This window comes from Elgaria multicarinata, chromosome 3 (genome assembly GCF_023053635.1).
Source record: "Elgaria multicarinata webbii isolate HBS135686 ecotype San Diego chromosome 3, rElgMul1.1.pri, whole genome shotgun sequence".
Taxonomy (NCBI): Eukaryota; Metazoa; Chordata; class Lepidosauria; order Squamata; family Anguidae; genus Elgaria; species Elgaria multicarinata.
The window spans coordinates 12,599,061-12,671,149 of record NC_086173.1 but is presented as its reverse complement, the minus strand read 5'-3'; the positions used below and the strand labels follow the sequence as shown (position 1 = coordinate 12,671,149).

General features: G+C 42.6%; 3 protein-coding genes across 3 annotated transcripts; all 3 read right to left on the bottom strand.

The window, feature by feature from the left end:
• Nucleotides 1-14,238: 14,238 nt before the first annotated feature.
• On the bottom strand, nt 14,239-38,425 carry LOC134393920 (olfactory receptor 13H1-like). Its single transcript, XM_063118948.1, has 3 exons — nt 37,541-38,425; nt 15,761-15,877; nt 14,239-14,247 (listed from the first exon to the last, which is right to left on the bottom strand). The coding sequence occupies exons 1-3, from the start codon at nt 38,423-38,425 to the stop codon at nt 14,239-14,241; spliced, it is 1,011 nt and encodes a 336-aa protein (XP_062975018.1).
• Nucleotides 38,426-52,529: 14,104 nt separating this feature from the next.
• On the bottom strand, nt 52,530-55,481 carry LOC134393919 (olfactory receptor 13H1-like). Its single transcript, XM_063118947.1, has 2 exons — nt 54,751-55,481; nt 52,530-52,569 (listed from the first exon to the last, which is right to left on the bottom strand). The coding sequence occupies exons 1-2, from the start codon at nt 55,479-55,481 to the stop codon at nt 52,530-52,532; spliced, it is 771 nt and encodes a 256-aa protein (XP_062975017.1).
• Nucleotides 55,482-65,741: 10,260 nt separating this feature from the next.
• On the bottom strand, nt 65,742-70,203 carry LOC134393918 (olfactory receptor 13H1-like). Its single transcript, XM_063118946.1, has 2 exons — nt 69,450-70,203; nt 65,742-65,896 (listed from the first exon to the last, which is right to left on the bottom strand). The coding sequence occupies exons 1-2, from the start codon at nt 70,201-70,203 to the stop codon at nt 65,742-65,744; spliced, it is 909 nt and encodes a 302-aa protein (XP_062975016.1).
• Between the last annotated feature and the right edge of the window lie 1,886 nt (nt 70,204-72,089).

The window sequence follows — 72,089 nt, the reverse complement described above, 5'->3', positions numbered from 1 at the left end:
TAACATTTAAAGCCCTAAACGGCTTGGGGCCAGGCTATCTGAAGGAACGCCTCCTCCCATATGTACCTGCCCAGACCCTAAGGTCATCCTCAGGGGTCCTTCTCCACAAGCCCCTGTCAAAGGAAGTGAGGCAGGTGGCTACCAGGAGGAGGGCCTTCTCTGCTGTGGCACCCGAGCTGTGGAATGAGCTCTCTAAGGAGGTTCGCTTGGCACCTACATTATATTTTTTTAGGCGCCAGGTGAAGACCTTTTTATTCTCCCAGTATTTTAACAGTCTATAAATAAATTTTTAACTTGGTGTTTTAAATCTGTATTTTAAATTTGTATTTTTGCATTGCTGCTGTTTTTATCTTGGTTGTGCTTTTATATTGTATTTTATATTATGGTTTTATACTGTTGTTTTGTTTTGAATTGTCTTAATTTTGTAAACCACCCAGAGAGCTTCGGCAATTGGGCAGTATAGAAATGCAATAAATAAATAAATATATTATAAAACACATAAAACGGATTAAAACATATAAAACTAATACATTATTAAAATAACAGCCAGACATCTTAAAATTCGACTGGGTAGGCCTGCTGGAAGAGATTGCGTTATTGCTTTTGTGTGTTTTTCCCTGACAAACAGCTGGAACAATCCAACATGCTACAAAACCAATACCATAAGATTGGAGATAAGCAATCATTTGAAAAGAGATCTGAAGAATACATTATTGAATGGCTATTACCTATGGTGTTCACGCATGTTTTCCATTGTCATCTCTGGTCAAGAAGATTTAGCAGGATTTTGACGTCTTTTACAAAAAAGAAGAAGAAAGTCAAAAGTACACACTGAGCAGATGGATAGCAAAGAAATCCAAATTCAAAGCTGGGGCAAATCCACACACAGTCTTCGGGGTGCCTGGAGTGCGGCTGCTGTGCGCCCCGAAATCGATGCTGTAGACAGTACCTTAACCGTTCCAAGAAGAGGCGGAGGAGGCCCTGCATTGCCCCTCGCGGGGACGGGGTGAAGAGTTGCTGGGCCCGGCGGTTTTGCCGGGGAATCGGCTGCATCATTGGCGCCACCCACTTGCACGCCGGCCTCCTGTTGCCGCCGCCGGCTTCTTCCGCCGAGCTCTATGACCCGGGTGGCTCTTTCCCTGGCAACAGGAGGCTGGCGGGCAGGTGGGCGGCGCCAAGGACGCAGCCGATTCCCCGGTGAAACCGCCGGGCCCGGCAACTCTTCACCCCATCCCCGCGAGGGGCGATGCGGGGCCTCCTCCTCCTCCTCCTCCTCCGCCTCTTCTTGGAACGGTTAAGGTACTGTCTACAGCATCAATTTCAGGGCACACTGCAGCCGCACTCCAGGCTCCCCGAAGACTGTGTGTGGATTCCCCCCTGGTTTTCTTTTTCTCTGTCTTGCAAGATGGCCAAAACTGTTCCTTTCAGCCTTCAGACAGGCAAGTGAGGTGTAGCACAAGATCTAACAGCTTGGAGTAGGCACCATCCATAGAATGCAATTATTCAAACTCAAGCGTCCCCCTTTGGGGCAGGCCCATGGCTCAGTGGCAAAGCACCTGCTCTGTATGCAGAAGGTCCCAGGTTCGACCCCCGGCATCTCCAGGGTTGGGAAAAAATCCTGCGTGAAACCCTGGAGAGCTCCTGCCAATCAAAGTCTATTGACAATACTGGGCTGAATGGACCAGTGGACTGACTCAGTATAAGGCAGCTTCCTAGGTCCACACCAAGTGCCAGGCTGTATACAATCCAAGCAAAAGGGGTCCATTTTACAACACAGCCAGAAGCTTCCATATACCTTTATGCCCCACATTTTCGCAGAGAAAGGTTGCCCTGTGCCAAGTCGACATGTTAACAAGTCATGTTCACCAGAACGGTGAAGGGAAACTGACTTCAGTATCCAGCAGCTCAGTGTGCTTGAGATAAGGACACAGATGCATTGCTCTTGGCTCCCTTGCTGTGAGCAAGTCCCTTGGCAACCTCCACAGAGCACTTCCCATTTACTTTTAATCCATGATAAGATCTTATGTTTCCTCTCCATAAAACATCTTCCCAGGCAGGACATAGAGTGACGGATGGCCCCTCCCTGGTGCCAGAGCAACAGACACAGGCGTATTTATGTAAGGCTTAAATGAATAGGCAGATAGCTGGTGATAAGGCAAGGGGGCAAGGAAGGCTCTGATTCTTACCTTCCATTCAATACTCCGAGGCCCACAACTTGAGCTAAAACCCGGTTTGCATGACATGCCAGGCTCATTGACGGTTGTTTAACCATGATGAGCAGTGGTGCATGTCAGGCACGAATGTGGAGGGAAAGGCACCATAAACTAACGAAGAAGGAGGCAAACTCCGGTGCTCAAAGAAAGAACGGCAACATTTTAAATATGCAACCCGATTGGGGCGATCGAGGGGTTGCAGTGTCATGTTTTAATCTTCTTTATTTTACTGTTTATACCTATGTTCACTGCTCTGGAATCTGTGTTAGATAATTGAGTGGTATATAAATATTGAAAACAACAACAACCAAGCCAATGTAGGCTGCTTAAGGGTTAAACAACTCTTGATTTTTAGTGGTGCCGTGATGTGAGGTTATATTCATGGCATGAATGCAATCGCTGTGCATACTCCTGCTCTCTAAATAGGAAGCACTTCAGGACTGCGTGAGTGAGGGGAGCGGGGAAGCTTAACTCTTTCTCTCTCAGCCAGAAACTAGACAAAATTGGGTGGGATAGCTAATACCCTGGAAGACAGAAACAAACTTCAAAGTGATCTTGATAGGCTGGAGTGCTGGGCTGAAAACAACAGGATGAAATTTAATAGGGATAAATGCCAAGTTCTACATTTAGGAAATAGAAACCAAAGGCACAGTTACAAGATGGGGGATACTTGGCTCAGCAATACTACAAACGAGAGGGATCTTGAAATTGATGTAGATCGCAAGCTGAATATGAGCCAACAGTGCAATATGGCTGCAAGAAAGGCCAATGCTATTTTGGGCTGCACTAATAGAAGTATAGCTTCCAAATCACGTGAGGTACTGGTTCCTCTCTATTCAGCCCTGGTTAGGCCTCATCTAGAGTATTGCGTCCAGTTCTGGGCTCCACAATTCAAGAAGGATGCAGACAAGCTGGAGCGTGTTCAGAGGAGGACAACCAGGATGATCAGGGGTCTGGAAACAAAGCCCTATGAAGAGAGACTGAAAGAACTGGGCATTTTTAGCCTGGAGAAGAGAAGATTGAGGGGAGACATGATAGCACTCTTCAAATACTTAAAAGGTTGTCACACAGAGGAGGGCCAGGATCTCTTCTCGATCCTCCCAGAGTACAGGACACGGAATAATGGGCTCAAGTTACAGGAAGCCAGATTCCAGCTGGACATCAGGAAAAACTTCCTGACTGTTAGAGCAGTACGACAATGGAACCAGTTATGTAGGGAGGTTGTGGTCTCTCCCACACTAGAGGCCTTCAAGAGGCAGCTGGACAACCATCTGTCAGGGATGCTTTAGGGTGGATTCCTGCATTGAGCAGGGGGTTGGACTCGATGGCCTTGTAGGCCCCTTCCAACTCTACTATTCTATGATTCTGTGAAACCTTCCTCTCTGAAGATGCGCTTTGCAGTTCAAGGAAAGCACCCATTATTGGCACCAATGAGGCTTCCCTCGAAATGCAAATTGCAGCAGAGAGGAGTTTTTTGTGAGGACCCTGGCAGGAAGAAAAAGAGTAAACTTCCTCTTCCCTACCCTTCAAGGTCCAATGGCTGCAACACTTCCCCTGAAGTGGCTATTTGCAAAGCAAAAATGTGCAAGTTAGTTACATTTACACAATTAACATCCCCTCAAGTCTGGCTCTTTGTGTGTCTGTACTTCAGCCTTCCCCAACCTGGTGCCCTCCAGATGATTTGGATTCCAAAATATCAGTCCCAGCTAGCATGGCCAGTGGCCAGGAATGCGAAGAGTTGTAATCCAAAACTTCTGGAGGGCACCAGGTTGGGGAAGGCTGCTGTAGTGATTCTACTTTATGAAAGCATCATACACACGCACACACACAGCAGAGCCAAGTAGCCTATGAACAAGTGACAGTTTTTGAACTTTAGAAAGACCCCCCCCCAAATAGCATAAAGGAGTGATGGCAGGCACCAGAAGTCATGAAACAGTGGATGCTTTTGAGGAAGACTGCATTGCAGCTACTGCTTTGAAAGTGTGTCAGCTCATAATTACATTATATAATGCCTGCTCAATAGCTAGAATCTAAGGCCATGGCTAAACCTAGCGGTCAAGCGTGATGGAGGGGGAAGGATCTCTCAATGTTATGATCGCGAGATCTCCCCCTCTGTCTACATGTGGCACACAATGTCCTGGGAGGAGGAGGATGTCATGGCCGCCATTTTGTTTTTGTTTTAAATGGGAAGGAGTGGGGTTTTTTTTACAAAAGATAAGTGTTGTTGTTTTTTACAAAAAAACCCTCCTGCTTGTAAAGGAAGAATGCCCAGCAAACTGCTGGCATCAGACTGGATTTAGCATGGACCCTTGGTTTGGACACTCAAAGCTCACACAGAATGAGGTTAAAGACCATTTATTCAGGATAAGGGTAGGAAATACATGGGATTCAGCAGAATAAAACTTAGTTACATGCATAAAGTACCAGAACCCAGAGTAAGCAAGCTAAAATCTAAAACTACAGATCATACGTCACCCAGACCAGACTCAGCCGACTCTTCCCTGTTCTTTTCCACAGGGTTTCTTTATACTATCCTTTTCACTCCATTCCCCCCTCCCTTCAGCTTTGATGTAAGGAGTTACTTCACACTTCAGCCCGGGATGGCTAATCACTCAAGGCCACAAGACAGTTACAATCGGATGGCTCCGTCTTCTCCCCCTCACGCAGCTGGTCTGGATCTTATCTCCCCTCTTATAGAACCATAAAAACCATAAAATTCATGCATTAAAAAACATGCCAGTCCCAAGATCCGCTTAACCCTTACACCACTCCCCCCACCCCACCCCTGATGGGCACAGAGCTCCTGAGGAGCTCTGCGGCCCATACGCGGTTCCCGGCTCCTCACAGTTACTCATGAGGAGCCGGAACGAAACTGCGACGCCCGCCCACATGTCCTGCGGTCTTGAGATAATTCTCAGACCGCAGGAAAAAGCAGGATTAAAGGATATGCCGATATCCCCCGGGGCAAGGGAGGGATCATCCCTCCCTGCTCCCGGGATCCCCTGTGCATCATGTGGATACACAGGGATGATCCTGGGGCGATCCCTGTGATATCGGCAGGTCTAGCCATGGCCTAAGAGACCAGTGAATGCGTTGGAATCCTTGAAGAATGTCCCAGGCTCCTAGGATTGTTGTTGTTGTTGTTGTTATATTGTTCTTTTTGGATCTCCCTTTCCAAGTGAGAGGGTCCACCGTCAAACAGGGAGATTTGGACTTGCAAGCCTCCTACCTAATGGCTACAGAAAGGCCTACCAAGGGTGACTGTCCAACATCAGAACTCTGGTGTCATCAGAGAAATGGGAAGCATACTGAGAGAGGCTGTGGATTTGCAGGATCCAACACTCTTCCGTTTCTCCGACACGCTCCCAGATCAAGAGAAACCATGCCAGCCCTGGCTTTGCTCATTTCCCTTGGGAGCATAAAAGACATAAAAGGCAAAGTCCCTCCACCCCATGGGATTGTTCTGCTCAGTATATGACCAATACAGATTCCCCCCCTTAAGCTGTTTACACTAGGGGTGTGCACGGACCCCCCGCTCCGCTTCACTTGCAGATCCGCCATTTTCCGGATCGGGCCGCTCCGCCCCGCCCCCGCTCCGCCCACTTCCGCTCCGCTCCGCCCGGAGCTCTGGATCCGGATCCGGAGCTCCGTTTCCTCCCCCATAGGCTTGCATTGAAAGCTAAAAAATTATACAACTTTTTTTCTGTTCAAGTTAGAAACCTCATGTTTGGCACCATGACACCTCATGGGGATATACACACGCACGCCAAGTTTCAAAGCAATCCCATCATCCCCTGATTTTTGGCGAATTTTTGAAAATCGGGCACCCCACACACAACATCCCTGCGAGGTGGGCAGGGGAGGAGGGAGGGAAGGCAGGCAGGCATGCAGCTGGCATTTCTGGGGGCATAAGGAAGTGAGCCAAGGATAAGCCAGTAATGCATATAAAATGGAATAAATCAATCAATAAACAAAGGAGGGGTGGAATTAAAAGCAGCAGTGTTGCTCAATAAACAACAAGAAGAACTTTTTTTAAAAGGCTATATCTGTCTTTTACCAGCAATAGGGGGACGTGCCCGGGGGAGGGGGAAGTAGCTGCCAGTTCAAGACACTGACAGCCACAGCTCCGAGAAGAAGTAAAACGCTCACTTCGACTCAGAACAGGCATTGCTCCACCACTGAAAAGTGACCATTCACTTCAACTCATGAGAGGCATTGCTCCACCGTTTTACTCTCTTTGGAAGGCTCTATGGCCTTCCAGTGCAGGAGAGAGTGGGGGCACGTCCACGATGAGATGCCCTAGGGGAGCTCATCCCCTTGCACCACATCGATTCAGTTGTTCACCAAGGTTAGGGTGGGGAGCAGTGCTGTGTTTCTATCTCTTATTCTTGGCTTAGTATATGATTTCAGGTTGTGTTTGTGCATTTGGTGGGGCTACTGTGTTAAAAAACACGGGGAAAAGCCCGTTCAGATGAAGAAAGAGAAGTTTCCCAGAATCCCAAGTTACCTGTTTTGCCTATGCCCTCCTCCAACTTTGGGATCATCATGACCGGGAGCTGACTCTGCCCCTCAGCCCTTTGAAAAAGGTATTTTTCCCGCCGATTTTTAAAAAACTTCTAGCCCGCGACCCGTACGATGCAGAAAGTTGAGAGTGGTCTCAAAATGACCCCCATCCACGACTCTCTGTGCACAAGAATTTTCAGAACGATAGCTTAAACCGCCCCCCCCAGTTATCCCCGATTCTTTCCCTCAATGCAATCCTATGGGCGAAAAGCCGAAAACGCAGTTTGAGCCGCGCGGTTGACCCGATTTTCACAAAAACATTGCACGTGAACCACAGCACGCAGAAAGTTGAGAGTAGTCTCAAAATGACCCCCATCCACGACTCTCTGTGCACAAGAATTTTCAGAACGATAGCTTAAACCCCCCCCAGTTATCCCCGATTCTTTCCCTCAATGCAATCCTATGGGCGAAAAGCCGAAACGCAGTTTGAGCCGCGCGGTTGACCCGATTTTCAAAAAAATATAGCACGCGACACGGACAACGCAGAGAGGTGAGAGTGGTCTCAAAATGACCCCCATCCACGACTCTCTAAGCACAAGAATTTCCAGAGCGATAGCTTCAAAAACAACGTAGTTATGCGCGATTATTTGCCGCAATGCAATCCTATGGCGAAATGTTTTCAAGATGGCGACCGGAGCGCTCCGCCTGAACTCGGAGCTCCGAAAAATGGTCGCTTCTCTTCGCCTTGCTTCTAGGGGGTCCACGGTCCGCTCCTACTCCGCCTCTGGGTAAGGCGGAGCAGGCCAATCCGCTACTGCTTCTACGCTCCTAATCGGAGCGGAGCACATCCCTAGTTTACACTAAGTAATTCTCTCCTTTTTAAAACGGAATTCAACACAAACACAAAACAGCACTAGTGAACAGGACAACAGTGTGCCATAGGGCTACAGCCTCCAGCTGAATAAGAAGGATGGGAACTGTTAGAACAGTCTTCTCCAACCTGGTGTTCTCCAGATGTGTTGGACTGCAAGTCCCATCATTCCCAGCCAGCTGTGCTAGGTGGGGATGCTGGGAGTTGTAGATGCACATATATGGAAAGGGCCAGATTGGGGAAGGCTGCACTAGAACTACTTTCTGGGCAGGAGAAACCCCAGTGTGTCTAGTCTATACAAACAGTCTCAGTTGTCTCTCCCAGAATTGTTTGATTAATTTGGGTGTCTGATGGAGATGTGACTCTTTCTTCTCTGGAGGCAAATTGCAATGATCTCTTGCTGATTTTAAGCATGCCCTTGACTACCAGATAAAATCTTTGGAATTCATGTAGATTAGTCTATAGGGACTATTTTAAGCTCACACATATTCCACAGAATTTCCCAAGTATCTTTTGTGAACAATTTCTCTGTCCTTCCAGGAAAATGTCCAGGAAGTAATATGTAATGAATACGTAGAAAAATCAAGTCTGAACACATCAAAGAGGAATTCCGTTTGTTGTAGAGGGGAAGGGCATTTTCCACTGAAAGGGAAAAATTAGCCCTCAGTTAATTTAAATATAGTAAGCATGACAAACTGAGTATAAGAAAGCATTCCTGGGAAATTCCCTGAGCTCAATCTACAGCAGAGGTTCTTACATTTTCTACTGCCAGGACCCACTTGAGGGAACTGAAAAGGGTGGCAGCCGGCAATTACAGCTAGCATTAGATTGAGATCCAACCCCCCTTTGAAAATTGCAGGTCTGGGTTTCCAACATGGGACTCATGAGCCCCAATGGCCCACAAATACCTCCCAGAACAATTTGATATCAGGGTGACTGAGAAGATAAGTAAACTGCAGAGGCAATGGGTTTAGGTATGCCTAATTTGGCATGGGATATGAGGGCAAACTGCCATCTTGGCCCTGTGGGGAAGAAGAAGGACCGAGGGGACAGGAGCAGGCAGAAGTAACATCGGGGCCTGCTCCTGCTGGACTCTTCCCCCCCCACAGGGCAAACTGCCATCTTGGCCCTGTGGGGAAGAAGAAGGACCGAGGGGACAGGAGCAGGCAGAAGTAACATCGGGGCCTGCTCCTGCTGGACTCTTCCCCGCCCCCACAGGGCAAACTGCCATCTCGGCCCTGTGGGGAAGAAGAAGGACCGAGGGGACAGGAGCAGGCAGAAGTAACATCGGGGCCTGCTCCTGCTGGACTCTTCCCCCCCCCACAGGGCAAACTGCCATCTTGGCCCTGTGGGGAAGAAGAAGGACCGAGGGGACAGGAGCAGGCAGAAGTAACATTGGGGCCTGCTCCTGCTGGACTCTTCCCCCCCCCACAGGGCAAACTGCCATCTTGGCCCTGTGGGGAAGAAGAAGGACCGAGGGGACAGGAGCAGGCAGAAGTAACATCGGGGCCTGCTCCTGCTGGACTCTTCCCCCCCCCACAGGGCAAACTGCCATCTTGGCCCTGTGGGGAAGAAGAAGGACCGAGGGGACAGGAGCAGGCAGAAGTAACATTGGGGCCTGCTCCTGCTGGACTCTCTCTCTCTCTCTCTTTCTCTCTCCTCCCTCCCTCCCTCCTTGACTCCTTTTCCTTGTGTGTCATGTCTTTATTAGATTGTAAGCCTGAGGGCAGGGACTGTCTTTTTTGCTAAGTGTAAGCCGCTCCGAGAGCCTTTTTTGGCTGAGGAGCGGGGTATAAGTATGATAAATAAATAAATAAATAAATGGGATATCACCTTTAATTGAGTAATCATGTCATAATTGACTGAGTCTGCAGGTGTATTTGCATGTTATTTCATGATGTATCCACGTCTCGTAGCAGGTACTAGCTTAGTCACCAGACAGAGAGTTCCATCACACCAGCGATTTATCGCACACTCACTCACCATGCCTGGTATGCGGTTTTCACATGACATTGTCCCTGTCCTGCACTCATTTTGCCTCTTCCCCTCCATGTTTGGTTTCTTTTTGGAGTGGGGAAAATCTGGATTATTTTCTGCGAAATAAATATGCTCCTCCCTCCCGTGTATTGCTGTTGTTGTTTTCTATCTGACCATACTGTTCTTTGTTGGGGGCGTGTGGGTCTAAGGGCGGTCTCACTAACAAAAGAGGAGGGAGGGGAAATTCTCTGCTCACCTGTGAAGGGGGAGGGAGAGAGGTCCCATTTAACTCTATGTTCTTAATCCTGAGTAGGCATTTTCACCTTAAAAGTAGGGGGGAAATGCACCCTCCTTGCCCGCAGCTCCCTCATTTTTAAAGTTAAAGAGATCAAAATTGGCATAGTTAGTTTATTAAAATCTAATAAACTAACCAATTAATTGATGAAGTGTGAAATCCTATGCATGTTCAGACAGAAAAGGATTCTACAACTCCCAGGATTCTTGTAGTTTTAGTTGTTCTTTCTGTATAAACATGCATAGGATTGCGCCCTAAAGGTAGAACCCTATTATAAACTAGGCTGACAACTGTTACCCAGAGGACCTTTTCTTCTGTCGCCTCCAGATTGTGCAATGGCTTGCCAGAGCAGATTCGTAAAATTAACTCACTCTCTCTGAATTTAAGACAGCTTTAAAGACTAGGCTTTTCCGGCAGACCTACCCAGATGAATGTGAAATCAAGAATTTTTAAGATGTGTTGATTTGTTGTACTAATGTTGTTGCCTGCCTCGATCCAAAGGGAGAGGCAGGTAAGAAATAAATAAATAAATATGTTGTTGTTGTTGTTGTTGTTGTTGTCGTTGTCGTTGTTGTTAACACAGCTTTGGAACAACAATGCCCAGTGCAATAACTAAATAGACTTGCTCACCTTCTGATATAAATGTGCCTCTTTCCAAAGTGAGTAGCGCACATAGTGTTATGGGCACTCACACAAAATGGCCACCATGGTAGGTGTAACCTGAATCAGAACAGCCATTTTTCCAGAACAAAGACAAACAAACATACACAGGCAACACACACACTACACTAAATCAAAGAAAACAAATCAAGTAAGCTAACACATACCAAATTCCACCCTCAAGAGCCAAATTACACATATAGCACTAGCAAAACACAGCATGCCACTCCACCGACCCATCTAGCACTCCCAGAACACTCCCTATCAGCACCACAACTGCCTGGTTACTGTTTTCTTTTTTCTGGGCAGCTGGCCACACCACCACAACTGTTCAACAGTAAGTGCTAGACTGTGGTTCATTCACCATTTTTATTTTCTAAGAACGTGCCCAGAGCCCAGGTGGGACACCATAGGCATCCCTGGAAATAAAAATGGTACTTGAGATGGCAGTGCCCTTTGCAGGATTCCTGCCTCCCACATTTGTTTTAAAAAGTTAAAAATTGAGGAAAGGCAGGGAGCCTGGAGAGCCCCAGGGGAGGTGCCTGCAGGCACACTGGTGCAACATTGGGGACCCCCAGCGTCTGCAGTTTGGAAGGAAAGAGAAGAGACTGAGGCCATAGCTAGACCTAAAGTTTAACCCAGGATCATCCCGGGTCCATCCCTGCCTGAGCACTGGATGCCCTTTGTGGCACTCAGATGAACAGGTTTGATCCCAGGACAATCCTGGGATAAACCTTAGGTCTAGCTATGGCCTAAGAGTTAGCTGAAGGCACCTTGAAGATTTAGGGGGCTCTTTCTGGGGATCTGGTGTGGGGTAGCACATCTGCTGCCTTGTAGGCATGCTTGTGAATTGCCTTTGCTTGTGGTCGACTTATTTGTAAATTAAGCAGATACTGCAAAAACACCATAGGTTTCCACTTAACTCTCACCCCAAAGAAACAGCTCTCAAAACAATGTGAAAGCATTTTTTGCAGATGCAGGAATGGGAAGTTGAGCTCTCTTGTAGCTAGGGCTTCTTGTTTCCTAAAATATGACCCCTTGTTTAGAGAAAATGTCCTCTCCTACAAACACTTTCCCTAAGCCAAAGGAAATTCCACACAGTCTACGAAACCAGCAGTGTAGCCGTAGGGGAAGTGATGTCATGCAGGGAGGTGAGAATGGGGGCTGAGTTTCACACTGATTCAGCAGAACTTTAACTGCGTGCACACAGACACACGCAGGCAAAGATACATGTTGATTTTCCCCTAGCACTGTAACTCCACCGTGTGGAAATATGAGAAATGCATGGAAGCTAGAGGATGTGAAATCCTTAGGGCTGGACTCACATTCACGTTTCTTTTACAGCCCTATAAAAAGAACGAAGACAAGCTGGAGCGTGTTCAGAGGAGGGCAACTAGGATGATCAGGGGTCTGGAAACAAAGCCCTATGAAGAGAGACTGAAAGAACTGGGCATGTTTAGCCTGGAGAAGAGAAGATGGAGGGGAGACGTGATAGCACTCTTCAAATACTTAAAAGGTTGTTACACAGAGGAGGGCCAGGATCTCTTCTCGATCCTCCCAGAGTGCAGGACACGGAATAACGGGCTCAAGTTAAAGGAAGCCAGATTCCAGCTGGACATCAGGAAAAACTTCCTGACTGTTAGAGCAGTATGACAATGGAGTCAGTTACCTAGGGAGGTTGTGGGCTCTCCCACACTAGAGGATTTCAAGAGGCAGCTGGACAACCCTCTGTCAGAGATGCTTTAGGGTGGATTCCTGCATTGAGCAGGGTGTTGGACTCGATGGCCTTGTAGGCCCCTTCCAACTCTGCTATTCTATGATTCTAAGGGACTAGTTGTGGAGGGGCAAGCATTCCCAGCATTAAATAGCAACCTAGTTGTGGGAATCAGGAGAGGTTTGGAAACCAATAAAACGGACAGAAGCAGCAGGCGCTGCTCCTATACTGTGGTCCCTGGCAAAAACTTCTTCCAAGCCCATCTACTTGAAAACGTCCCATGTATTTCCTTTCAGCCACAAGAGCTAGAACGTTGTCCTTTGCCAAACAAAATGAAGCTTTTTTCCCTGAAAAAGTCTTGTCTCGATGGCAGAATTGCAACTCTGTAGAATTGTCCTTTCCTTTCACAGCTTCCCCGCTCATCATCCTTGCAATCATCCTACCAACTCTTGCGGTTATTGGTCTTGTGTTCTTCAAGTGTGTTGAGGCTTTCCATTCCTCCCCCCAGTGCTCCTTTCGCACGTGTTTTCTCTCACGAATTCAAATGTCTTACCTCTTTTATTCAAACAGGAAAAGTGCACATTTCCGAACAGGAAAAATGTACACTTATTCAAGCAAGAATGCAAATGCACCCACACCACATTAACCATGGTGTAAAAATGTGTCCTTTTTTGAAAAATGCTCATTTTAAAGTGTGCATTTTCCAAAACAGATACGCCCTTCCAAATGTGATGGCAAGCTCAAGAATGCACAAGTTTGCATTCAGGGTGCTTTCCTCACATTTTCACAGGTGAAGGAAGTTCTCATACATCCCTAGTATAGGATTTCAGCCTTAAGTGGTAAAAGTGACTTTTTACTTAGAACTTCCCTAGCTAATCAAATTGTATAGTGATGTTAATCGACAATTATGTGCAAGTATGAGAAGCCATCAGGGATCAAATACCACGAACAGGATATCCCTATGTTCCATCAATTCACAAATGAACTTCCCAGTGCCTGCACACTTTGAAGCTCCTTCAAGTCATCCTGCTAAACAGCCTTCCAAAGGCTGGCTGGTTTGCCTGCCTGGCTATGACCACGTAAACAAGCATCAGGCAGGCCATCATAATACATGATTAGTCGTCAGGTTTGTCCTGGAAGCTCCCAATTTATGCTGAGGGTGGGTGAGCAGAACATGGATCTCCATGAAACACTGAAGTCAAAAACATCTGCAGATCTATCTTCTGGCCACCCCTGATGTACAGAGCCCCAGTTCAGTGAGTGAGGAGAGACCATAACTTCTCGCACATGCTTATGGTGCTGGCTCACAGTTCTTCCCAAATGCATTATCTTTCTGACATGATACCTGATGAGGTTCTGTTGAAAGGACCTCCTCTGAAGCGTATTTCTTCAGGACTTTGAAAACGGACTCCACATGGCGAGATGCAATAAGCCCGATGGCAGAAAGAATGCCCTAGGAAGAAGCAGGGGTTATTCAGTTCATTCCTATTGTGGGACGGACGCAAGAAATAAGAGATGACACAAGTGCTGGAATTAAACTGGACCACTTTTGTTCAAGATCTGCAAAGGGTTCCCACCGGGCATCCAGCCAGGCCTGCATCAGGCCTTACTAAGTGAAGGGGCGAGCTTCCAGGCCCAGCGGGTGGCGCTCAGTTTCGCCGCCCTGCTGTCCATCCCCTACATGGGGTAGGGAGGCCTTCCCTTGTCACCCCCAACCCATGCCCCAGGCTCAAGGTGGGTGAGAGAGGTCGGCCTCAAGGCTCAACACTGGGAGCCCTCGGGAGTCACCTATCACTGTAACAGTGCCTTGGAAGCTCACCATTATATTCCCTCTGGATGCCCTTCCCTACCTGCCTAGAATAAGGTGACCAAATTAACTCGCAGCCAAATTGACCTAGTTATACTCCCCTGCTGTCTTACAGTGTGGAGTAGGCAAAACAACTCACGTCCAATTCAGAACATGAGCAAAAAATTCCTACTCGGCCCCCTATTGGCAACCAGTAGTTCACACTGTCTACAGGGAGGGAGGGAGCCGCAGAAGCAAGAGGGCTTGGAGGGGTGAGGCACCTACTTTTAGAGGGCCAAAACCCCTCCCTGCCCTAGTGGCGCGAAATCCTGCCAGTGCGGGATAGCCACGTCTCTTCCCTGCTCCGCCCACAAATCCCTCCCCATGCCCAGGCTTTGCCGGGCATGGCAGAATGGGTCTTTCCTTGAGAGTCTGAAAATCATTTATCTGATGTATTTTCAAATTATTGTCTCCCAAGGTGGTCCACAACAATTGAAAAGGGAGCCAGTTCTTGCTATTAGGTTGCAAAGTAAAGAGACAATAGAGACAATACCTTCAAAGCTTTTCACGGTCTAGCTCCTTCCTATCTCTCCTCTCTCATCTCACACTATTGCCCCGCTCGTGCTCTTCGCTCCTCTGATGCCATGTTTCTCGCCTGCCCAAGGGCCTCTACTTCCCTTGCTCGGCTTCGTCCATTTTCTTCTGCTGCCCCTTACGCCTGGAACGCTCTTCCAGAACATTTGAGAACTACAAGTTCAATCGCAGCTTTTAAAGCTCAACTAAAAACTTTTCTTTTTCCTAAAGCTTTTAAAACTTGATGTTGTGCAGACTTTATACTGTTAGTTTTACCCTACCCTGTGCCTGCTTACCCTACCCTGTGCCTGTTTGCATTCTCTTCCCCTCCTTATTGTTTTACTATGATTTTATTAGATTGTAAGCCTATGCGGCAGGGCCTTGCTATTTACTGTTTTACTCTGTACAGCACCATGTACATTGATGGTGCTATATAAATAAATAAATAAATAAATAATAATAATAATAATAATAATAATAATAATAGAGGGAAAACGTAAAGAGGAGGCAGATTGTTTTTCAAGGCCAGAACGAAGTGGTGAGCTATAGCAGTGGCATTTAAATGGACATTGGCCCAAGCTGGTGTTTTCTCCCTGGTGTTCTTGCTCAAATACTATTTGATGGCTATTTGGCCAATGGATGGGACCAGAGCATTCTTTCTGTTGATACTGTAGTTGCAGAGCTAAAGGCAGTAGGAGCTGAGTGGTCTTTCTGGCAAGGAGGGAGGAGAGAATTCCCTGCAACTGCTTCTTCTCCGGCTGAAGGATGGGTCAGGTTGGTCTCCCCCTTGGCATGGTGTTATTCCTGGGAAGCAGGAGAGGCAGCCTCCCAGTGTCCCTCAGTCGCCTGGCTGATTTTGGAAGCCAGGGTGTGCTTCCTTTCTGCTCTGCAACTCCAGGATGTAAATTCCCGCTTGCTGCAAACACAGTCACAATCCGAGAGGGTCACTGTAGCAACACTTTGAGGGCCTTTTCAAATCATACCAGAATGGAAGGCAAGAAGCTAAAAGTGCAGGATGGTTTCACATTGTAAAATATTAATACAATGCATGTATCAACATTATGTATCAATGCATGTATCAACGTAACACTTTAATAATAATGATTATGCTAAGCAGAGCTAAAAATAAATATCACGGTTCCAAGCCTGACAGCTGTATTCCTCTCACCTCCTTATCTGAAGGTTTTGTCAGCAATGACTGCAGGAGGTTGCCCAGAGATTCCTCAACCAGGGCATGATCTTCTGAGGCATGCAGAATGGCCCCATAATATTGGTACAGGAAGAGCTGCAAGAAGGAGTGGCAAAGATTGCATTTATTGGGACAGCAAATGTAGATAGACTCCATTATCTCAAGATTTCATCTTGCCCTAAAGAAAGTTGGCTATTACTATTATTGTACCACCATTGCATCTGCATGGTAGTTTACAAAGTGCACGTTTTTGTCAATATATAATCTTTATTTTGACATAGGGGAGAGAACAGAAGGAGGGGAGGGGAGGGACAGGGAGGCAGGAATGAATGAGCAAGACTTCCGTGTCATGTCAATGTCACACACTTAAACTTAGTCATAGTTTGACGTGGGAACTAAACATGCTGCATTAGCACTAGTCTGTACTCCTGTTCATTTGTGAAGAGGAAAAGACAAAAAGAGAGACACCTCCCTGCCGGTCTGGACCAAACCTCATTATCAAAAATAAAATACAGAAGCAGATACTGGCTCTGCATCTAGAAATACATGTCCAAAGTGGACTATGCCACCTTGCTTTATGGTGAGCTTGGTCACCATAAACTTTAGACAGCTTCCACTGACCTTTGGCAGGGCAGAATCCCTCGAGGTCTTTCCCTCCTCCCTGAATTCTTGGTGGAGGATAGCACATAATATCTTCCCCAGGTGGTAGAGAAGGGATCTGGCACCAAGCTGTTGGAAAAGAAATCAAGCCTTTCACCATTCATGGATGTCTAACCCTCCCACTGTCTGAACAGGCCTGATCCAGCATTCCTTTCCATTACGCCCTGTCATCTGCTGTTCCTCTCTTTTATTTTGGATTCCAATCTCAGGTCAAGCTGCTCTGAGGATGGCCATTGTATCCCTGACACTGAAATAGTCATTCCCGACTACCACCATGCTTAGGCTGACAGGTTCTGGCTATGCCACAGTCTACTTCACAGGTTCTAGTCAGAGTAGACCTCCAGGAGGGCTTGAGTTACACAGGGACACTTCTCTATCATCTCAGGTCTTTCTCAGTTACCCAGCAAGCCTAGTTCAGAGCTCCACATTCTGATCAGCACTCCTTGGCCATGCCATGCTGGCACAAAGGGGGGAACCCCTCAGATAACAGTGCTGTGGAGATGCAGGAGTCCATCAAAGCAGAGCTGCCACTGATGAAGATGGATAGTTTTGCAAGGCAGAAGTTTCACCTGCCATGTATTTTGCCTCATAAGACAAGCAAACATTTTATCTGTCCTGGGTGTAACATCAATATGGCTTCCCTGCCATAAATGGGCCCCATCCTGGGCATAACTTCCAGAATAATTTATTAACTCGACCATCATGTAGAGAGAACCAAGAAGTTCCCAATTCTATGTTTTGTTCTCTGATGTCAACGTTAAACCCAGCCGAAAGCAACCCAGATTCAAGAGGTGGAGATCCTTCCTTACCCTCTTCAGTTTGCTCCTCCATGCCTCTGCTTTTGAGGAATCTTCCTCTAAAAGTTCTGTGGAAGAAGAAGAAGAAGAAGAAGAAGAAGAAGAAGAAGAAGAAGAAGAAGAAGAAGAAGAAGTGCATTGGTTAGGAATATTGTTCTATTGGACAAGATGGCTGTGAGGTTTTCTTTCTAACTCAGACCTGGCAAATCAAATAACTAACATGCCTGACTTGTAAAATAACTAAAATGAGCTCTGCATGAAACCTCCCATTTACAATATGTCTGGGAGCTTTAACTGACCCAAAACAATGTGATAGGCTGTGAAAAAATTGGGTCCTATGTTAGTACTCGCTATGCTTCAGGGTTAAACTACACGTTACATTAACTAACTAGTGTGCTGCTCCCCTTCTATTATTTATTTATTTCAGAGTAAACACACTCCCTGCAAACTGGATTGGAACTGCAGTGTGTGGGGAGGTTTAATTATTCTCTCCCCAACTGGGCCGTCAGATGAAATCACCCCCATGTGGCAGTTAGCAGCAGTAAAAAAAAAAATCCTCCTTGACCCTCAGACAGTGAGGGAAACACAGAGCAGGCTGCTGTGGGAGATATTAATGGGCAGGCAGGTTCCTATGGGAGAAGACAGCCCTTGAAGTATCTTGGACCCAGCATGTTTAGAGCAACTAAATGGGCTTGGAAACCAAGTAGAAGCCAAAGAACATGTAAAACCAGCATTTGTATGTTCCACATGGCCAGCCCCAGTACAATCTAGCAGCTACTTTTGAACCAGCTGCTCGTTCCAAATATATTCTAAAGGCAGGCCCACATTGAGCATATTACATCAATCTAATCTAGATACCCTTGACAGGAATTTGCATGAATTAGCTTCTCTTTGCCAGCTTTCTGTTATTTTCTCCCACACTGATTTCATTTTATCCAACTAAGATACTTAACAATAAGAACTAGAAGCTTAGTTCCTTTTAGAAGTTGGGTCATGCCCCGCTCTAGGGTCTGGAAGATCCAATTGAAGATGGCAAAGACTTCTTCTCATTACCCACTGATTCTTCCTTCTATTTGCTCGACTTCTGCAATGCGCTACCTCTGTGGGGCTACCTCTGTGCCTAGTCCGGAAACTTCAATTAGTCCAAAATATGGCAGCCAGGCTGGTCACTGGTACACCTAGGGGTGACCACATTACACCAGTTTTAAAATCTCTTCACTGGCTGACGATTAGTTTCCGGGCAAAGTACAAAGTGTTGGTTATTCCCTTCAAAGCCCTACATGGTTTGGGTCCAGACTACCTGTGGGATCGCCTTCTCCCATTCAATCCAGCCCGCACACTCAGGTCCTCTGGGAAGAATCCCCTTCAGCTAGAAAAACTAGATTAACAACTGTTACCCAGAGGACCTTTTCTTCTGCTGCTCCCAGACTGGAATGGCCTGCTGGAGGAGATTCGTCAACTTGACAGTCTTTTAGAATTTAAAAAAGCAATAAAGACTGATCTATTCTGGCAGGCCTATTCAGTGAAATTTTAGAATGTTTTCAGGATGTTTTAAAGATGTTTTAATCATGTATGGTATGTTTTAATCCGTTTTAATGTGTATTTTATATCATGTTTTTATACTGTTTGTTTTATACTTTGAATTCTTTTAGTTTTGGTGAACCACCCAGGGAGCTTCGACTATTGGGCGGTATAAAAATGCAAATAATAATAATAATAATAATAATAATTGCTTACTGCATCATGTTTGCCCACATATTCTATGTTCCATATTCCTTCCCAACCCATCTAGCCTTTCTCCCTCCCATAGTTCCTATGGTAGAAGGGTTGTTTTATTGTGTGTGTTTTAAAAAATAAAAACATTGTGAAAGGTTTGTTTGTGTCCACTGAAGCTATAGCTAAGATGTTAGAAAACAAGCAGGATATTGCACTATGAAAGTGGTACGAGCGAGGTGATGTTTGCCCTGTCCTGGACAGGGTTGCACTCTCCCTAAAGGATCGGGTCCATAGTTTGGGGGTGCTCTTGGATCCAGAACTGTCACTTGAGGCACAGGTGAACTCAGTGGCAAAGGGCACCTTTATCAGCTTAGGTTGATATACCAACTACGCCCTTATCTGGACAGAGATAGCCTAGCTACAGTTATCCATGCTCTGATAACCTCTCGTTTGGATTACTGCAATGCGTTATACGTTGGGCTGCCTTTGAAAACGGTCTGGAAGCTTCAGCTGGTACAAAACAGGGCAGCCCGTTTACTAACAGGGACTGGCTGGCGAGATCACACTATGCCAGTCCTTTTACAACTTCATTGGTTGCCAGTGCAGGTCCGGGCCCAATTCAAAGTGCTGGTATTGACATTTAAAGCCCTAAACAGTTTGGGGCCAGGTTATTTGAAGGAACGCTTCCTCCGATATGTAGCCCGGACCTTAAGATCATCTACAGGAGCCCTTCTCTGTGAGCCCCTGCCAAAGGAAGTGAGGCAGGTGGCTACTAGGAGGAGGGCTTTCTCCGCTGTGGCACCCCGGTTGTGGAATGAGCTCCCCAGAGAGGTCCGCCTGGCGCCTACACTGTACTCCTTTCGTCGCCAGCTGAAGACCATTTTATTCTCTCAGTATTTTAACACTTAATTTTAACTTAAATTTAAATTTTACTGTTTTAACTCTGTATTTTAATTTTATATCAATTTTTGCTGCGTGGTTTTATCCTGGTTGTGCTTTTTATACTGTATTTTGTATTTGTGCTTTTAACCTGTTGGTTGTTTTATTATGGGTTTAATTTTTGTGAACAGCCCAGAGAGCTTCGGCTATTGGGCGGTATAAAAATGTAATAAATAAATAAATAAATAAATAAACAAACAAACATGGTATATAAAAGCCAGCAGCCACACTCCTGCTTTATAGTGGTATTGAACTGCACTGACAACTGTGGGGGCCCATTGACACAAACCACATACTGCTTTCACAGTGCTATATCCTGTTCGGTGTGGCGCCTGCCTTTTATATACCGCTTTCATGCCACTTCCATAGTGCAATATCCTGCTTGGGGTGGGAGACCCTCTTCTACCTTTGTAGGCAAGTGTCCTGAGCACATTCCAGGAGCTGCGATCTGATAACAGCTGGCCCTGGCAAGTCTCCAGCAGCTTGGTGAGGACTTCTGCTGGGATGTAGCTCCAGAGGGCTTCGATGATGGCTCCAGCAGCATCCTCGTACAGATTCTGAAGATCCTACAGTACAAAGAGAGATCGGAATTCCCTTGTGGGAACCATCAAAGGCAGGCCTCACAACTTTGGATCTATCAAGCTAGTGGAACCCCACCATCTGTGTATTGTGCCCCATCAGGACCTTGGCAGCCTCCCTGCTTGCAGTCCTAGGCAGGCAGCAAGTTCAGGAGATTTCTCAAGCTCATCATGGGCCACCATACAGGGCAAATGGGGTACATTAAGCTTAGTGAGTCACAAGTTGCATAGGCTTCATCTAAGGAAGAAGGGGAGGAGTTTCAGAACAGGTTAATCAAGTGGCAATGTTTGGAATAGGGCTTAAATCAAAGCAGGGCTCAGTCCGGGAACCTGCATTCCAATATCAGTGGGCCTTATGAAAACAAGGGGTAGGAGGTGGGAAAGCAAGCACAGAGTGCTTTTTGGCATGTAATTGGCATGGCTTTTATCTCCCGCCAAGTACCCCCTCCCACAACACCTTATACACAGATCTGGGATTATGAAGAAGATTGACAAGTGAACCAGAGTAGCTGAGCCCCCACACCCATCAAATTAATGGGTGTGGGAGCTCAGCTAGTTAATGTCACAAATTAAGCAGTGTGACATTAACTCTCAATATTAACATGGACTCTGTACGAACCTCCTTGCAAAGTTCTTTAAATTCATCCAGGGGCCACCATATCCATGTGAACATGTGGAAACAGAACTCTTGTTTCTCTCAGTGCATGGCTCACCAAATCATATGCATTTGAGACCACCAGTGAGGGAGGATGCAGCAGCCAGGCACCTCTCCATCGTGCCTGGGTCCAGCTCCAGCTGAGAGCCCCCTCCCTCCTCCTACCAACTGTCTCTGCAGAGGCCACCAGTGAGGGAGGAAGCAGCAGCCAGGCACCTCTCCATCGTGCCTGGGTCCAGCTCCAGCTGAAAGCCCCCTCCCTTCTGCTGCCAATTGTCAACTTTAACTGCTGAACTTTGCAACTAAGATTGTAGTGCCTGAATTTGCTTTCCTTTTCCCCCTCCTCCTCCTCCCTCCCAATCCCCTTTCCTTTTGTATTATGTCTTTTAGATTGTAAGCCTGTGGGCAGGGACTGTCAAGAAATACTTTTGTAAGCTGCCATGAGAGCCGTTTTTGGCTGAATGGCGGCATAAAAATACTTAAATAAATAAAAAATCAATATGCATGTTCCTCCAAACCATTTGGACTGGTGAGACTGCATTTTTGGAATGAGGAGCCATGTGTTTTTCACAGAATCTCCAAACAGGCCAGACTACATATGAATGTCCAACCTTGTCATTGTGATACTCACTGTTTTCTTATGAATGTCCTCCATGGCAAGATGGAGCAGGTTCATGGCCAAATTGCCACTTATTTCCCTGGCAGACTTTATAAAAGATGGCAGAAGTTCATTAATACACATCCGGTGTTTTGGTGCGATCTGCATAGGATTAAAAATGAGTAAGAATTCAAATGAAATCAATAATTTCTCAGTGTGCTTGTGTGTGTGTGTTCACGTCTCCAAGAGAGAAAGAGGGGGAAACACCAAATCCAAGATTTCTATTTGCTAAAAAACAAAAACAAAACCCCCACAATAAGGAAGTTCTAACCATGCAATCCCATGCCCAAGTAAGCCCATCACGATCAATGCATTTTACCCCATAGTAGCCATGTTTAGGATTAGAGCCTAAGAATAAAAACAAATCATTTAAACGTTTTTTAAAACAATGGAAGTGGGTGTTAAAATAAAATAATAGTGCCCCAGCTCAATATGGCCTTAGCTAGACTTAAGGTTTATCCTGGGATCGTCCCTGCCTGCTACCGGGATCCCCGTGTGTCATTTACATGAACATAGATGACCCTGGGACAATCTTGGGATAAACCTTAGGTCTAGCTAAGGCCTATGTCCCCTTGAACTGAAGGGGATCATCCCAAAAATGGGTTGTATGCAAATGTAAAGTCACAAAAATGAATTTAAAACAAAGCTTCTAAAGAGCAAGTGGATTGTGCTGCCAATGTGGCTGGTAGTCTCTTCTGCCAGCGTCTAATTTGTCTTTTCTTTGTAGGCCAAAGTATCAACCAATACTTTTCTGTGAAAGGAACACTCATCCAAGATTTACAAAAAGCAAGGAGTTGTTCAGAAACTCAGTGTTGCCCAGTATGCAAGTAGAAATACCATATTAAAAAGATTATGAAGTGTTGTACCCCGTAAAACTGCTGCAGGTAGTTACAAGCACTCCTTAAGACCAGCACAGGCTGAGCGATGCTCATGGTCCGTAGGCTGGTGGAAGAATGGGCCAAGACTTGACCCCAAATTCTGGAGGTGCGTAAAGCACAGCTGTGCATCTAGGAAGAAAGAGAAAACAAAAGACCTACAGCAAGTGACACCAACAGATCAGTTACAGAAAACACTTCAAGGACTTCTTGTTCAACAGGACAGCGTATCCTTATCATGTCTCGTATGTGCACTTCTATCTCCTTTTCGAGAAGGATAAGTAACAAGTACTTGCTTTTTTTAGATCTCTCCTACCTTAAAAAGATGCCTGTGACCCATAACTCTCATGTTTTCTACCTTCAGAACTTAATGGCTGCTATCCCCCTTTCATGGAAGGCTGCTCTTGAAGACTGTTCCAAAGCCTGAGCTAATACAGAATGTAGTGACACAGCCAGGCCCGGCACCAATACATGTCATCTTTGGACAGATGATGGGGCATTGGGGCTCCAGCAGTGCCCACTCGTAGTCTGGGCCACCCTTCAATTTTGTATTAGCAGTGGGGAAACAGTGATCTTCTCTCTCTCTCTCTCTCTCTCTCTCTCTGTGTGTGTGTGTGCGTGTGTGTGTGTGTGTGTACAGAAGAGAGAGGGAGAGGGAGAGAGAGAGAGAGAGAGAATTCATGAGTGTGTGAGAAATGAATGGGAATTGTAGGTGTTACCCCACCCACCACTGCCATTCTCACCATCAACCCTGCTCACTCGTGCAGCCCTTGAACATTTCATCAAGGGCCAGTACAGCACTCAAACCGAAAAAGTTTGCCTAGCTATTCCATAAAATGGACAAGTTTGTTGGACTATCCCTGCAATTTAATTTAGTCACCATCAGAATGATACAGCCCTGCCCCTGGATTAAATCTCAGGCAAAGTCTGAAACATGGCAATCCTAAATTGGTGAATGAATGGACAGGTGGGGCCCATTTGTGTACACTCTGGCCTTAGTGATTCTCTTCCTCAAAAAGCCTGACAAAACACAAAGGCTCCCTTACAACAACAGTGTCTCTTGGCATGTACAGACTCCCTCTGTTCCAAGAGGCAGAATTCAGTGGCTAATCTGCACTTGTAGCTGAATTTTGCAAGAGAGGTCTGGGGACCTCCTGGGATCTCGCCACGTTCTGGCACTTTCTGCAACACGATAGGCCTCACTTAATGTTTGCAGAAGCCACCCACAGTAGTGTAGGGCAATGATGTGATCAGATTATGTGGAATATAGTCAAAAGGCGTGATTTCTAGTTTAATAAAGCACTGGATGCGTATTAAATCTTATCCCAAAGAGACTTCCTACTGATGGAATAGCAATTCAACGGTATGAAACCCCAATTCTGCCTAAACCAATCCTTAGACACCAGAAGTACAAGACTTAGATCCTCACCAGATACACCCAAATCATCCTTCGGATACACATGGGGACTCCTTCAGTTCATTATCCTTCTTAACGAAGAGAAAAACCTGCAGAAGTGTTGCAAAATGAAACATGTGTAAAATGCCAGAGTTGTGATGAGAGTTGCTGAAACCCAAAGAAATGTTATAAGACATTTTTGTGCAATGAAAGTAGATCAAGAACTTCTTTCAAAATTTCATATCAGCTTGTGGAAACAAATCAACAAACAAAGAACGCTGCTACTTAGCACCAACACCAAATTGATGCTAACCAGTTGGCCCTCCCTTCCACAAAGGATTTCCAGAACCAAATGAAGGGCCAGACGTGGGGGAGGTCCATCAGCCTCCAGGACCCAGTTGGGTGCTGTCAACAACCCTAGTGGAGACCCCTCTTGATTGCTGCACCATATTTCATTCCAGCCTTCCCTTATCATCCAGGCCTCGTCTACACCAAGCAGGATATTGCACTATGAAAGTGGTATGAAAGTGGTATCTAAAAGGCAGGAGCCACACTACTGCTTTATAGCGGTATTGAAGTGCACTGACAACTGTTGGGGCCCATTGACACATACCATATACTGCTTTCATAGTGCTATATCCTGCTTGGTGTGGCTCCTGCCTTTTAGATATTACTTTCATACTGATTTCATAGTGCTATATCCTGCTTGGTGTAGATGAGGCCCCAGAGTGAAGTCTCTGTATTAGCAAGAGATGCTCAGAACCCCCTTGGCAGCAATGTTAGCTAAAACCTTGGGAAGCTTCCATTGATGGGCTTCTTCTCTGTCAAATACGTGGTCCTATACAACCAGTAGGAGAACCCCTTCAATTTCAACACAAAGTATTGAAGTATTAAACTATCACCATGATGATCACAGTGAGGATAAAATAAATTAGTGTCACGGTATGGATGTAGTTTTGAAGACCTACAATTATAGGCAGACCAAGTAACTTCCCTTGTATTGCTTGGAGTATGGCTGTAAAGGTGAATTTCAGAACCATTTCAGCTGAAGTCTCGGAAAAGTCTTCCTTATATGATAATATAAAACAGAAAATGATATTATCCTGTGGGTCTGGCTTTCCAAGATCACAATGCATATTTAACCATATTTAAATCTTCAATATGGTTTTGTGGATCTCACCAAACACTCTCATATAAGGTTGGCTCTTTGATGGGAAAAGTGTTGAAAATATGTATTAATTGCCCTTAGCTTTGGTGGGTTATGAATTGGAAATCCAATCTGCAAACCAGCCCTATGGTAAAAGTTAATATAGCTCCAAAATAAACCTTTTTCAATACCTGTTACGAAGACCCATCTTTACTGCATTCAGACTCAGTCTGACTGTAAACTGTCTTACACTTTGCCAGAACTTAAAGTGTATCCTGATTGTGACATCATCCATGATATTCAAGCATAACATTTGAACTCACCAGGTTATCCCTGTGCCACATAATGCTGTGCAACTAAGTGGCACATAATACTCTGCAATCAGCCTTGACTATCCAAGTGTGATGTTTAGTTTCAAACTCATAACTTACATCTGAAGAAGCATTTAGCATAACTTGAAAGTCTGCTTCCAGTATTAAGTGAAGGAACATCCAATAAAAGGTGCAATCTTACTTGCTGTGTGTATTAATGCTCACATATTAGTCTACTTTAAGGAGAGAATCAGCTAGTGTAATATTATTTTTGTTCAGATAAATCCTTGATCATATCTTTCAGGCGCTAGGTCAAGACTTTCCTCTTCTCACAGGCATTTAATGGCATTGAACGCTAAGTTTGTTTTTTAATGGACCCAAGAACCGTTGTTTTAAATGGATGCTGCTGTTTTTATGCTGCTGATGTTACATCTCTGATGGTTTTTGAAGTGTGTGTGTGTGTGTGTGTTTTACTGTTTTTAGCTTTTGTGAACCGCCCAGAGAACTTCAGCTGTGGGGCGGTATATAAATGTAATAAAATAAAATAAATAAATAATAAACAATATCCTTGACTTGAGGTTTTTTTTTAATATCCTGCAGGGTCCCCCCCCCCAAATCCTTTATTGGTACCAATAATATGAAAGTCCAAATGCAATAATAATGTTTACTAGACTTTAATCCAATCTCTTCCATGGATCTTTTGGCTTAAGGCCTTAGTTCAAATCTGAAACAACAGAAACAAAGCTAATGTGCATGTGAGTACATTTGCCCACATTTGCCCTCTATTACCCTGGTCTCTCTCTCCCTCTTGTCCAGTACTTGCTCTTCCACACACCCCACCCTGACCAAACTTAGAATGAGTGTTTGGCCTGCTGTAGGGTTTTGGGTGGCTTGTTACCAATGGCAACAAGCCATCAGGTTCACACAACATGACAAGCCATGCTTTTGTTGTTTATTCGTTCAGTCGCTTCCGACTCTTCGTGACTTCCTGGACCAGCCCACGCCAGAGCCACGCTGCCGAGGGGTAATTAGGCTAATCCTCCCACCATGAGACCGACACACACAGGGAGGGGAAATAAGCCATTGTGGCTTATTTGGCCTGCACATCAGTCCTCCCTTATGTGCAAACCTGGCCATTCTATCCAAGCCTGCTAGCCACGATGATGTAATAGAACCTCTAGGTTCCGAGGCAGTATGGGCCAGGGGAGGGGGAAAAAAGTCAGGAAAGGGCAGTTCCATTTATGGCCTGTTTGAGAACTTCTCAAAGGTATTGGCTGGCCACTGTTAAAAAATGAATGATGGACTACATGGACCATTGACCTGATCCAGCAGGGCTCTTCTTAAGGTGGTAGGACAGGGGCATGGAGAAAGAAAAAGGATGGATTATAGGGATTGTAGAGAAACAGGATCAATCACTGTGGGGTTCTCAGGGGAAAAGAAAGAGAGCTGCTTGTGAGAGGAAGCGGAAGCATAGAATAAAGACATGGACACAGGAGCTTGGGTTAAACTAGGACCTCTTTCTTAATAATTAGGTAGATTCATCCCTCCCTGGATCTGCATGTGAAAGTGCGGGAATTTAGTCCTTATCTCAGGCCACTTGCCTGGCTTATCGGCGAGCCATTCTCCAAAGCAAGGGGTCGGGAAATCCTGCTCCTTACTTATGTGACACTTTATAAGTGTGGGGAGACCACCCTACGACACCCTCGCCCACTGCCATAACGACAGCGAGTAGGTGAAGATGCGAGGGTCTCCAAAGGCATACCATATCCTGCCATGGGAGCCGCATAGACCCCGAGGAGCAGGTCCTCCGGCTATGCCAATCACCAAAAGGTGCCAGAGTGCTCACCGGCCCTACCTGATATAGCCAATTCCTGCACATCCCTGCCACGAATCACCCTAATTAGGGTGACCATATGACCAGATTTGCCCGGATTTGTCTGGGTTTTTGATGGCAAATCCAGGAGGGGGAGGGGAAATCCGGATATTTTTTTCAAAGAGCAGCTCTAATGGGAATTAACAAAAATGCTTATAATGCCATCATTTTTTAAGATAAAGACATGAAACTTGGCACAATGGTAGCTCTTAGGAAGGGCTATAGTCGTACCAAATTTGAAACAGATCTGTTCATCCATTGATTTTTTAGAAATTTTTTAAAAATTGAGGTTTTAAAATTACTATTTTTAAAATCGTCATTTTTAAAGTTAAAGAGATGAAACTTTGTACCATGATAGGATTTACGTAGAGCATTAGCCACACCAAAATCGAAGAAATAGGCCTCCTCAAAACCAGTCCTGCTGATCATTGTGACATCGCCAACCAGTAGGCCAATCCACTGCCTCTGCCTCCTCTCCTATTTGCATATTCTCTCGCAATTGTCTGAGTGAATATAGATGTCACACCTGTGACAGTTACACATTCAGAAGAAAGGTAACTGCCATGAGTTTCCAGTAACCTCCTCACCGTAAAAACACGCTTTTATATCTCCGAAAGTTCTTCACCGATTGCTTTGAAATTTTGACACAGCGTTGCGTTCGAATATGCGAGCGTTGTTATGTAACTATGTTCTCTATGGGGTCAAAGGTTTGTCTTAAAATCGAAGAAATAGGCCTCCTCAAAACCAGTCCTGCTGATCATTGTGACATCACCAACCAGTAGGCCAATCCGCTGCCTCTGCCTCCTCTCCTATTTGCATGTACTCTCGCAATTGGCTGAGTGAATATAGATGTCACACCTGTGACAGTTACACATTCTGAAGAAAGGTAACTGCCAGGAGTTTCCAGTAACCTCCTCACCGTAAAAACATGCTTTTATATCTCCGAAAGTTCTTCACCGATTGCTTTGAAATTTTGACACAGCGTTGCGTTTGAATACGCGAGCGTTGTTATGTAACTATGTTCTCTATGGGGTCAAAGGTTTGTCTTAAAATTGAAGAAATAGGCCTCCTCAAAACCAGTCCTGCTGATCATTGTGACATCACCAACCAGTAGGCCAATCCGCTCCCTCTGCCTCCTCTCCTATTTGCATGTACTCTCACAATTGGCTGAGTGAATATAGATGTCACACCTGTGACAGTTACACGTTCAGAAGAAAGGTAACTGCCAGGAGTTTCCACTAACCTCCTCAATATAAAAAAAACACCTTTTTTAAAAACCAAACAAACTGCTTTACTTCATCCAAATAATGCCTCGCAGAAGATCACACTTAGGTCGTCGTACTCGCGGAGCGGAAGCACTGCAACGAGAAATTGCAAATCAGACTCAGGAAGAACGGGCTTCAGCAAATGAGAAAAAAAGAAAAAAAAATGGCTCAAATACGTGCCAAGGAATCAACCAAGCAACGTTCAGCCAGACTTGAGGATGCACGGTTGCGAGCACGGCAATCGCGTACTACAGCTACAGATCGGCTTTGTTCTCAACATAATGAACGCGAAAGGCTGAGAAGGGCTGAAAGACGTCAACGAGAAACAGCACATCAGCGTCAAACACGACTCCGTGGTAAACAATCACACGATTACAATCGCCTTGCATTCCGGTACAACCCAGCTGATGATTATAGTTTGAGGCGGCATGTTCTCATTGGCACTATGACTGAAGTGTGTCCTTATTGCAAGGCTCTTAAATTTAATGGAGAAACAAAAGGAATGTGTTGTGCTGCTGGAAAAATTAAACTGCCTCAACTTGGAGAACCACCAGAGCCATTACAAACTTTGCTTGCCGGATATACCGCTGAATCAAAGCATTTCCTATCTAACATCAGGAAATACAACTCATGCTTCCAAATGACGTCGTTCGGCGCAGAAATCATCACAGCTCCATTTATGCCAACTTTCAAAGTCAAAGGACAAATTTATCATAAAACCGGCTCCTTCCTTCCGTTTCAAGATAGTCAACATAAATTCCTTCAAATGTATTTCATTGGTGATGGCAATGATGAATTGAATGCACGCTGTGGAATTTATACCGGCATAAAAAGGTCCATCGTTTCAAAACTGCAACAGCTACTTCACGAAAAAAAACAATTTAGTACATTTGTTCAAAACAGCAATTGACATGATGCCATCTGATACACACAAGATTGTTATTCATGCTGACAAAACGCCTGCTGGAGAACATGTGCGAAGATTCAATGCTCCAACTATAGACGAAGTGGCAATTGTTATAGTCGGAGATCAATCTTGCCAGGACCTTTCAAAGGTGAAGATGTCCTCATTCCTCGCATTCCTATGATTCCAACAGATGTGCCATTTCAATTTAAGAGATTGCAATTCCCAATTCGATTGGCGTTTGCAATCACCATCAACAAAGCTCAGGGCCAATCTTTAGAATTGTGCGGTTTAGATCTAGACACAGATTGCTTCTCACATGGACAATTACATGTTGCGTGTTCTAGAGTTGGCAAACCAGACAATCTCTATATCTACACAGACAATGGAACAACTAAAAATATTGTATATCCACAAGCATTGTGAAATTAAACATATTAGAAACATCCGCTTTGTCTTTTCTTTCTTTTCAATTTAACCAGACTGAGCCACAGCAATGCGTGGCAGGGTACAGCTAGTTTTAAATAAAAATTATATCATATTTTATGAAAATACCAAGTTTAATACATTAAACATATATATCAATCAAAATATTCATGACTCAATTTCTTCCACATCATATAGTTCTGTCCATTATAAAAAGCTCAAAAAAATATTCCATTCTTTCATGAAGTCACAACATCATATAATCAACCCTTACCTTCAAAAAATCCACTTTCCTTTGGATATATTACAACTGAGTTTGTGCTTCTTAAAGTTTCATTAAGTTTTTTCTGGATTTCTCAATAATGCTCTTCAATTTCCAGCTCTTCTCTCATTTTCCTAATTATTTCTTTCCTGCTTGGACTCAAATTCCTTTTCCAAATTTGGGCAAATGTGATTCTAGCCAATGTATGTAACTATGATGAATAAAACTAGTCTCTGCTAATCTATGGGGACACAATATTTAACAGAACTTAATAGATGGGTTAAACAGTCTGCTGACATATAAATCTGAAATATTCCATTAATCAAGCATATTGACATTTCCCAATGTTTCACAATCTTCCCACATATCTATCCCATACCGTCTTTCCCCGATAGTAAGACATCCCTCGAAAATAAGGCCTCCCCCGAAAATAAGACCTCCCTGATAATAAGGCCACCCAGGGAATATACAAGTAATAAATTTCCCTTTTTGTTGTTCAACAATAAATGTGTACCGTATTCTTCTTCATGGAAAAATAAGACATCCCCTGAAAATAAGACCTAGTGCATCTTTGGGAGCAAAAATTAATATAAGACACTGCCTTATTTTCGGGGAAACAGGGTAGGGGAAAAACTTTCTTAGAGATTCAACACCTTCCACCCCCATGCCTACTTACTTTACAGTGCTATCCCGTGTATGTGTCCACAGCAGTAAGCTAGGGTGACCATATGGAAAGGAGGACAGGGCTCCTGTATCTTTAGCAGTTCTATTGAAAAGGGAATTTCTGCAGGTACCATTTGTATATATGGAGAACCTGGGGAAATTCCCTCTTCAGCACAATAGTTAAAGCTACAGGTGCCCTGCCCTCTTTTAAATCTGGTCACTCTAGTATAGCTCCTGCAGCTTTAACTATTGTGATGAAGAGGGAATTTCCCCAGGTTCTCCATATATACAAATGACAACTGCTGAAATTCCCTTTTCTATGCAACTGTTAAAGATACAGGAGCCCTGTCTTCCTTTTCATATAGTCACTTTGTAGGTAAGCCATACAAAGTTCAATGGACCTTAGGCCATTTCTACACCTACCTTTTTTCCTGGGATCGTCCCTGTGCATATATGCTGTCCACATTCCACCTAAAACCGATTTGAATGGGTGGAATCGTAATGTTCCTTTTCAAAGATGTTTTGGAAACTGATTAGTAATTTTCACAGAGAAAGTGGCTTAGATGGGTCTTATTAAAAGTTCTGTTCTACCTCCCAGCACTTAGAACACCGCTGCCCATTTGAGATAAAATATAATTATTTCACTAACTTCTTCTTCACAGTGGTTTAGTAGCTGCATTATTAATATTATTGGTCCTTCTGGACTTTTATAGGTATGCCCAGATGTGACTCTAAGGATTGGCCCCTAATTGAACTCCAAGTCTTGGGTACCTTAGTACCCAAGACTAAAAAAAACAATTCTTATTTCTTTATCTGAGAAATTGAATTAGAGCATCTATACCAAAATATACATTCCTTCCTATACCACAATGTCCACCCCACTTTTCCTATACCACCCCACTCCAGGCTTCCTCCCCTCCCCTCCAAATTTCTAGTGCTCTTTGCTGATCAATGCGCATGTGCACACACACACACACACACCTAAAAATATGGGCAAATGAATTATGCTGTCAGCCTAAGGAAGAAATCTTTGGAAACTGTACAATGGTCTGGATGTTAATCAAAGTGGAAGTAGACAAGTGTTTGGCCGGGCTATGAGGGGCGGGATTTATTTACTTATTTATTTATTGCATTTATAAACCACTGAATATAATGAAATCTCTCAGCATTTCATAATTTTAAAAATACAACACTAAAAACACAACATTAAAAAAATTGCAATTACAGTGAAATCAGTTTAAAAAGCAGCAAGAGATGCCCACACGCCCCTTGCTTCTTCTGGTCCTCTCACAGGGGCACCGCATCTTTATTTAATTTATATCCTGCCCAAAAGCTGTGTTCCACATTCTGTTCTCAATTTCCTTTCCAGATTTTGAAATGCAATCTGATGGTCTCCAACATGGCACCGCAGGAGGGCAGAGATAGGACCAAGAGGGCTGTGCTGATAGTTTAAAACTGTGCTGTGTGAAGAAGTACTTCCTTTTATCAGACCAGAATGTGCATAGAGTTTATTTTTCTTCCACAATTATATTTAACATTAGCCCTTTACCTTCTCATTGACTGTTAATTTTATTGCCAGGGCTTCCTATTCTAAAACAAAGAGTATGCTGTTAAATGCCATCCCTGTCTACTAACCTTAATTAGATTAAACCCAGAAGATATCATTCAGCCATTGTATAAAGCTAAGGATTTGAATAAATAGTACATATCCACAATCTATGAATTGGGCCAAAATTAAAATTTAAACAGAGCAATCAGGGGAGGGACAATCCTTGGTGGAAGAATTGTCGCTTTCTAAGCCCAGCCTTGGTGGAAAAAGAACACACTTTTGTTGGCACCAGTTTTCCGATTTGTTTATCCCACCATTGGTTATAGTGGTAGTAAAAAACACACAACACCTGCTCAGGAGTTGGTGTAGTTTCCCCCCTGTTCTGGAGCATGTCTATGGAAAAAGAGGGGTTTTGATTAGAGAACAGGGAGAAAACTACACCCCCAATCTGTCCCTGACATGCCCTTCTAACAGGGGGAAAGATACCCCAAATTACACCCTTGTTCTGTCCCTGGCATACAACTGCAATATTCCCTTTTTGTCTTCACCACCAGAAGAACACTAGTAGCAAAGTAGCCACAGAAGTAGAAAAATCCAGGGCAATCCAGGATGGACCACCATCTACCACAATGGAAGGAGAAGTCTGCAATATTCTATGACCACTGGGATGCCATCCCAGGAACCGTAGGATTGCACTCCAAGCCTTTAAATGAAAATGGCCATTCAGTACTGTCAAATGCCTATTCAGTAGGGGTGTGCACGGACCCCCCGCTCCGCTTCACTTGCAGATCCATGATTTTTGGAGCGGGCCGCTTCACCCCACCCCCGCTCCGCCCACTTCCACTCTGCTCCACTTGGAGCTCCGGATCTGGATCGGAGCTCCGTTTTCCCCCCCATAGGGTTGCATTGAAAGCTAAAAAATTATACAACGTTTTTTCTGTTCAAGTTAGAAACCTCATGTTTGGCACCATGACACCTCATGGACGTATACACACACACGCCAAGTTTCAAGGCAATCCCATCATCCCCTGATTTTTGGGGAATTTTTGAAAATCGGGCACCCCATTCAGACCCCTTGGGATAGCTCCGTCAATTTGCATGTTAGAAACCTCAAACTTGGCACCATGAAAGCTTATCCATGTGTCCACATGGACGCCCAGACTCAAGGCAATCCCATCATCCCCTGATTTTTGGTGCGGCTCTAACCTCTAACGCACCACCCATAACCCCCCTTTCGATAGCTCCGTCAATTTGCACGTTAGAAACCTCAAACTCGGCACCATGAAAGCTTATCCATGTGTCCACATTGACGCCAAGTTTCAAGGCAATCCCATCATCTCCTGATTTTTGAGGAATTTTTGAAAATCGGGCACCCCATTCACACCCCTTTCCATAGCTCTGTCAATTTGCATGTTAGAAATCTCAAACTCAGCACCATGAAAGCTTATCCATGTGTCCACATACACACCAAGTTTCAAGGCAATCCCATCATCCCCTGATTTTTGGGGAATTTTTGAAAATCGGGCACCCCATTCACACCCCTTTCCATAGCTCCGTCAATTTGCATGTTAGAAACCTCAAACTCGGCACCATGACAGCTTATCCATGTGTCCACATGGACGCCCACATTCAAAGCAGTCCCATCATCCCCTGATTTTTGGGGAATTTATGAAAATCCAACACCCCTTTCCATAGCTCCGTCAATTTTGCACGTTAAAAAAAACCCTCAAACTCACCACCATGAAAGCTTATCCAAGGATACATACGCCGCACGCTGAGACTCAAGGCAGTCCCATCATCCCCTGTTTTTTGGCGGGGCTTAAACCTGCAAAATTTGGAACTTCCAAAACTCCAAGTGAGTGTAGGAAGGACTTCTCCCCTGAGTCAAAGCCACACACACACAACATCCCTGCGAGGTGGGCAGGGGAGGAGGGAGGGAAGGCAGGCAGGCATGCAGCTGGCATTTCTGGGGGCATAAGGAAGTGAGCCAAGGATAAGCCAGTAATGCATATAAAATGGAATAAATAAATAAATAAACAAAGGAGGGGTGGAATTAAAAGCAGCAGTGTTGCTGAATAAACAACAAGAAGAACTTTAAAAAAAAGGCTATATCTGTCTTTTACCAGTAATAGGGGGACGTGCCCGGGGGAGAGGGAAGCAGCTGCCAGTTCAGCTCATGAAAGCCATTGCTTCACCAACAGCTCTGAGAAGTAAACGCTCACTTCAACTCATAATAGGCATTGCTCCACCACTAAGAGAAGTAGAACACTCACTTCGACTCATGATAGGCATTGCTCCACCGGGTTACTCTCTTTGGAAGGCTCTGATGGCCTTCCAGTACAGGAGAGAGTGGGGGCACGTCCACAATGAGATGCCCTAGGGGAGCTCATCCCCTTGCACCACATCTTTTCAGTTGTTCCCCAAAGTTAGGGTGGGTAGCAGTGCTGTGTTTCTATCTCTTATTATTGGCTTAGTATATGATTTCAGGTTGTGTTTGTGCATTTGGTGGGGCTACTGTGTTAAAAAACACTGGGAAAAGTCCGTTCGGATTAAGAAAGAGAAGTTTCCCAGAATCCCAAGTTACCCGTTTTGCCTATCCCTTCCTCCAACTTTGGGATAATCATGACCGGGAGCTGACTCTGCCCCTCAGCCCTTTGAAAAAGGTATTTTTCCCGCCGATTTTTAAAAATTTTTTAGCACGTGACCCGCACCACGCAAAGAGGTGAGAGTAGTCTCAAAATGACCCCCATCCACGACTCTCTGTGCACAAGAATTTTCAGAACGATAGCTTCAAAAACAACCCAGTTATCCCCAATTCTTTTCCTCAATGCAATCCTATGGGCGAAAACCGCCGTTTGACCCGCGCTGTCCGTTTGTTTACCCGATTTTTAAAAAATTCTAGCATGCGACCCACATGACGCAGAGAGCTGAAAGTAGTCTCAAAATGACCCCCATCCACGACTCTCTGAGCACAAGAATTTTCAGAACGATAGCTTCAAAAACAACCCAGTTATCCGCGATTATTTCCAGCAATGCAATCCTATGGGCAAAATGTTTTCAAGATGGCGATCGGAGCGTTCCGCCTGAAATAGGAGCTCCGAAAAATGGCCGCTTCTCTTTGCCTTGCTTCTAGGGGTCCGCGGTCCGCTTCTACTCCGCCTCTGGGTAAGGCGGAGCAGGCCAATTCGCTACTGCTTCTCAGCTCCTAATCGGAGCGGAGCACATGCCTACTATTCAGCACCTAAAATAACAGTAAAATGTCCCCATTATGGCTGAATGCATACCTTAGAAATTGTAAAAAAATAATGCATGCTATCTTTCATCCTCTTTGTCCAAAAAATGGATTTCATCTTGATTAAAACATTTATATACAGTTCTATTTAAGTGTTCTGCTGGAATTCTATTGAAAATTTAGTAATCAGTACTCAAGTGAAAGGTAGTTCTTTATTAGGAAACTAAATCTGGATACTTGTCATCTTTGGTAATTGTGATGAGGCTAGATGAGGGCTTATTCCAGGGATTGCCCTGGGATCATCCCTGTGTGTCCAGATGATGCACAGTACTGATCCCTGATCCCAGGGATAGGGAGGGGTGATCCCTCCATTTCTCAGGGATTTTGCCCTACCCTTCTAGCCCATTTTTTCTGATCCCGAGGCTGTGGAATGTGTGGCCAGGCATCGCGGTTTGTCCCAGCTCCTTCACAAGGAGCCGGGAGCTGAGCACAGGGCACAGAGCTCCTGCTCTGTGCCCATTGGGGGTGGGGTGGGGGAGCGGGGAAATTATTATTTTTTTAAAAAAACTAACTGTTTTGCAGAGGACCACTCGTGCACTCCTTCAACTTTAAATGCTAAAACAAATTGGCGGCCGAGTTGTCACGTGCTGCATGTAAACGAGGGCAATAATCTCACGATCATAAAATCACGAGATCGTCGCCCTTTCACCCCCTCATTTAGCTAAGGCCTATGACTGCATTTGTTCCATGTTTCCTGTGGATTATTATTAATGAAACTGCACCAGGGATTTTCTGTCACCCAAGATATTATGATCGCCCTGCTTATGATTTGACTATATTCCTATCATATTGTATAGCAGGGGTGGGCAACTTGTGGCCCTCCTGATAGGTTAGGCTACAACTCCCATCAATCCTAATGAGTCTAGCTAATGGTGAGGGCTTTTGGGATTTGAGGAACAAACCATCTTGAGGGCCATAAGACAAATATTCAGCTAGTGATAATTGATGTTCCACTGTTAATTGAGGAATATTAATATTTAATTCACAATTGTTATGGACATATCAGATTTATACATTTTACATTAGTGCATTAAGAACTCTCTTTGGGAGTTTTAGGTATGTTGCTATTTTGCTTATGGATGGGCCTTACTTCTTTTATAGTTGGTTGGTTGGTTTTTTAATAGCTAATGCCAATAATTCCCTCATTTATTTTCCCATTAAAAGAATTTTTATTACAAAATCCAGGAGTCGAGAAAGAAAATGTTGCAGGAATGCCTGTGGCAATAATCTGGGATAAATGCAAAGTCATTATCTGGAGCCAGAGGGTAGCTTTGGGTACCCATGATAAGACTTGTCATTTCTCTTCTGTGATGAGCCTCCTGTGCTGATAACCACAGTGGTATTTTCTGACAGAGCCTGGGTTTATATTTATTCCATATTCTCAAAAAGGCAAAAAAAAAATAATCCAAAAAATCAAGGGTTGAAGGGATTTGCTTTAAACTTGGCATGGCTAAAACCCTGCTTAAGAGCTACCAGAGTGTCAAGATTCATCTTTTTATCTTTAAAAATGACATTTTTGTTAATTCCCATTGACGCTAATAGTGCGGTTCTCCAAAAATGGAGCAGTTTTCCCATGAGTAATCTGGCTGTGTGGGCAGAAAGAGCCACCCTGAAAATCAGGGTGGGGAACCACCTCACTGGAGCGCTGCTGCAAATTTCAGGGAGGAGCAGACCCACTCTGCACACCCCTATTAGTCTTGTAGGAAATTGCTACCAATAAGCAAATGTGTGGGGTACATGTTTATTTATGTTGATATCTTTTCCCCAACCAACTTCCAAAATGCTCCCTTCACATCCTTGTTTCTCAAGCTGTAAATCAGAGGATTGAGCATGGGAGTCAGAGCCCCATACATTAAAGATATAACTTTGTCCTTTTCAGAAACAAATTTCCCTTGTGGCCTCAAATACATGATCATGATTGTGCCATAAAAGATAGTCACCACAGCAAGGTGAGAGCTGCATGTGGACAAGGCTTTCCTGCGGCCCTGTGTTGAGCGGATGCGCAGTACAGCCAGGCCTATGCGCCCATACGTCACAACTATGAAGCCAAAGGGTGGTATTAGAATAAAGACGCTGGAAATGTGCATGAAGAGCTCACTAGTATGTGTGTCGGAGCAAGCCAGTTTGAGGAAAGACTGCAGCTCACATCCAAAATGGTTGATGATGTGCCGGCCACAGAAGTCAGTAGGCTGCAGGAGCGCATTGATCAAGGTTGTCAGGAGGGAAAGGGTCAGAGATGCAGCCACTAAACCAATGCACAGCCTCCAGCTCATGATCTGCATGTAGTACAAAGGCTGGCATATAGCTGCCAAACGATCATATGCCATTATGGCCAGAACAATGCATTCTGTTACAACCAGTAATAGACCAATGTACATCTGGGACAAGCACCTGTGCAAAGAAATGGTAGGCCTGTGAATGAAGCAGTTGACCAAGATCTCAGGAAGTACGTTGTTGGTAAGGAGAAGGTCTATGGAGGAGAGGACACAGAGGAAGAAATACATGGGGGTATGAAGCTGTGGGTCAGCAATACTCAGTATGATGAGGAGACTATTGCCGAGAAAGCTAATGAGATACACCACCAAGAGGAACCAAAAGAACACAGCCTGAGCTCTGGGATATTCAGAAAATCCAATTAATATGAACTCTGTCACCATTGTTCCATTTGAAGTCGCCATAACCTTCCAGGCCTCGTCTCTCCTGCAAGGAGATAAGAATGAAGTATTTAGAGGTAGCACTGGAAGAGAAGTGAGATGTCTGACCTTCAATCATTCCACAATGAAATTACCAATAACTGAATCAATCCTGTTCATTAAAAAAAAAATGCCCAAAATTGAATTAACCGTATTAGGTTAAAAATACTAAATTGAGTTACTACTTTCCTGTCTGGAAAAAAAAAAGTTTTTCCCATGCCAAGATTCAGGAATAATATTATTAATAATAACTCTATTATTCAATTCAGTTAGCATAGTAGCAAGATATCTACCTACTGATGGTAAAATTCTACAGTCATTCCATCTAGCTCTGGCAAATTGTTCTGTTTTAGTATTTAAGCTCTTTGTTTGATCCACTACAGAAATTACAGTATTGAGTATTCTACTGTCCCTTTGGAATATCTTATGATTCAGATTTTACTTTAATATTAATGCGTAGCATTTTCTTGCGGCCTCTTTATTGGTATGAGTGTTTATAAGAACAGAATTATTATTATTCTGATAATTCTTTTGTTACTACTTTTTATGTTTTAGTAACAGCCAAAATACAGTTCTTTCATTGCTGTTTAACTAATTGAGAGGCTAGTATTTTTCCCAATATTACTTCCTCCTGAAAATATTTTTGCCTTTATAAGACTATTGATTTTCTCTCTCTATGGTTATCCATCAGATTAGATTCCCCCCACCCCTCAGAACTATATTATCTATGGCCATTTCTACACCTGCCTTTTCCCCCGGGATTGTCCCAGGATCATCCCTGTGCATCCAAATGACATACAGGGGATACCAGGATCAGGCAGGGCTGACCCCTCCATTTGCCTGGGATAATCCTTAGGTGTAGAAAGGGCCTATGTGTGTGCCCAATGACTGATCTTTTTCATGTTTGTTTTCTATCTCCATAGACTTTTTAAGAAGGAAATAGTTTGTTCTTCGTTATTTCCTTTATTTAGAAAGTCATCCTATGATCCCTGGGTGAACATCTCAGGAACCTTAAGATGACTTGGATTACCCCTTCCAATGTCAAAGACAGTGCTCCAAGCTTGGAAGGGGGAGTTGGAGATCTAAACCCCTTCCCATGACCCCTTCCAGCCTGCATGGAGAGAATCACACTAGCTGCACTTCCAAGGATGGAAAATCAATCTAAGAAGGGGGGGCGTTCTGGTGGGCAGGGAGGGGAGGGGACTGGAGTGGCTGTCACTCTTTGCCAGCTAAGAGAAGAGATCTATGGCTGTCCTTATCAAGTGTGGAGGCTGAGCCAGAAAAACTGCAGCTGTAATTCCTTATTTGGCAGAGTTGAATAATGCAGTCACAGAGTAGGGCTTTAGAAGCAGCTGGGATCGCAGGCCAAAAGGTCTAGGTTCAGCAGGGAGTCTGAACACAAGCAGAGCTGGATGGGCTAAACACTGGGAGTTGCATGTTGTTTCCGGCATCTTCCCTGAGCAGCTCAGAACCTTTGAACTCATAACAACCTGACACAGGCCACAGCTAGACCTAAGGTTTATCCTGGGATCATCCAGGGTTCACCCCTGCCTGAGCACTGGATCCCCTGTGTGTCACCTAGATGAACAGGTTTGACCTGGACAATCCAGGGATAAACCTTAGGTCTAGCTATGGCCACAATGTGCTGGCATTTAGCCCTGTAGCTTCTGAGCTCTGGCAGCCTGCCAACGTTGATCCCTCACTCTCATTAGTCTGTGCTCAACTAGGATTGGAGGAGTTACATGATCAAGCACCATCCTCCCAGCTTCAGCCTTGCAGGGCATACACAGCTCAGAAGCCTCCAAGAAGAAGGCAGGAGGAGTGATCCTCTAATTATTGCCTTAAAGACATCCCATAAAACTGTCCAATCTTCAAACTAAATTTTACTGAAATGAATATTTCCCTATCACATGTAATCCTATTTTGTAATATATAAATTGCATTGTATTTTAACATGGAAGTAGAAATGTTAATACAAGTTATAATATATATCAAAATAGTCATGACTCAATTTCTTCCAAGTCATAAACACAATTGCACCTATTATAAATAGCTTAAAAAAACAACTTTCCTTACATACAATTAGCCTTTACATCCATAAATTCCAGTTTTCTTTAAATATATTTTGACTTAGTTTGGGCCCTTAAGGTTTCATCACTTTTTTCTGGATTACTTGGTAGTGCTGTCGATGTAATCATTTCCAGCTATTACCACTTTTTCCTGATTAGTTCTTTCCTGCTTGAACTCAAATTCCTTTTCCAAACTTGGGCAAACATGATTCTAGCCAAAAAACTTTCATCTGCACACCTATGGGGACACAAAATTTACAAAATGTAATAGATGTATGATTAAATCTACTAATTTAATAATCTGGAATATTTCATTAATCAAAGAAATTGCTCATTATGCATATATCAGTCCACTTATTTGAGTTTAACACTTCATGCATCCGATGAACTATGATCATGAAAACTTATACCAAAATGCTGGAACTAATTTGTCAAACAAACATGGCAACCCATCTGGAAATAAGGAAAAAGTATCACTGTGGAAGAGTGGATCAATGGCACAAACATAAACAAATTTAGAATTGAGTGTCCATTTTAATTTGCCTCTATTTTCAACACTTTTTTGCTAAAGCCATTCTGCTTACCAAGCGTAAGTTCTCCCAGGCATGATTTGACATAAGATGAAGATCCTTTAAAATATGCACTCCAAAGTACTTTCAAAGAGAATGAACAAGTTGTAAGGAAACCTTGATGCTAAGAGAGTCACATCCGTCTTCAAGGCCAGGGAATTTAACGAAATCGGATTCTACTTTTATGCAAACCTAGGTCATTCCATTGGAGGACATACATATGCTGTCCTTTCAGGTCATGCTAAGGTACATGCTGCCCACATTCTACCTTAGACTGATATGAAATTCCAGCTGGAGAAGAACACCATCCAGGGGAACGGAGGAATTGGCAATGTTCCTTTCCAAAGATATTTTGGGATGAATTGAGTAATTTTCACAGGTTACGCTGCTTATATGAACTTATTAAAAGTTCTATTCTTTATCCCAGCACTGAGAACTCCTTTGCCTATTGAGATAAAATATAATTGCATCACTGCCTTCTTCCTCCCAATGGTTTTAGTAGCTGCATTAATATTATTGGTCCTTCTGGAGTTTTACAGGTAGGCCCAAAGGTGATTCTAAGGACTGGGCCACTAATTGAACTCCAAGGAAAATCTCTTTACTTTTATCACTCAAGATTCAAAGCTCAAGTATTATTATTAGTTATCGAAGAAATTGAATTATTATTCAATTATTATTATTAATAATAATTCTATTATTATTATTATTATTATTATTATTATTTATTGCATTTATATTAGGGTGACCATATGAAAAGGAGGACAGGGCTCCTGTATCTTTAACAGTTGTATTGAAAAAGGAATTTCAGCAGGTGTCATTTGTATATATGGGGAACCTGGTGAAATTTCCTCTTCATCACAACAGTTAAAGCTGCAGGTGCCCTGTCCTCTTTTAAAACTGGTCACTCTAGTATAGCTCCTGCAGCTTTAACTGTTGTGATGAAGAGGAAATTTCACCAGGTTCCCCATATATACAAATGACACCTGCTGAAATTCCTTTCCTGACACCAAGGTCTCAGGAAGTGCGTTGTTGGTAAGGAGAAGGTCTATGGAGGAGAGGACACAGAGGAAGAAATACATGGGGGTATGAAGCTGTGGGTCAGCAATACTCAGTATGATGAGGAGACTATTGCTGACAAAGCTAATGAGATACACCACCAAGAGGAACCAAAACAACACAGCCTGAGCTCTGGGGTATTCAGTTAATCCGATTAAGATGAACTCTGTTACCATTGTTTTATTTGAAGCTGCCATAACATCCCGTGCCTTGTCTCTCCTGCAGGGAAAAAAATAATAAAATGGTTAAAGCAATGACCACCCTCACCCACATGGGAAGCACTACTGGCACTTCCCTTGGGGTTGGTGGTGCTTCTGCTGAATGCCAGGTCAGTCGAAAAGAAAATCTCCCTCATCCATGATCCGATTGTGGATGAGGGGGCTGACCTGGTATGTATCACTGAGACCTCTATAGGTGAACTGGGAGGGTTTACTCTAGGCATGTGCTCCGCTCCGAATAGGAGCGTAGAAGCAGTAGCGGATTGGCCTGCTTCGCCTTACCCAGAGGCGGAGTAGAAGCGGACCACGTACCCCTAGAAGCAAGGCGAAGAGAAGCGCCCATTTTTCAGAGCTCCTCTTTCAGGCGGAGCGCTCCGGTCGCCATCTTGAAACATTTCGCCCATAGGATTGCATTGCGGGAAATAATCGTGGATAACTAGGTTCTTTTTGAAGCTATCGTTCTGGAAATTCTTGTGCACAGAGAGTCGTGGATGGGGTCATTTTGAGACTACTCTCATCTCTCTGCGTCGTGCGGGTCGCGTGCTAGAATTTTGCATTGCGGAAAAGAATCGGGGATAACTGGGGGGGGTTTAAGCTATTGTTCTGAAAATTCTTGTGCACAGAGAGTCGTGGATGGGGGTCATTTTGAGACTACTCTCAACTTTCTGCGTCCTGTGGTTCACGTGCAATATTTTTTAAAAAAATCGGGTACATTTACAATACAAACGATAGAGTAAACCGGCTGCGGCGCGGCGGGGTTTATTTGAAGCGATGACAGGCACATTCAACTCCCAATCCTGATGAGAATTGATCGCATCCTCCAATCCCAGCGTTGGAGGGGGGGGGACTAAGGCAGAGTCATCCTGAGATCTTTGAGCTCTCAGCGTCTTGTGGGTTTAGCTTTCGTTGGGAGAGGTCTACTTAGCTAGCTGCTGGCTGCTGTGTACTTGGAGATAGATTAGGATTTTAGCTTGGCGTGTGTGTTTGCTTCTTTCTGACTTTTAGCTTAGTTTGCCCTGTGTTTTTCCCTTACTTTGATTTAATATAAACTTTATTTTTAAATTTTGGAGTGTGTGTTTGGTTGGTTGGTTGTCCCCCCCTTCTCTCTATTAAAGCCTGACTGCTTTTGTGAAAACTTTCTTTTGAAAGCATACACACACTTCTTGTCCCATTTCCCTACATATAGTATATTCTTATACATATTATTATATTCTTATACATGGACACATGGATAAGCTATCATGGTGCCGAGTTTGAGGTTTCTAACTTGCAAATTGACGGAGCTATCGAAAGGGGTGTGACTTAGGGTTATGGGTCGTGCGTTAGAGGTTAGAGCCGCGCCAAAAATCAGGGGATGATGGGACTGCTTTGAGTCTGGGCGTCCATGTGGACACATGGATAAGCTGTCCTGGTGCCGAGTTTGAGGTTTCTAACATGCAAATTGACGGAGCTATCCCAAGGGGTCTGAATGGGGTGCCCGATTTTCAAAAATTTGCCAAAAATCAGGGGATGATGGGATTGCCTTGAAACTTGGCATGCATGTGTATACGTCCATGAGGTGTCATGGTGCCAAACGTGAGGTTTCTAACTTGAACAGAAAAAAAGTTGTTTACTTTTTTAGCTTTCAATGCAACCCTATGGGGGGGGAAAACGGAGCTCCGATCCGGATCCGGAGCTCTGAGCGGAGCGGAAGTGGGTGGAGCGTGGGCGGGGCGAAGCAGGCCACTCCGAAAATGGCGGATCTGTAAATGAAGCGGAGCGGGGGGTCCGTGCACACCCCTAGTTTACTCTCACCCAGCTTTGTCCTCCTGGGTACCTGCCAGTGTAAATTTGGTCCTTTTTAACCTCAGAACCTACACCAAATGGCTCCGGAACACCCCAGTGGGTAACCAGTGCTAATCCAAACAGACAAACATTTAAGCCCAACTGTCAAGCATCACCACAGACATAACTGTAAATAAGGATCTATTTATTATAAATATGTGCAAAATTAAACAAGTGGCATGATGGTTATATTATTATTATTATTATTATTATTATTATTATTATTATTTATTTATTTATTTATTTATATAGCACCATCAATGTACATGGTGCTGTACAGAGTAAAACAGTAAATAGCAAGGCCCTGCCGCATAGGCTTACAATCTAATAAACCATAATAAAACAATAAGGAGGGGAAGAGAATGCAAACAGGCACAGGGTAGGGTAAGCAGGCACAGGGTAGGGTAAAACTAACAGTATAAAGTCAGAACAAAATCAAGTTTTAAAAGCTTTAGGAAAAAGAAAAGTTTTTAGCTGAGCTTTAAAAGCTGCGGTTGAACTTGTAGTTCTCAAATGTTCTGGAAGAGCGTTCCAGGCATAAGGGGCAGCAGAAGAAAATGGATGAAGCCGAGCAAGGGAAGTAGAGGCCCTTGGGCAGGCAAGAAACATGGCATCAGAGGAGCGAAGAGCACGAGCGGGGCAATAGTGTGAGATGAGAGAGTATACAATCTCTCTCTCTCTCTCTCTCTCTCTCTGTGTGTGTGTGTGTGTGGTTACAAGAACAGAGAATGCAACAAAAATATGATTAATTAAAAGAATTGTAGTTGCCAAAACTGACATTACAAATTTAGCTAATAAGGTAATGGCATGAGCTTCTCCTTATCCACTCCTGTTTACTACTTGCGTTTTAATGCTAAACTAAAACAAAACTAAACTAAAACATACTTGTTAGCTCTCCCTACTCGTCCTCCTGCACATTACTTGGCTATAAAAGCTACGCTAAAGCATTGCTAAGTTCCTCTAGGCATTTGAAGAATAAAAATAGAAGTTAGAGTGAAAGAGAAAATCCAAGACTTGGAAATAATTTTAAATTCCATCTTCAGAAATAACTCCAAGTCCCAAACTCAGAAAATATTCTAAGTCTTAAAGTCTTAAAGCTTAAGGAGATTCATAGTTTATCTATCTATTTAGCTAGCTAGCTAGCTAGCTAGGTATTGTTTGCAAAGTTCTGCAATCAGTCCTTCTAGCTTCGGCAACTATTCCTGTTATAAGCTTTTTGTTTAATCCACTACAACAATTGATTCATATGGTCCCTGGCAGGGCATCCAAGGAGCCCAAGGATATGTCAGTTTCCCACCACTATCACCTGAGGCCAAATGAAGAGCTATGTCCTCAGCATGGATTTTTCCCGCCTCCATCCCACCCCAATGCTCCAGACTGTCAGAAAGCTCTGCAGTGGCTTCTCTTCCAAGGTTGCTGTTGCAGCCTCCAACAAGGAGGGTATAAGGGGGGGATGCCAGTTGACAGAGAGGAGAAAGGAGAAGCTGTGGATCCGGATCTACACTACTGCTTTAAAGCGCTTTATAACAGTTTTATAGCGCTTTAAATCAATTAAATTGCTTTATAACTGTTATAAAGCGCTTTAAAGCAGTAGTGTAGATCCGGCCTAGATGGGCTCTAAACGCACTTTAAGGAATAACAGGAGCCAAAATCACTTGCCTGACCCTTGCTGGCAAGGTACTGGATTCTCAGAGTGCTCCCTCCTATGGTCTAGATGCCCACAGTGGCAGGATGTGCACTACTGCTTTAAAACGGTTTATTATAACAGTAGTGACAACTGTTGGGGCCCTGGACACACTCCATATAGAGTTTTCAAACAGTTTTCAAAGTGTCATATCCTGCTTGGTGTAGATCCGGCCAAGGTTGCTCTGAAACTGTCCTTTTGCAATATGTTAGAATCTGGGATTTTACTCAAATATTAATGCATAGTGTTTTCTTGGAGCTTCTCTGATTGGTATGGCAGTTTATAACAGAAGAATTCTTCTTCTGACAATTTCTTTGTTGATTCTTTTTGTGTTACTTTAACTGCCAAGAAAGAGTTATTTTGTTTCTTTTTAATCTATTGAAAAACTAATATTCCCCCCCTCCACAAAATACTTTAAACTTTATAAGGCTATTAAAACCTTTTTCTCTGCAGGTGTCCTTCAAACAACAAGTAGTGTTTATGTTTTATACGAGTGATCTATTTTATGTTTATTTCCCATTTCTGCAGACTTTTTAATAAGGAAATACCTTGCTTCTCTCTTTCCTGTATTTAAATGACATTGAGAGGAATGATCCCTTACTGCCCTGAAGATATCCCAGAACACTGCCTCATCTTCAACTCAACCTAAATGTTACTGAAGGGGAAGTTCTTTCTTTATAGTGTAACAGACAGGTTCCCATAAGTTTATAATTTAATGGAGTAATATAAGCAGGAAAAGAAACCCAGAGGGTTTGATTAGAATTCATTTGTATATTCCTAGTTTTAAGTATAGTTTTTTAAAAGTATAAGGAAATGCATATAATGTAAAATAAAATTGTATTATGTGGTATTACGGTCTGGAAAGAATAAATATATGGGATAATTGCGTATTAATGTGGGTGTCCTGATCAGGTGTGTGTTTAATCAAGAGACCTGAGGCAGAGAAGGAAGTTGGGGAGGACCACATTCTGTGGTTGTTGCTAGTGCTTGTTCAAAGGATGGTTTGAAAGAACAAGAATTTTATGGACCATGGCTGAGAGTGATTGTATTTTAGAACCTTGTTGTAGCTGCTACGAGACTTTGGTTTTGTGATCTTTGAGAATAAGGGGGGATCTACACTATTGCTTTTAAAGCGCTTTAAAGCACTTTGAAAACGTTTTGAAAGCAGTATATGCAGTGTGTCCTGGGCCCCAACAGTTGTCAAAACTGTTATAAAGCACTTTAAAGCAGTAGTGTAGATCCCCCCTAATTAACCCATGGCGATATGAGGCTTTGAGTCATGCTTTTCCGTTGTGTTTGGTTATTCTGCCAAAGACTTGCCAAGATGGGCCAGTGTTTTGTTGGGGATATAGTATTTCTTTAATGTGTAACAATGAAACTTTTGCTATTTGACTTGCCCTTGTCTGGATGTGTGAGTAAAGTGGACTGCCTGAGTCTAAGTAGTAAGACTCAGGTTACAATCATATGCAAATCTATATAAATAAAAATGAAAAAGACCGTTCGTTACTGTCGTTATATCTCCGAAAGTTCTTCACCGATTGCTTTGAAATTTTGACACAGCGTTGCATTCGAATACGCAAGCGTTGTTATGTAACTATGTTTTATATGGGGTCAAAGGTTTGTCTTAAAATCGAAGAAATAGGCCTCCTCAAAACCAGTCCTGCTGATCATTGTGACATCACCAACCAGTAGGCCAATCCACTGCCTCTGCCTCCTCTCCTATTTGCATATTCTCTCGCAATTGGCTGAGTGAATATAGATGTCACACCTGTGACAGTTACACGTTCTGAAGAAAGGTAACTGCCAGGAGTTTCCAGTAACCTCCTCACCGTAAAAACATGCTTTTATATCTCCGAAAGTTCTTCACCGATTGCTTTGAAATTTTGACACAGCGTTGCGTTCGAATACGCGAGCGTTGTTATGTAACTATGTTCTCTATGGGGTCAAAAGTTTGTCTTAAAATCGAAGAAATAGGCCTCCTCAAAACCAGTCCTGCTGATCATTGTGACATCGCCAACCAGTAGGCCAATCCACTGCCTCTGCCTCCTCTCCTATTTGCATATTCTCTCGCAATTGGCTGAGTGAATATAGATGTCACACCTGTGACAGTTACACATTCAGAAGAAAGGTAACTGCCAGGAGTTTCCAGTAACCTCCTCACCGTAAAAACATGCTTTTATATCTCCGAAAGTTCTTCACCGATTGCTTTGAAATTTTGACATAGCGTTGCGTTCGAATACGCGAGTGTTGTTATGTAACTATGTTCTCTATGGGGTCAAAGGTTTGTCTTAAAATCGAAGAAATAGGCCTCCTCAAAACCAGTCCTGCTGATCATTGTGACATCACCAACCAGTAGGCCAATCCGCTGCCTCTGCCTCCTCTCCTATTTGCATGTACTCTCGCAATTGGCTGAGTGAATATAGATGTCACACCTGTGACAGTTACACGTTCAGAAGAAAGGTAACTGCCAGGAGTTTCCACTAACCTCCTCAACATAAAAAAAAAACTTTTTTAAAAACCAAACAAACTGCTTTACTTCATCCAAATAATGCCTCGCAGAAGATCACACTTAGGTCGTCGTACTCGCGGAGCAGAAGCACTGCAACGAGAAATTGCAAATCAGACTCAGGAAGAACGGGCTTCAGCAAATGAGAAAAAAAGAAAAAAAATGGCTCAAATACGTGCCAAGGAATCAACCAAGCAACGTTCAGCCAGACTTGAGGATGCACGGTTGCGAGCACGGCAATCGCGTACTACAGCTACAGATCTGCTTTGTTTTCAACATAATGAACGCGAAAGGCTGAGAAGGGCTGAAAGACGTCAACGAGAAACAGCACATCAGCATCAAACACGACTCCATGGTAAACAATCACACGATTACAATCGCCTTGCATTCCGGTACAACCCAGCTGATTATAGTTTGAGGCGGCATGTTCTCATTGGCACTATGACTGAAGTGTGTCCTTATTGCAAGGCTCTTAAATTTAATGGAGAAACAAAAGGAATGTGTTGTGCTGCTGGAAAAATTAAACTGCCTCAACTTGGAGAACCACCAGAGCCATTACAAACTTTGCTTGCCGGATATACCGCAGAATCAAAGCATTTCCTATCTAACATCAGGAAATACAACTCATGCTTCCAAATGACGTCGTTCGGCGCAGAAATCATCACAGCTCCATTTATGCCAACTTTCAAAGTCAAAGGACAAATTTATCATAAAGCCGGCTCCTTCCTTCCGTTTCAAGATAGTCAACATAAATTCCTTCAAATGTATTTCATTGGTGATGGCAATGATGAATTGAATGCACACTGCGGAATTTATACCGGCATAAAAAGGTCCATCGTTTCAAAACTGCAACAGTTACTTCACGAAAAAAACAATTTAGTACATTTGTTCAAAACAGCAATTGACATGATGCCATCTGATACACACAAGATTGCTATTCATGCTGACAAAACGCCTGCTGGAGAACATGTGCGAAGATTCAATGCTCCAACTATAGACGAAGTGGCAATTGTTATAGTCGGAGATCAATCTTGCCAGGACCTTTCAAAGGTGAAGATGTCCTCATTCCTCGCATTCCTATGATTCCAACAGATGTGCCATTTCAATTTAAGAGATTGCAATTCCCAATTCGATTGGCGTTTGCAATCACCATCAACAAAGCTCAGGGCCAATCTTTAGAATTGTGCGGTTTAGATCTAGACACAGATTGCTTCTCACATGGACAATTACATGTTGCGTGTTCTAGAGTTGGCAAACCAGACAATCTCTATATCTACACAGACAATGGAACAACTAAAAATATTGTATATCCACAAGCATTGTGAAATTAAACATATTAGAAACATCCACTTTGTCTTTTCTTTCTTTTCAATTTAACCAGACTGAGCCACAGCAACGCGTGGCAGGGTACAGTTGTTTTAAATAAAAATTATATCATATTTTATGAAAATACCAAGTTTAATACATTAAACATATATATCAATCAAAATATTCATGACTCAATTTCTTCCACATCATATAGTTCTGTCCATTATAAAAAGTTCAAAAAAATATCCCATTCTTTCATGAAGTCACAACATCATATAATCAACCCTTACCTTCAAAAAATCCACTTTCCTTTGGATATATTACAACTGAGTTTGTGCTTCTTAAAGTTTCATTAAGTTTTTTCTGGATTTCTCAATAATGCTCTTCAATTTCCAGCTCTTCTCTCATTTTCCTAATTATTTCTTTCCTGCTTGGACTCAAATTCCTTTTCCAAATTTGGGCAAATGTGATTCTAGCCAATGTATGTAACTATGATGAATAAAACTAGTCTCTGCTAATCTATGGGGACACAATATTTAACAGAACTTAATAGATGGGTTAAACAGTCTGCTGACATATAAATCTGAAATATTCCATTAATCAAGCATACTGACATTTCCCAATGTTTCACAATCTTCCCACATATCTATCCCATACCGTCTTTCCCCGATAGTAAGACATCCCTCGAAAATAAGGCCTCCCCCGAAAATAAGACCTCCCTGATAATAAGGCCACCCCGGGAATATACAAGTAATAAATTTCCCTTTTTGTTGTTCAACAATAAATGTGTACCATATTCTTCTTCATGGAAAAATAAGACATCCCCTGAAAATAAGACCTAGCGCATCTTTGGGAGCAAAAATTAATATAAGACACTGCCTTATTTTCGGGGAAACAGGGTAGGAGAAAAACTTTCTTAGAGAGTCAACACCTTCCACCCCCATGCCTACTTACTTTACAGTGCTATCCCGTGTATGTGTCCACAGCAGTAAGCTAGGGTGACCATATGGAAAGGAGGACAGGGCTCCTGTATCTTTAGCAGTTCTATTGAAAAGGGAATTTCTGCAGGTACCATTTGTATATATGGAGAACCTGGGGAAATTCCCTCTTCAGCACAATAGTTAAAGCTACAGGTGCCCTGCCCTCTTTTAAATCTGGTCACTCTAGTATAGCTCCTGCAGCTTTAACTATTGTGATGAAGAGGGAATTTCCCCAGGTTCTCCATATATACAAATGGCACCTGCTGAAATTCCCTTTTCTATGCAACTGTTAAAGATACAGGAGCCCTGTCCTCCTTTTCATATAGTCACTTTGTAGGTAAGCCATACAAAGTTCAATGGACCTTAGGCCATTTCTACACCTACCTTTTTTCCTGGGATCGTCCCTGTGCATATATGCTGTCCACATTCCACCTAAAACCGATTTGAATGGGTGGAATCGTAATGTTCCTTTTCAAAGATGTTTTGGAAACTGATTAGTAATTTTCACAGAGAAAGTGGCTTAGATGGGTCTTATTAAAAGTTCTGTTCTCCCTCCCAGCACTTAGAACACCGCTGCCCATTTGAGATAAAATATAATTATTTCACTAACTTCTTCTTCACAGTGGTTTAGTAGCTGCATTATTAATATTATTGGTCCTTCTGGACTTTTATAGGTATGCCCAGAGGTGACTCTAAGGATTGGCCCCTAATTGAACTCCAAGTCTTGGGTACCTTAGTACCCAAGACTAAAAAAAACAATTCTTATTTCTTTATCTGAGAAATTGAATTAGAGCATCTATACCAAAATATACATTCCTTCCTATACCACAATGTCCACCCCACTTTTCCTATACCACCCCACTCCAGGCTTCCTCCCCTCCCCTCCAAATTTCTAGTGCTCTTTGCTGATCAATGCGCATGTGCACACACACACACACACACACACACACACCCCTAAAAATATGGGCAAATGAATTATGCTGTCAGCCTAAGGAAGAAATCTTTGGAAACTGTACAATGGTCTGGATGTTAATCAAAGTGGAAGTAGACAAGTGTTTGGCCGGGCTATGAGGGGCGGGATTTATTTACTTATTTATTTATTGCATTTATAAACCACTGAATATAATGAAATCTCTTAGCATTTCATAATTTTAAAAATACAACACTAAAAACACAACATTAAAAAAATTGCAATTACAGTGAAATCAGTTTAAAAAGCAGCAAGAGATGCCCACATGCCCCTTGCTTCTTCTGGTCCTCTCACAGGGGCACCACATCTTTATTTAATTTATATCCTGCCCAAAAGCTGTGTTCCACATTCTGTTCTCAATTTCCTTTCCAGATTTTGAAATGCAATCTGATGGTCTCCAACATGGCACCGCAGGAGTGCAGAGATAGGACCAAGAGGGCTGTGCTGATAGTTTAAATCTGTGCTGTGTGAAGAAGTACTTCCTTTTATCAGACCAGAATGTGCATAGAGTTTATTTTTCTTCCACAATTATATTTAACATTAGCCCTTTACCTTCTCATTGACTGTTAATTTTATTGCCATGGCTTCCTATTCTAAAACAAAGAGTATGCTGTTAAATGCCATCCCTGTCTACTAACCTTAATTAGATTAAACCCAGAAGATATCATTCAGCCATTGTATAAAGCTAAGGATTTGAATAAATAGTACATATCCACAATCTATGAATTGGGCCAAAATTAAAATTTAAACAGAGCAACCAGGGGAGGGACAATCCTTGGTGGAAGAATTGTCGCTTTCTAAGCCCAGCCTTGGTGGAAAAAGAACACACTTTTGTTGGCACCAGTTTTCCGATTTGTTTATCCCACCATTGGTTATAGTGGTAGTAAAAAACACACAACACCTGCTCAGGAGTTGGTGTAGTTTTCCCCCTGTTCTGCAGCATGTCTATGGAAAAAGAGGGGTTTTGATTAGAGAACAGGGAGAAAACTACACCCCCAATCTGTCCCTGACATGCCCTTCTAACAGGGCGAAAGATACCCCAAATTACACCCTTGTTCTGTCCCTGGCATACAACTGCAACATTCCCTTTTTGTCTTCACCACCAGAAGAGCACTAGTAGCAAAGTAGCAACAGAAGTAGAAAAATCCAGGGCAATCCAGGATGGACCACCCTCTACCACAATGGAAGGAGAAGTCTGCAATATTCTATGACCACTGGGATGCCATCCCAGGAACCGTAGGATTGCACTCCAAGCCTTTAAATGAAAATGGCCGTTCAATACTGTCAAATGCCTATTCAGCACCTAAAAAAAACAGTAAAATGTCCCCATTATGGCTGAATGCATACCTTAGAAATTGTAAAAAAATAATGCATGCTATCTTTCATCCTCTTTGTCCAAAAAATGGATTTCATCTTGATTAAAACATTTATATACAGTTCTATTTAAGTGTTCTGCTGGAATTCTATTGAAAATTTAGTAATCAGTACTCAAGTGAAAGGTAGTTCTTTATTAGGAAACTAAATCTGGATACTTGTCATCTTTGGTAATTGTGATGAGGCTAGATGAGGGCTTATCCCAGGGATTGCCCTGGGATCATCCCTGTGTGTCCAGATGATGCACAGTACTGATCCCTGATCCCAGGGATAGGGAGGGGTGATCCCTCCATTTCTCCGGGATTTTGCCCTACCCTTCTAGCCCATTTTTTCTGATCCCGAGGCTGTGGAATGTGTGGCCAGGCATCGCGGTTTGTCCCAGCTCCTTCACAAGGAGCCGGGAGCTGAGCACAGGGCACAGAGCTCCTGCTCTGTGCCCATTGGGGGTGGGGTGGGGGAGCGGGGAAATTATTTTTTTTTAAAAAAACTAACTGTTTTGCAGAGGACCGCTCGTGCACTCCTTCTCCTTTAAATGCTAAAACAAATTGGCGGCCGAGTTGTCACGTGCTGCGTGTAAACGAGGGCAATAATCTCACGATCATAAAATCACGAGATCGTCGCCCTTTCACCCCCTCATTTAGCTAAGGCCTATGACTGCATTTGTTCCATGTTTCCTGTGGATTATTATTAATGAAACTGCACCAGGGATTTTCTGTCACCCAAGATATTATGATCGCCCTGCTTATGATTTGACTATATTCCTATCATATTGTATAGCAGGGGTGGGCAACTTGTGGCCCTCCTGATAGGTTAGGCTACAACTCCCATCAATCCTAATGAGTCTAGCTAATGGTGAGGGCTTTTGGGATTTGAGGAACAAACCATCTTGAGGGCCATAAGACAAATATTCAGCTAGTGATAATTGATGTTCCACTGTTAATTGAGGAATATTAATATTTAATTCACAATTGTTATGGACATATCAGATTTATACATTTTACATTAGTGCATTAAGAACTCTCTTTGGGAGTTTTAGGTATGTTGCTATTTTGCTTATGGATGGGCCTTACTTCTTTTATAGTTGGTTGGTTGGTTTTTTAATAGCTAATGCCAATAATTCCCTCATTTATTTTCCCATTAAAAGAATTTTTATTACAAAATCCAGGAGTCGAGAAAGAAAATGTTGCAGGAATGCCTGTGGCAATAATCTGGGATAAATGCAAAGTCATTATCTGGAGCCAGAGGGTAGCTTTGGGTACCCATGATAAGACTTGTCATTTCTCTTCTGTGATGAGCCTCCTGTGCTGATAACCACAATGGTATTTTCTGACAGAGCCTGGGTTTATATTTATTCCATATTCTCAAAAAGGCAAAAAAAAATAATCCAAAAAATCAAGGGTTGAAGGGATTTGCTTTAAACTTGGCATGGCTAAAACCCTGCTTAAGAGCTACCAGAGTGTCAAGATTCATCTTTTTATCTTTAAAAATGACATTTTTGTTAATTCCCATTGACGCTAATAGTGCGGTTCTCCAAAAATGGAGCAGTTTTCCCATGAGTAATCTGGCTGTGTGGGCAGAAAGAGCCACCCTGAAAATCAGGGTGGGGAACCACCTCACTGGAGCGCTGCTGCAAATTTCAGGGAGGAGCAGACCCACTCTGCACACCCCTATTAGTCTTGTAGGAAATTGCTACCAATAAGCAAATGTGTGGGGTACATGTTTATTTATGTTGATATCTTTTCCCCAACCAACTTCCAAAATGCTCCCTTCACATCCTTGTTTCTCAAGCTGTAAATCAGAGGATTGAGCATGGGAGTCAGAGCCCCATACATTAAAGATATAACTTTGTCCTTTTCAGAAACAAATTTCCCTTGTGGCCTCAAATACATGATCATGATTGTGCCATAAAAGATAGTCACCACAGCAAGGTGAGAGCTGCATGTGGACAAGGCTTTCCTGCGGCCCTGTGTTGAGCGGATGCGCAGTACAGCCAGGCCTATGCGCCCATACGTCACAACTATGAAGCCAAAGGGTGGTATTAGAATAAAGACGCCGGAAATGTGCATGAAGAGCTCACTAGTATGTGTGTCGGAGCAAGCCAGTTTGAGGAAAGACTGCAGCTCACATCCAAAATGGTTGATGATGTGCCGGCCACAGAAGTCAGTAGGCTGCAGGAGCGCATTGATCAAGGTTGTCAGGAGGGAAAGGGTCAGAGATGCAGCCACTAAACCAATGCACAGCCTCCAGCTCATGATCTGCATGTAGTACAAAGGCTGGCATATAGCTGCCAAACGATCATATGCCATTATGGCCAGAACAATGCATTCTGTTACAACCAGTAATAGACCAATGTACATCTGGGACAAGCACCTGTGCAAAGAAATGGTGGGCCTGTAAATGAAGCAGTTGACCAAGATCTCAGGAAGTACGTTGTTGGTAAGGAGAAGGTCTATGGAGGAGAGGACACAGAGGAAGAAATACATGGGGGTATGAAGCTGTGGGTCAGCAATACTCAGTATGATGAGGAGACTATTGCCGAGAAAGCTAATGAGATACACCACCAAGAGGAACCAAAAGAACACAGCCTGAGCTCCGGGATATTCAGAAAATCCAATTAATATGAACTCTGTCACCATTGTTCCATTTGAAGTCGCCATAACCTTCCAGGCCTCGTCTCTCCTGCAAGGAGATAAGAATGAAGTATTTAGAGGTAGCACTGGAAGAGAAGTGAGATGTCTGACCTTCAATCATTCCACAATGAAATTACCAATAACTGAATCAATCCTGTTCGTTAAAAAAAAAATGCCCAAAATTGAATTAACCGTATTAGGTTAAAAATACTAAATTGAGTTACTACTTCCCTGTCTGGAAAAAAAGTTTTTCCCATGCCAAGATTCAGGAATAATATTATTAATAATAACTCTATTATTCAATTCAGTTAGCATAGTAGCAAGATATCTACCTACTGATGGTAAAATTCTACAGTCATTCCATCTAGCTCTGGCAAATTGTTCTGTTTTAGTATTTAAGCTCTTTGTTTGATCCACTACAGAAATTACAGTATTGAGTATTCCACTGTCCTTTTGTAATATCTTATGATTCAGATTTTACTTTAATATTAATGCGTAGCATTTTCTTGGGGGCTCTTTATTGGTATGAGTGTTTATAAGAACAGAATTATTATTATTCTGATAATTCTTTTGTTACTACTTTTTATGTTTTAGTAACAGCCAAAATACAGTTCTTTCATTGCTGTTTAACTAATTGAGAGGCTAGTATTTTTCCCGATATTACTTCCTCCTGAAAATATTTTTGCCTTTATAAGACTATTGATTTTCTCTCTCTATGGTTATCCATCAGATTAGATTCCCCCCACCCCTCAGAACTATATTATCTATGGCCATTTCTACACCTGCCTTTTTCCCGGGGATTGTCCCAGGATCATCCCGGTGCATCCAAATGACATACAGGGGATCCCAGGATCAGGCAGGGCTGACCCCTCCATTTGCCTGGGATAATCCTTAGGTGTAGAAAGGGCCTATGTGTGTGCCCAATGACTGATCTTTTTCATGTTTGTTTTCTATCTCCATAGACTTTTTAAGAAGGAAATAGTTTGTTCTTCGTTATTTCCTTTATTTAGAAAGTCATCCTATGATCCCTGGGTGAACATCTCAGGAACCTTAAGATGACTTGGATTACCCCTTCCAATGTCAAAGACAGTGCTCCAAGCTTGGAAGGGGGAGTTGGAGATCTAAACCCCTTCCCATGACCCCTTCCAGCCTGCATGGAGAGAATCACACTAGCTGCACTTCCAAGGATGGAAAATCAATCTAAGAAGGGGGGGCGTTCTGGTGGGCAGGGAGGGGAGGGGACTGGAGTGGCTGTCACTCTTTGCCAGCTAAGAGAAGAGATCTATGGCTGTCCTTATCAAGTGTGGAGGCTGAGCCAGAAAAACTGCAGCTGTAATTCCTTATTTGGCAGAGTTGAATAATGCAGTCACAGAGTAGGGCTTTAGAAGCAGCTGGGATCGCAGGCCAAAAGGTCTAGGTTCAGCAGGGAGTCTGAACACAAGCAGAGCTGGATGGGCTAAACACTGGGAGTTGCATGTTGTTTCCGGCATCTTCCCTGAGCAGCTCAGAACCTTTGAACTCATAACAACCTGACACAGGCCACAGCTAGACCTAAGGTTTATCCTGGGATCATCCAGGGTTCACCCCTGCCTGAGCACTGGATCCCCTGTGTGTCACCTAGATGAACAGGTTTGACCTGGACAATCCAGGGATAAACCTTAGGTCTAGCTATGGCCACAATGTGCTGGCATTTAGCCCTGTAGCTTCTGAGCTCTGGCAGCCTGCCAACGTTGATCCCTCACTCTCATTAGTCTGTGCTCAACTAGGATTGGAGGAGTTACATGATCAAGCACCATCCTCCCAGCTTCAGCCTTGCAGGGCATACACAGCTCAGAAGCCTCCAAGAAGAAGGCAGGAGGAGTGATCCTCTAATTATTGCCTTAAAGACATCCCATAAAACTGTCCAATCTTCAAACTAAATTTTACTGAAATGAATATTTCCCTATCACATGTAATCCTATTTTGTAATATATAAATTGCATTGTATTTTAACATGGAAGTAGAAATGTTAATACAAGTTATAATATATATCAAAATAGTCATGACTCAATTTCTTCCAAGTCATAAACACAATTGCACCTATTATAAATAGCTTAAAAAAACAACTTTCCTTACATACAATTAGCCTTTACATCCATAAATTCCAGTTTTCTTTAAATATATTTTGACTTAGTTTGGGCCCTTAAGGTTTCATTACTTTTTTCTGGATTACTTGGTAGTGCTGTCGATGTAATCATTTCCAGCTATTACCACTTTTTCCTGATTAGTTCTTTCCTGCTTGAACTCAAATTCCTTTCCCAAACTTGGGCAAACATGATTCTAGCCAAAAAACTTTCATCTGCACACCTATGGGGACACAAAATTTACAAAATGTAATAGATGTATGATTAAATCTACTAATTTAATAATCTGGAATATTTCATTAATCAAACAAGTTGCTCATTATGCATATATCAGTCCGCTTATTTGAGTTTAACACTTCATGCATCCGATGAACTATGATCATGAAAACTTATACCAAAATGCTGGAACTAATTTGTCAAACAAACATGGCAACCTATCTGGAAATAAGGAAAAAGTATCACTGTGGAAGAGTGGATCAATGGCACAAACATAAACAAATTTAGAATTGAGTGTCCATTTTAATTTGCCTCTATTTTCAACACTTTTTTGCTAAAGCCATTCTGCTTACCAAGCGTAAGTTCTCCCAGGCATGATTTGACATAAGATGAAGATCCTTTAAAATATGCACTCCAAAGTACTTTCAAAGAGAATGAACAAGTTGTAAGGAAACCTTGATGCTAAGAGAGTCACATCCGTCTTCAAGGCCAGGGAATTTAACGAAATCGGATTCTACTTTTATGCAAACCTAGGTCATTCCATTGGAGGACATACATATGCTGTCCTTTCAGGTCATGCTAAGGTACATGCTGCCCACATTCTACCTTAGACTGATATGAAATTCCAGCTGGAGAAGAACACCATCCAGGGGAACGGAGGAATTGGCAATGTTCCTTTCCAAAGATATTTTGGGATGAATTGAGTAATTTTCACAGGTTACGCTGCTTATATGAACTTATTAAAAGTTCTATTCTTTATCCCAGCACTGAGAACACCTTTGCCTATTGAGATAAAAATATAAGTGCATCACTGCCTTCTTCCTCCCAATGGTTTTAGTAGCTACATTAATATTATTGGTCCTTCTGGAGTTTTACAGGTAGGCCCAAAGGTGATTCTAAGGACTGGGCCACTAATTGAACTCCAAGGAAAATCTCTTTACTTTTATCACTCAAGATTCAAAGCTCAAGTATTATTATTAGTTATCAAAGAAATTGAATTATTATTCAATTATTATTATTATTAATAATTCTATTATTATTATTATTATTATTATTATTATTATTATTATTATTTATTGCATTTATATTAGGGTGACCATATGAAAAGGAGGACAGGGCTCCTGTATCTTTAACAGTTGGATTGAAAAAGGAATTTCAGCAGGTGTCATTTGTATATATGGGGAACCTGGTGAAATTTCCTCTTCATCACAACAGTTAAAGATGCAGGTGCCCTGTCCTCTTTTAAAACTGGTCACTCTAGTATAGCTCCTGCAGCTTTAACTGTGGTGCTGAAGAGGGAATTTCACCAGGATCTCTATATATACAAATGACGCCTGCTGAAATTCCCTTTTCTATGCAACTGTTAAAGATACAGGAGCCCTGCCCTCCTTTTCATATGGTCACCCTAATTTATATACTGCTCCATAGCCGAAGCTCTCTGTTAAAAACAATGAACATTAAAAACAAATGGAAGCAGGGAAAATCTGGAAGCAGGCCTCTTCCGTTGTGAAATGGCTGCAGGTGTAGATTAGGCCTATGACGCCTCTCACAGATCGGGATGGACAAATCAAGTCAATGTTGGTTTCTCTCCATTTCTCATTTTTCCAATATTAAGTTCCTTGTGTTCCAAACTTTGAGAATTCTAAGTTCACATAAAAATTCATATACGTTTTTGTGTGCAATTCTTCCAGTACATGGAGTTTTGTATGCAATTTTGCCTAACATACACATTTCTGCAAACATTGTCCTTTTTTTAAAAAAAAAATTTTTTAAAATATTTTTTATTTATTTATTAAACATAAAACATACAATTAAAGAAAAATAACCTAATACAATAATTTTGTGATACATTAAAATCTCATATTTTCACTTAACCTTTTAACATAATAAAACTTAACCTAAAAGTGCACCCCCCACCTCAGGACCTTATTCCTGTTTCCAAAAACTCATAGTTTCTTCAGCTGGTGGTTCCCCACTTCCCTTAGACAACACACATATTAGGAACTGTTTCCAGATTCCCTCAAAATCATTCATTTTTGTTATACCTCTTCTCATTTTAATATTACATGTCAATTTATCATTAATAGCAATCTCCCATACTTCTTTATACCACTCTTCAATAGAGTATTCACCTTGAATCTTCCAGTTCCTAGCTACAATCAACCTTGCTGCAGTCAGCAAATTCGTTATCAATTCCTTAATTTGTTTACTACCATTAAAATCTTCTTGTAGTGAGAGTAATGCAACCCTTGGTGTTTCTTCTATTTTCATTCCAAGAATTTCTTCAATCTCCAAAAACACAATTTTCCACAACTTTTGCACATATTTACATTCCCACCACATATGTAAATACGTTCCTTTTTCACCACAACCTCTCCAACAGTTTGCTGAATGCTGATTATTTATCTTATTTAATCTAACCGGGGTTAGGTACCACCTCCAAATAATTTTATAATAATTCTCCTTTATTCTCACTGACATATTTCTCAACACTCTTTGTCTCCAAAGTCTTTCCCAACTCTGCTGCCCTATCTGTATCTTTAAATCTGTCTCCCAAACCATTTCCCCCCCACTGTCCATCGATCCCTTTTCAAGTAATATTGTATATATTTGACTCATTAAACCTTTTGTTACTGTATTTTCTCCCTTATCCATTTCTTTTTTATAAGTCAATTTCTCAGACTTCGACAACTCTCTACACTCTCCATTTTCTCTTATCCAATTTTTAGTCCATTGTTCCAATTGCCTATAATTTAACCAAGTTAATTTTCTATCTTTTAAAACCACTTCCATCTCTTTTCTTGTGCTCATCCCTCTTACCCATTCTCTTAATTTCATTTTATTTTTCTCTATTAGAACTTTACTTAATCTGCCCTTCAAGTCTTCCGGAATTTTTTTTACCATTATTACCGGCGTTAGAGGGGAGCCGCTAGGAAGCAACTCCTTCTTATATTTACTCCAAATTTCCCAATGGAACTTCAAGAGCGGATTACCTAAATCTTCAACCCATTTTTTTTACCTCCTTCCTTAAAAAAAAACATTATCCAGTTTTATTTCTATATTACTTGTGGTTTTATCCTCCAGCCACTCTAAATCTCCTACTCCTAAAATTGCTTCTACAATGAGTCTTAACCTATTTGCTACATAGTATAGGTTAATGTTTGGGAGTCCCAATCCTCCCTTTTTTTTTGGCTTAGATACCATTTGCTCTTATTTTTCCTAGCTTTCTTTTCTGTATTACAATAATTATTTATAATATTCTGCCAACTTTTTAACTCCAAATCTGAATTTTTTATTGGTAACATCCTAAAAATAAAATTAATCTTTGGTAAAATCTTCATCTTTATTAATGCTATTCTTCCAAACCATGATAGGTTCAGTCTTTTATATTTATTCTATTTTACTACAGTCTCTTTTTTCAATCCACTTAAATTCTCTTTTTCTAAATTTTCTAAATTTTTAGTAATCCTAATTCCCAAATATCTTATCTGCTCTTTAATTCTCATTCTATTTCTCTTCCTTCCCATTCCTTTTCCTCTTTTTTAGTATAATTAAATAACATCAAATCCGATTTTGCCCAATTTATTCTTAGCCCAGTAATTTCTTCAAATTCTTTCAACTGCCGTTTAATTCTTCCCATCTTTCCTACTGGATTTTTAATAGTTAACAATGTATCGTCTGCAAACATATATTATTTTATTTTTTTAATACTACCTATCCCTTCTATCTCCCCGTCATCTCTTATTACATTTGCCAATAATTCCATTACCAATACAAACAGGACAGGCGAGAGTGGACATCCTTGTCTTGTCCCTCTGGCTAGTCGTATCTTAGCTGTAACTCTATCATTTACTACCACTACGGCTGTATTTTGGTAGTACAGCTGTTCTATTATTGCTTTAAATTTATTCCCAAATCCCATTTTATTTAAAACCATTTTTAATGCTTGCCAACTCACACAATCAAAAGCCTTAAAGATATCCAACGCTAAAATTCCCGCTTTAATCTTTAATTTTTTTATCTCCTGTACTGCCTTTAAAACTCTTCCCACTAAATTGTGCATTTGTCTACCTGCTATAAATCCACATTGGTCTTCCCCTATATATTTAGCTATGAATTTATTCAATCATTTTGCCAAAATAGTTGAGAAAATCTTTGCATCTTGATTTATTAACGAAATCGGCCTATATGAATCAGGGAGAGTCAAATCCTTATCTGGCTTTGGAATTAAAATTATTAACAAATGCTCCCATGATTCCGGAGTCCTCTCTCCTTCCAATATAGCATTATACAATTTCAATAATTTTGGCACTAATAATGATTTAAAAACTTTATAATATTCTGATCCCAGACCATCTACACCAGGTGACTTACCCACTTTCAACTTCTCTATAGCCTCCTCTATTTCACTTTGAGTTATAGTTTTTTCCATTAATTCTTTATGCTCTTTTTCCAATCTCTTCTTTATATATTTTTCCACATACTCCTCCATCCTCTTCTTCTGAGTATCTTTTTCCTTATATAATTTTTCATAAAATTCCTGATTTTTTTTTATTTTATCCTTCATTGAATGATAAAAATTCCCTTGCTTATCTTTCACTGTTCCTATCCCATTCTTAGCTTTTTCCTTTTGTGTGAGTCTAGCAAGCATTCTAGAATTTTTATTACTATTTTGGAAATATTCTCTTTTCATATAAATTAAATTTTTCTGAACTTGTTCTAAATTTATATTTTCTAACTCTTTTTTCTTTGCTTGTAACTCTATTAAATTATGTTTATTTTTAGTTTGCCAATAATTTTTCTCCAATTTTTTTTTCTCTTGCTCTAACCTTTTCTGCTGTGCAACCTCTTGCCTCTTTAAGTTACACATTTCCCTAATACAAATCCCCCTTGTTACAGCTTTCATGGTGTTCCAAACAACTGCCGTCATCGTTCCTCCCTTTTCATTTATTTCCCAAGTTTCTGACCATTCCTCTTGTATTTTCTCAACCACTTTAGTATATTTAAGTATCTTTGTATTCAATCTCCACCTTAACGCTTCTCTATAATCCTTTCTAACTGTAAAATCTAAACTTACCAATGCATGATCTGTTACTCTAATTACTCCTAATTCCATTTTACATACCTTAGTTGCAAACTCTTTAGAAATAAAAATATGGTCTATCCTGGAATACGTATGGTGGACTGGAGAGTAGAAAGTAAAACCAGGATCATCACCCCTAAGAACTCTCCATCCATCAACAAAATCCTTTTCTTTAATTAATTTATTTAAAATAGTAATATTATTTCTCTTTTCTGCACTCGTAGGGTTTGACCTGTCTACTCTATTATCCATAACCATGTTAAAATCTCCAGCTAATATAACATATCCCTCTTTGAATTCTTCTATTTCACTAAATAGTTCTTCATAAAATTCTCTTTGTCTTTCATTTGGTGCATAAACATTAATCAAAGTATATGTTTCCCCTTCAATTTGACCTTTTATCAAAATATATCTGCCTTTCCCATCTTTTTTTAATATTCCCTAGGGTAAATCCACTTCTTTTTGAAATCAAAATGGCCACTCCATTTTTCTTTGAAGTTCCCAACGACTTTTCATAATAGACTGACCATTTCAGACAAATTTCATTTTTCCCATCGATGCATTGATGCGTTTCTTGCAGGAATATAATATCTGAACCTTCTCTATTTAACAATTGTTCAATTCTCCTCCTTTTCACGACTGCCCCCAAACCCTTGACATTGAGCGTTGAGACTTTTATATTCTTATCCATATTTAATTCTTTGATATTCTTTCCGATCCGTTATGTGCTGAAACTCATATTTACATACATAAAAACATAAACCCCCATTTAAATCCCTCCCTCCCACCCATCCATTCCCCTCCCCCCCACCCTCCCTCCCATTTCTTCTCCCCCCAATATATCCCCGGGATTCTAACACTCCGGCCATTAATTATTATTAGATTGTAAGCCTATGCGGCAGGGTCTTGCTATTTACTGTTTTACTCTGTACAGCACCATGTACATTGATGGTGCTATATAAATAAATAATTATAATAATCATAATAATAATAATAATAACCCTTGGGGGGGACTAAGTCAGCAACCCAGAACCAGCAAGGCTTCTAATTACTAGGGATGTGCTCCGCTTCTAATCGGACCGGAGAAGCAGTAGCAGAGCGGGGGGCTTCGCCTGCCCTTAAGGTGGAGGCGAAGAGGATTGGGGGGCCGGCGGAGCGTGGCGAAGAGGATCGAGGTGAAGGCGGATCCTTCGCCTCGATCCGGAGCTCCGCCGGAAAGGTAAGTGGGGTTTACTGGGCCCTGCCGCTGTCGCTGTCGCCCATGCGGCGACAGCAGCAGGGCCCGGTAACGCCCCCCCACCCTCCTCTCCCTTACCTGTCTCCGTCCGCGGTCCGTCAGCGTCTCCAATTGAGCCCGTGGTTCCAGCAGGAAGTCTGGGCCGCACTTGCGGCCCAGACTTCCTGGTGGAACCGCGGGCTCAATTGAAGATGGCGACGGACCGCGGACGGAGGCAGGTAAGGCCCCCTCCCCCTTGGTCCCTTACCGGGCTCTGCCGCCGTCACCGCATGGGCGGCGATGGCGGCAGGGCCCGGTAACCCCCCCGCCCTCCTCTCACTTACCTGTCTCCGTCCGCGGTCCGTCAGCGTCTCCAATTGAGCCCATGGTTCCAGCAGGAAGTCTGGGCCGCACTTGCGGCCCAGACTTCCTGGTGGAACCACGGGCTCAATTGAAGACGGCGACGGACCACGGACGGAGGCAGGTAAGGCCCCCTCCTCCTTACCGGGCTCTGCCACCGTCGCCGCATGGGCGGCGATGGCGGCAGGGCCTGGTAAACCCCCTATGGGGGGGACCGGAGCTCCGATCCGGATCCGGAGCTCCAAGTGGAGCGGAGTAGGCACAGGCGGAGTGGGGGCGGGGCGGAGCAGGCCGATCTGAAAATGGCGGATCTTAAAGTGAAGCGGAGTGGGGGGTCCGTGCACACCCCTACTAATTACATCAATACTGCATATCATCTTTGTTATCCAATTACTTCCCACCACCTGCAGCTCCTCCTTCTCCTCCATCGTCTTCCTTTGGACCGTCACCGTCACCATCTCGGGGACCCAGATCTAAACTTTCAAGTAGCTCCATACCTTGCTGCAAAGAAAAAACTTTATAATGCTTCCCCTTATACATAAACCTCAAAAAGACTGGGTAGCCCCAAGCATAATTAATCGATCTTTTCTTCAATTCCAATGTTATTGGTTTGACGCTGCGCCTCCAGTCTATAGTTTGTTGACATAGGTCATTATAGACTTGCATTTGAGCTCCTTTAAACTTCAACTCTCCCAATGATCTCAGCTCTCCCATTAGCTGCTCTTTTTTGAAATAATTTGAAAATTTGAGCAAGACATCCCTTGGAGATGAACCCCACCTGTAGCCTCCAATCCTGTGAACCCGCTCCACATCCTCTTCTCCAATCTTAAGGGTAGGGAGCAGTTCTTTAAACCAGTTGGCAGGATCTGTCTGAGGTTCTCCCCTTGCTTCTCCACAAAATTACGAAGACGAATTGATGATCTTCTGCTTTGATCCTCCAGAGAAATCAGTCTCTTCTCATGGTCATTAAATTTTAACTCCTGCTCTTCCTGCAGCTGTTGCACTTGCTTTCCCACCTGATCCACTTCTGTTTTAACAGACTTCAATTGCTTATCAATCTTGGCAACCTCTGCAGTTAGTTGGTCTACACGTTTATTTGTTTTTGCAGCTTCCTCCTAAATTTCCCCAAAAATCGCTTCTTTCATCCCTTTCATTAGAACTGTAATTTCGGCCATAGTCGCTAGTTGTGTATCTGGATCAATGCCAGCTTTGGCGGCCATTTCTACCTCTGCCTCAGCTGTACTTTCTTCACTATCTTTTTCCAAATCAGCTATTTTTTGAAGACAAGAATCAGTGTTATTTGACGGGTGTTTCCTCTACCACTTAAGCTTCTCAAATTGTTTTTTTTCCAGTGGCAACAGTTAAGTTATAACCTTTTATTTTTCTTTCTGGACTTTCATTTGGTTTCACTTTCGACACAAACAGTTGCCGATTCACAACTGAGCTTACTGACGGGGGATTTATTGCCGCAGTTAAACAGTAATTACTAAATTGGGGCTATCAATCAATCTCTCTTCCAACGCTGGCTTTCTTCCAAGAATCTTTCACTCTAAGAATGTGCTCCGTTAGAGAGAATGCTCAGAGAAAACAGCTACTCCCAGCCCCCACATTCCTTCAATATAATTATCCGATTCTCCGTACTGACACAGTTTATTCTTCACACACACACCCCGCCTTCAGCTCAGAGTTTTACAAACATCTCTTCATCACTGTTAGTCTGATTGCTTTATTTGATATGCTTATTTGGACTCACCATCGCTGGAGTAAAGAAATGCCCTACTGCTTCATTCCGTTGTTGGCTCCGCCCCCACAAACATTGACCTAATATAAAGTATTTTTATTGTATTATTTTTTTTTACTGAGAAACACCTTTGTGCACACAGTTCCCAAATATACATAATTGTACCTATTTTTAACTGGAGAACTGTAATTGGAAAATTCAGAGGAGTGTGAATTTTGAAAGTCAAGTGTTTTTGGTCACAAGCTGATTTGAAAGTGACAAATCAGGTAAATTCAAATTTTAAAAAATGAACCAAATACCTCCCCCATCCCTATCTAGATGATTGGCAAGCACCAGGGGCTTACCCCAAAAATGAATCTGATCCCTTCGAACAGCCTTGAAACATTGCAACCCACTGAGTGGTTGTGTAGGTGTAATTTTCCATCAAGTTGCTTGAAGGGTCCTAATTCATAAGCACATAAGTCCTGCTGGATCAGACCAAGAGTCCATCTAGTCCAGCATTCTGTTCACACAGTGGCCAACCAGCTGTCGACCAGGCACCCACAAGCAGGACATGGTGCAACAGCACCCTCCCACGATTTCCCCCAACAACTGGTGTATACAGGCTTACTGCCTCTGATACCGAAGGTTGCACTTAGCCATCAGGGCTAGTAGCCACGGATAGCCTTCTCCTCCAGGAATTCATCCACCACCATCCTTTTAAAGCCATCCAAATTGGTGGCCATCACCACATCTTGTGGTAGTGAATTACAGAGTTTAACTATGCGCTGTGTGAAGAACTACTTCCTTTTATCTGTCCTGAATCTCCCACCAATTCTTCCTAGACCAATTCCTTCCATCTAATTCTCCATCCTTCCTTCTCCCCCATCCAACCATCTATCCTTTTGCTGATTCCTTCTTCTAAATTGGCAGTGCAAAGCAAACTTACTTTGCCTGCTCTGTCTGGTTTTGCTTGGCTGTAAGAATGCCAAACATTGTGTGTGTGTAAAATTCCCAGTTGCACAATGTGATTTGAATTGAACCCCATTGTGGCACTTCAGAAAATGGTCCACTTTGGCTCAGACTGGCTTGGAGTCCATCCACTTTGACTGGAGTCCATCCATCCATCTAGACATTACCATACTTCAGCTGAGATTTGGAAATTCAAGGCTTTAGCACTCCCACTGACAATAATGGGAATTCAAAACTGGCTATAACTTTGTCTATTGATCAGAATTGGATTATATTTCCTGGCATAGTAGACGAATAGAGGCCATTCATTCAAAGTGGGATGCCTCTTTCCCCTCCCAATAGTTCTGTGTGGAATCCTTCCCCTCTTCCTGGTGGAAGGAAACCAATCACTTGTTGCCTTCCACCAGAATTGCCCCCAGATTGGCCCCTGGTACAAGGTGAGATGGTAGAAGAACTGTATTGAACTCACTCCCAATGAAAAAGTCAGAGGCCTTAGCTAGATGGGGCGAAATCCCTAGGCGATCCCCAGGGTCGTCCCTGTGCATTCACATGACACACAGGGGATCCTGGGATCAGGGAGGGATGATCCCTCCCTTGCCCTGGGATCTCACCGTACCCTTTGAGCCTGGGTTTTCCATGGTCTTGGGCTCAGCCCTGTGTGGCCAGGCATCATGGTTTGTCCTGGTTCCTCATGGTTCCTCGTGAGGAGCCGGGACCCACGCACGGGGCACAGAGCTCCTCAGGAACACTGTGCCCATTGGGGGTGGGGTGGGGTGAGTAAGGAAAATACTTTTTTTTTAAAAAAAAACCTTACCATTTGCGCATGAGCACTCGTGCGCATCTCCCCCTTTAAGAAAAAACAAAACAAAATGGTGGGTGCGATGCCTCTCCCTCTGAGGTCATCATGCATCTAATGTAAACAGAGGGGGGGGGATCTCACGATAAAAACATCATGAGATCTTCACCCCTCCGTTGTGCAATGACAGGTATGTCTAACTAAAGCCCGAGTAAGTACCTGGCTTTTTCAAAACAGAGCTTCATGGGCTAACTGATGCAGTGTAGATTTGCAGCCACTGTGAGGCTTTCCCCACATCTAGACATTCCCCCAGGTTGCATGGCATGCACTGCTCCATTCTCCAATAGAGGGGGCAGCCAGATAATTCATGAGAATAGCGAGAAGACAGCCACTGCTCCCCCCAAGCATCTGCTACGACCTGAGATAGTTGTATCAGTCTGCCTAATGGTACGGCTGGCCATGGAAGGAGGATGCTCTCTTCCTTCTACCATTCACCAATGGAGAAATTACTGAAGGGCTTGGATTTGGGTTATGGGGACCCAGTGGATCCTCCATATATTTAGGAAATAGAAATCGTTAGCACAGAAAATATTTTTGGCATAAGGAGGCTCAAATTCTGTTGATTGACCTTAAGACAAACATGTCAGAAGCATCAATCGCTTCCCCACTATGTCTTGTTGCAAATGGTTACCAGTAATTTCCTACTGTAGACAACTGTATATGGTTCTGTGGCATCACCACCCTTTGTGACACTACCTCTACCCTCTATTACGCTGCCACCAGCCTCTTCCTTTTAAGAGGGAATTTGAAACTTCTTTGTGTGAGAGTGTGCATATCATCAACCTTTATCTTACTTCCTTTGTAGTTTCTTTCACCCCTCTATTGTCAGCAAATAAGACAGAGAAGGGTCTTATAACAAACAAACTACTTTATTTACAAAGAGTAAGGCTGTTTTAATACAACTTAAGCTTCATGGTGTTAAAATAAATTTTCAAATGTTTTCTTAATTCCTTTCCTAATAATCAGATTCTAAAATAAATATACCAACCTCCAGCTCCCTGGGAAATCTAAAGCTCCAGTTCCTTACTCTGACTGCCGATCCTTATATAATTCTCAAAGAAAAACCCTGTGACAGTTGCTCTCTCTCTCTTTCTCAACTGAAAATGAAACAACTGATCAGAAGACACCATTCTAACACTATTTTAACTCCCCTCTTCCACCGACTTACCATTACTTGTAAGAAAAGGGTTTTGATAGAGAAAATTAAGAACACAACCAAATATCATTTCAATACCATTTCATCACAGGTAAATAATGTCTGCTTCTGTTATTTACATTGATGCTTCCTTCCAACCAGTTTCCAGAATGCTCCCTTCACATCTTTGTTTCTCAGGCTGTAGATCAAAGGGTTGAGTGTGGGAGTCAGAGCCCCATACATCAAGGGTATGATTTTGTCCTTGTAAGAAACAGATTTCCCTTGTGGGCTCAAATACATGATCATGATTGTCCCATAAAAGACAGTGACCACAGCAAAGTGAGAGCTACAGGTGGAGAAGGCTTTCCTGCGGCCCTGTGTCGAGTGGATGCGCAGTACAGCCAGGCCTATCCGTCTATATGTCACAACAATGAAACCAAAGGGTAGTATTAGGAGAAAGAGGCAGGAAACATACATGAAGAGCTCACTAAAGTGTGTGTCAGAGCAAGCCAGTTTGAGGAAAGACTGCAGCTCACATCCAAAATGGTTGATGATGCGCTGGCCACAGAGGTCAGTAGGCTGCAAGAGCACATTGATTAGGGTTAACAGGAAGGAGAAGGCCACAGATGTAGCTGCCAAACCGATGCAAAGCCTCCAGCTCATGAACTGCATGTAGTATAAGGGCTGGCATATAGCTGCAAAGCGGTCATATGCCATGACAGCAAGGAGGATGCAATCTGTTGCAAAAAGTAAGACACCAAGATACATCTGGGACAAGCATCTGGAGAAAGAAATGGTGGGCCTGTAAATGAAACAGTTGACCAAGATCTCAGGAAGGATATTGTTGGTAATGATGAGGTCTATAGAGGAGAGGACAGAAATAAAGAAATACATGGGGGTATGAAGCTGAGAATCAACAATACACAAGATGATGATGAGGCCGTTGCCAAGAAAGCTAATGAGGTACACCACCAAGACGAAACAAAAGCTCTGGGGTGTTCAGATAATCCAGCTAAGATGAACTCTGTCACCACTGTTTCATTTGAAGCTGCCATAACATCTCGTGCCTCGTCTCTCCTGCAGGGAAAAAAAGAATAAAGTGTTTAGCAGGGACTGCCCTCTCGCCGCATGGGAAACACACCTGCTGCCACCACTAAACCTGTGAAGAAACAAGCTAAATCTGGCCATTTTAGTGCTCCATAGTGGTTTGTTGTTGCAAATAAATTATGGTGGAGCAACAGCATTGTCGGTGGTAGCCACACTGGAGGGGGACCTGGGACACATGCATAACATAAACTGTGTGTTACCCACACCTGGTTTTGAGGTAGCACGGGAAGAAAACAGATTTCTGACCATTCCGCAATGAATTTACCAATAACTGCTTTAAGCCTCTTTGCTAAAATAGGGGTTAAAATGCTATAATTTAGGTTTAATCATGGAATAGGTCTCTATCATTCCACATTAGTTACTAATTTTCATAGTTGCCGAGATTGGATGATATAATATAATAACTAATAACTCAGTTATGCAATTCAGTTAACATAGGTGCCACAATATACTGTAGTGAAATTATTACTAATAACTTGGTTATGCAGTACAGTTAGCACATTTGCAAGGATATCTATCTATTATTTGTAAAATTCTGCAATCAGTTCTTCTAGCTTTAGCAACTTGTTTTGTTTTAAGTTTTTTTTTTAATAATTTTATTTTTCTACAATACTTAAACATACACATTACATCCTCTCATAAAGAAAAAACAACAACATACTACATAATATTGAAACGTTGAATACATAATATCTTATCTAAATACATAATCAAAATTAACATAGAAGTGCACCCCCCACCTCGGGATCTCATTCCTGATTCCAGAATCTCATACTTTCTTCTGCTGGTTTTTTCCCACTTCCTTTAGAAAACACATATATTAGGAACTGTTTCCAAATTCCTTCAAAATCATTTGATTTAGCTATACCTCTTCTCCATTTAATATTACTTGTCAATTTATCATTAATAGCTATATACCATACTTCTTTATACCATTCTTCAATAGAATATTCCCCTTGAATCTTCCATTTCCTAGCTACAATCAATCTTGCTGCAGTCAGCAAATTCGTTATCAATTCCTTGATTTCCTTTTTACATTTAAAATCTTCAAATAGTGACAGTAATGCAACTTTTGGTGTTCGTTCTATCTTCATTTCCACAATTTCTTCAATCTCCAAAAACACCATCTTCCAAAATTTTTGAACATAGTTATTCCCACCACATATGTAAATACGTTCCTTTACCCCCACATCCTCTCCAACAGTTTGCTGACTGCTGATTATTTATCTTATTCAATCTAACCGGAGTTAGGTACCACCTCCATATAATTTTAAAATAATTCTCTTTTATTCTTACTGACATATTTCTCAACGCTCTTTGTTTCCATAGTCCCTCCCAGCCCTGTTGTCCTATTTGTACATTCAAATCTGTCTCCCAAACCATTTTGCCTGAATTATCCATCAACCCTTTCTCCACCAATATTCTATATATTTCACTCATCAACCCTTTTAACACTGTTCTTTTCTCCCTATCATTTTCTTTCTTAACTATTAATTCCTCAAACTTCGTCAATTCTCTACAATCTCCGTTATCTCTTACCCACTTTTTAGTCCACTGTTCTAATTGCCAATAATTTAACCAAGTTAATTTTTTATCTTTAAAGACCTCTTCCATATCCTCTCTTGTATTCATTCCTCTTAACCATTCCCTTAATTTAATTTTATTTTTTTCTA

Coding starts and splice junctions, on each gene's coding strand:
- LOC134393920 (XM_063118948.1), bottom strand. CDS start 38,425: ATGGCGACTTCAAATGGAACAATGGTGACAGAGTTCATATTAATTGGA. Junction 15,878..37,540: donor ACAGCTTGAGAAACAAGGAT/GTGAAGGGAGCA, acceptor TCCTTCTTGCAG/CTCTTCCTGTACCAATATTA.
- LOC134393918 (XM_063118946.1), bottom strand. CDS start 70,203: ATGTATTTCTTTATTTCTGTCCTCTCCTCTATAGACCTCATCATTACC. Junction 65,897..69,449: donor GGTTGGAAGGAAGCATCAAT/GTAAATAACAGA, acceptor TTCAAAAAATAG/CTGATTTGGAAAAAGATAGT.
- LOC134393919 (XM_063118947.1), bottom strand. CDS start 55,481: ATGTATTTCTTCCTCTGTGTCCTCTCCTCCATAGACCTTCTCCTTACC. Junction 52,570..54,750: donor GTGAAGGGAGCATTTTGGAA/GTTGGTTGGGGA, acceptor CTTTTTCCATAG/ACATGCTGCAGAACAGGGGG.